Here is a 72,089-nt window from a genome sequence, read left to right as displayed (position 1 = left end):
GTAAACATGGATAATGATGGATTGGATGGGAATGTGTACTGCATATGTTCAATAAATAGCCTTCAGATAAATGAGACTCACCTAATGAGAGCCTGGAAGTAAAAGTTGTAAAATTTCTCAGCAGAACCCAAGAGGTGGGGTTGGGGGAAGGGAAGTGGAAATTAAAAGCATTCTAAAAGTATTATTTTATTGAGATGGAGAGAAAGTATCAAGAAATAGACTAACATGGTGGAGAAATAGTATCTTTTCAAAGACTAATAATAAAATATGCATTTGGTGATGCACATTAAAAAAAGAAGATAACCACTAGTGGAATGGGAAAGAATAATATCATTTTGAAATTAGTAAGGGGAAAAGGGGATAAATTATAACTTGATTATACTAGTAAACATAAATTAAAGGAAAAAGGGAAATTAATGAAGTAAATTCAATAGAAGCGTAAGCAAGAGAGAAGAAATAAATCAAGAATATTAGTGATTATATTAAATGCAAATGAGCTCAATGTTCCTATCAAAAGACAGAGACTGTCACATTAGATTAAAAACAAACCCAGTGGGCTTCCCTGGTGGCGCAGTGGTTGAGAGTCCACCTGCCAAGGCAGGGGACATGGGTTCATGCCCTATGTCTGGGAAGATCCCACATGCTGTGGAGCGGCTGGGCCCGTGAGCCATGGCCACTGAGCCTGCGCGTCCGGAGCCTGTGCTCCGCAACGGGAGAGGCCACAACAGTGAGAGGCCCGCGTACTGCAAAAAAAAAAAAATACAAACCCGGCTATATGTTGTGTACAAGAAGCACACTTTATGTAATAAAGAATTATTTTAAAATAGATTGGAAAAGCACATAATACAAATAAATTAAAACTAGGAGAGGAAATATTAATATCAGACAAAGTGATAGTGAAAAGGAAGAAGAACATTGCCTATAAAAGATGTAACCTATGAAGATATGCATCAAACAATACAATAGCTAAATATTGTAAGGACATATTTGTATGGACAACTAAGTATATGTAAGGACAACTGCATTAAAATAAAATTAGAGTAGTTTTTTATTATACCTTTTTCAGAACTAGACAGATCTAGTAGATCAAAATATTAAGAAAGACCATACAAAGACTAATATAATCAACATATATACATTATTAAATATGCACAGTATCTTACATTCTTCAGAGAATAATATATATTTCGAAATGGCCATTGACTATATATGAAAAGTGGCCATAAACTTTGCCACACACACACACACAAAAAGAAAACCAATAAGAAAATTTTAAAGTAGAGATTTTTACAGGTCACATTATCTGATTAAATTATAAGTAAATTAATTAAATTTTTAAAAAATAATTTAATCAATTATTTGAAATTTAATACTGCCATCCTGTGATCATTTCACAATATACAGGTCAAATCGTTGTGTTGTACCCCTGAAACTAATGTAATGTTGTATGCCAATTATACCTCAATAAAAAATATTAAAACAGAAAAAATTCCATCCAGAAAAAAAAAAGACTACCCTCCTAAATAATCTTTGCATCAAATTAGAAACTAAAATTGAAATTGTAAACTCTCTAAAGTGAGAAAGGAAAATCCAACAAAACCAAATCTACACGACCCAACGAAAGCTGTATGCAAAGATTAGAAATACATGAATTCAATATTCATCTTTTAAAAATTAGAAAAAGAACCAAGAAGACAGTAGAAGAGGGAACTAATAAAAAGAAAGACTTAATTTGATGAAATGTGGAAAATAGTAGAAAAGAAAAATAAATTAAAAGCACTCCTCCCTCACCTGCCACCCAAAGATAAACTCCTTATGAACCAGAGGGTAAAAACAAACAAACAAAAACCTAGTAAACCTAAAATACACATTTAACTTAGCAATTCTACTCAATAATTCTCATGGAAATAAGAACATAAATCTCAAGATATATTACATATTCAAGGATATTTATTTAGTAATGTTCATAGTGACCAAAACTGAAAACAAAGTGCCCTTGCAAAGGTAATGCTTGAATAAGCTGTGTTATAGCCATGCTGTAGAAACATATACAGCCATAGAAAAGATGACTAAATCCTCTTCCAGTTATCCATTGCTATGTAACAAAGTTCCCCAAAACTCTTACTGATGTAAAACAACAATTTTATTATGCTCATGGATTCGGTGGGATTTGGACAAGGCACAGCAGAGATTACAAGCACAATTGAGATGGTTTGTTCTCTGTGGTGTCTGAGGCCTCATACAGAAGACAAGAAAGCTGAGGGTGACTTGATGGAAGGGATCTGGAATTTTGTGAAGGCTCATTCACTCACACGTTTGGCAGTTTGGCTGTTGTATGAGACTTCAGCTAGAACTGTCTGTGAGAATTTCTACACATGGGCTCCCTGTGTAGCCTGGTTCCTTCACAGCATGGTGCTGATTAAGAGAGAGAGAGACAGGGAAACAGGGAGACAGGGAGACAGGGAGAGAAAGAAAAAGAAGAAGAAGAAAGAGAAATGGGTGGAAGATGTGTCATGTTTTCTAACCTAGTCTTAGAAGTCACACAGCATCACTTTTGCCACATTCTATTTGTTCAGACAGTCACAGGCACAGCTGGTTCAAGGGGAGGGGAAATAGACTCCACATTTTTATTGGACAGTGGCAAGGTCCTGGAAGAGCATGTGGAACCAGACATATTGTTGTGGCTATTTTTGGAAAATACAGTCTTCCATAGATCCTTACCAGTTAGGGCATCCCATGATGTATTGTTAAGTAAACAAGCAATAAAATCAGAAAAGGGTACATAATATAACTTTTTGTAAAACAGTTAATGGCAACTCCAATATGTATATATTTATGATTATATGAACAGGCAGAAGGCTACGTAAAGATAAACAGTAGGTAGTTAACTTCGGTTGAGGAGCTAGAAAGAAGGCAGAGGTAAACAAGAAAAAAAGTACGCTTATATCTACCTACATACATACAAATATAAGAAAGTGCCAGTAGTAGCGATAAAAATTTGGAGAGTGGGGACTTCCCTGGTGGCGCAGTGGTTAAGAGTCCACCTGCCAATGTGGGGCACACGGGGTTCGATCCCAGGTCGGGGAAGATCCCACATGCCGCGGAGCAACTAAGCCTGTGCGCCACAACTACCGAGCCTGCGCTCTAGAGCCCGTGCTCCGCAACAAGAGAAGCCACCGCAATGAGAAGCCCGTGCACCACAACGAAGAGTAGCCCCCACTCGCCGCAACTAGAGAAAGCCCGCACGCAGCAAGGAAGACCCAACACAGCCAAAAATAAATTTAAAAAAAAAAAATTGGAGAGTGGTCTTGGCAATGTTGAATGTGCATGTGGGTTCTGAAGAAAAAATTTAGAACAGTGGAAAGGGCTGTGATATGGACCAGATGTCGTAAGTTTCACAGACAGCATTGTTTTGATGGAGCTCTTATAATTAAGTAAGATTGGGGAATTTCCAATATTATTGCCTATGTTAACAGAAATAGACAATAACAAACTTGAGTCAAAGTGATCACCCTGTTGTCATCAGGGAAGATAGTTTTGATTTTCTTGAAAAGGAAGTTTCTTCTCAGATTTTATATTTGCTCTATTATTTTAATAAGAATATTGTATTAGTGTAATCTTTGACCTATGAGGTCAATGTCTGAATAGTTACATCCACTTTATGGTTTCAAAACTTTTAAGTCTAACTAGTTATAAATGATAGTGGAAGGATTACTTTCTGATGTCTAAATGTTGCATTCTCCTTGGAGTATCAGTATTGTTTTTTGTTTTTGTATACACTTCACTATGTGTGATTAAGTGATGTATCTGCACTTGTTAGCACTTACATGGTCATCGATTGTCCATACATTTCTTTCCTTCCTTTGCTTGCTTTTTTTTGGGTTTTCTCCTAATCACTAAGTACTCTGAAGAGGCTGGGGCAAGGAAAAGAGTCTGAACATAAACCGAAGGACTGTTGCTTTGCACGGACTTCTTGTCTAAGGCTTGTTTGCATGAGGCTGAAATCAGCGTTGAAGTGTAAGCCAGCCAAGGAGTTCACTAACATTCCAGAACCACCTAGAATCAAAGAGACCAGTGACCTCCGAGATTGTGGGTGACTGTCTTCCCCTTAATCCTTTTAGCAATGGATTCTCTCCCCAATGGTAGCAATAATTCAGGATCGAGTATGATATATTTGAGGACCTTATTACAAGTTTACCACTAGGGGTCAGAAATTAGCCCATGAATCCTGCACACTTTCACCAAGAGTATGCTAGCTGATAATGCTTTATGTATTTTTCCTTTGTTTCCTACTTATGACGAGTTTCAGAACACTAATCAGATAGCTTTGAGGTTTAAAGGGAACCCCTGTAACTTTTTTACACCAAACTTTAGTAACTGGATTACTTGGAGTCTTTACTCTAATCCACCCTCAATCATTAAATTTTTTTTTGGCCTACTCACTATACACACTTACAGTCCCAACATAAGAGTTCATTGTGGTAATATAAAGATTACAGATAAAATAAAAAATGAACTAGGTAGACGTCTAATAAGGATCTCAGCAGACCTCATCAATTTTTGTGCTCTAATTAGAAATTGTCAATTACATATATGTTTTCAGCTGTATCCTTTTGGCCAGATGCTACCAAATGAGATAATTTCCTGTTCAATAGCTATGCTGAGTTATGCATTAACTTAAATGATTGAGTTAATGTGTCATGGGTCATTTAAGACAGTGTAACTGTCTTTCAAATATCCTCTTGTTCAATGATGTCTCTCCTACTTTGGTTCCTCTTTGGTGTTTGGAAAAGGATTAAAACTAGGAAACAAATGATATGAAATATATATTTTACATGTTTACACTTGAGAGATTTAATTGTTTTTTGGAACTTGTTTGAGAATTCAGTTTTCATATTTCGGTGAACTCAGATTGGCATATTTTATTTAGTGGTGTCCAGTTTAATGATTTTATCAGTTATGCTGGGGTTTGGTAGAGGCATTTTGATGTATTTGGCCAATCTTGCTGGGTTGCGTATTTAAAGGACTGAGCTTCCACTTTTCTCCGTCTGTCTTCTGCCCTTGGCTAAGCCCTCCAGAATGAAGTGCTAGAACATGTTATCATCGTCCTTGTTTGCTGTGGGCCTCTCCCTACTGCTAGGAACTAGGTAGGAAAATAGGATTCAAGCTGCAGGAGAAGGCTGCCAGCCCCCTTGGTGCGATGAGAGTGCCGTCTTGTACCTCACCTATTGCTGCCATGATTGGTGTCCCTGCTACTTTTGCTCCCAGGGATAATGCTGGGTGCTAGTCTCCATGCAACATGGCCAGAGAAGCAGTTCAAGGCTGTCTGATGACGTTTGGGTTTAGCTTTGGATTATCGCCTAAGATGTAGCAGGGTATTATGGGTTGAACTGTATTCTCCCAAAATTCATACTTCGAAGTTCTAACCCCTAGTATCTCACAATGTGATCATTGAGTTAAAATGGTGTCCTTTGGGTGGTCCCTAATCTAGTACACTGTGTCCTTATAAAAAGGTAAAGTTGGACACAGCGATATGCAAAGAGGGAATATAATACAAAGAAACACAGGGAGTAGCGGGCCATCTACAACTAAGAAGAGCGGGGCCTGGAACAGACCCTTCCCTCACAGCCTCAGAAGAAATCGACCCTGCTGACCTTGATCTTGGACTTCTAGCCTCCAGACCAGTGAGACAATAAATTTCTGCTGTTTAAGCCACCCAGTCTGTGGTCCTTTGTTATGGCAGCCCTAGCAAACTAATATAGTGGGTTTAGATCAGTTCATCTCAGCTGTGTTTGTTTAAGTCTCTGAGAGTGACCATTTCACTACAACCTTCCCAACAATATATATTGTAGTCTCCCAATATCCAGCACATGGCCTGTATTAATGTTTGAAGACTAAATGAACAAAAGATTATATTGAATCTATGATGTTTCAAAGCTAAGAACTTTTTTGTCTTTTTGCAAAAGCATCACCCAGTTTTCCCTGTAGGTATCTCTGGGAGTAGGTCCAGGTGACACTTCCCTGATGCTGTTTGCTCCCCCAACTCCCCATCCCATCAGCAGAGAACATCCCTTGCAATCAGGTCAACTTTCCCTTGAGCCCCTCATGTCCTCAGAGGGGCTGGTCTAGGAAACCTGTCTGTTATACCACCTCAGTAGATTGCTCAGATCCTGGATGTGAGCAAATCCACAACCCAAAGTTGCAAAAGGAAGTTGACTGTCCTAACTCCTGGACCTCTCTGGAAGGTACCCTATGATGACAAAGAGTCCTTGCTTAGAATACAGCTAGATGAGGATTCGATGTGATCTCTGCCATGTTAGGTACTGTGGGGATATGGAATAAGAGGAAACACAATAGGACACATAATTGCTATACTACAAGGTAGCATTATGATAAATACTATGGGGAAGAGGCTATAGGGAAACATAAAGAAGTTTACTTTGACTGGGACAGCCTGGAAGGGGTTCATGGAAGATGGAGCACCTAAGCAGGGTTTTGTGGATGGAGATGGAGGTAAATGTGCTCTGTGCAAGGAGAAAATGTATACAAGGGCTCAAAGTGATGGTCAGGATATTCCCAACAACACCTTCCCTTGAAAAGTGAGCCTGAAAACAGGATGACATTCAGTGGGAAGACATCAGTGTGAGTGGACCAGTTAGTTATAATTAAATTGTGTTCTCACTGCATGGTGCCTGGGCTGGACTCCTGTTAAATGTTTTGAATATCATTCCTACTAGTAAACCAACAATATTTCTTTTTCTCTGTGTTGTAACTTCTTCCTCTCCTCTCCTTTCCTCCCTTCCCCTATCCTTTTCTTCTTTCTTTTTTTTTTTTTCCAGAACTGATTTCAAGAAATAGAAGGTACAGATTTGAACTTTTTACCCATAAACATTCCTTGATTTACTTATGATTATAAAAGCAATAAAGCTTGTGAGAAAAACACTAAAAAAAAAAGAAAAAAGAATTTTAAAACTCTCTATTAATCCTATTCAACACAAAAAAACTGCTAGCATTTTGATGATTTTCCTCTGCCAACTTTCTGCTTTGTATATAAATTAAATATTTAAATAGCTGAGATCATACCTTGCATATATTTTTGTATCCTGCGTTTTACAATGAAAGTTAAACCATGAATCTTTTCTTATGCTATTAAAGGTCATGATAATAGTTATGAACATACTCCGTAGTATGGATTACTGTAACATAATTTATTTTCCTGTTTTTGGACATTCATGCTGATCAAAGTTTTCATCATTAATAATATATGTGATGAACATCTGTCTCCACTTCTGATTATTTCCAAAACTAGATTCCTTTGAATCTTTTGTTATCTCCTCTCTTCTTTGATTATATCATTGTTTATCATTCCAGGAGTGGAGAGTGTATAATTTCAACAAAAAAACCCTCTCAAGGTGATTCTGATAGGCATACCTTACCTCTCCCCCAACTCCAGTTAAGAACTGCAGGATTACGGCAATGAAATCACTCCATGGTGTCTGAAGAAAATAGGATAATAGGAACGTAATAAAGACACCAATAACCGTGACATGTCTTTTTTCTTTTCCTTTTTTTTTTGCGGTACGCGGGCCTCATCACTGTTGTGGCCTCTCCCGTTGCGGAGCACAGGCTCCAGACGCGCAGGCTCAGCGGCCATGGCTCACGGGCCCAGCTGCTCCGCGGCATGTGAGATCTTCTTGGACCGGGGCACGAACCCGTGTTCCCTGCATCGGCAGGCGGACTCTCAACCACTGCGCCACCAGGGAAGCCCTGACATGTCTTTTTTCACGGAGTTAACTTTAATTATTCAAGTTCCCTGTGTTTGCCTCTAGACTTCGAAGTCAAAGCAGATGTCACCAACAGCCAGCTCTATTCTGCCTTCTAGAATTTTCCTCCAGCAGGGGAGGAGGAGACCTGGGGCAGTGCCCTGAGGAAGCTCAACTTTGAAAACAGAATTTGCACAGTATTTTGAATTTGAGGTGTTTATGAAAGGAAACGGTTAACTAGGTTCTTTGTGGGATTTTAGGTGATCTGGTATCACGCAGAGAGAAGGAAGGGAGGAAAGAGGTAGTTCTTCCTTGCTTTGCTTTTTAAGACTTCTTGCTCAACTAGAGCACAGACTTAATGCGAGGATATCTGACCTTTTAATATCAGACAAATTATTATCTGTCACCTGAGCCCTCATTTGTATTGTGTAGGGTTCTGGGTCTCCTTAAGGCTGCTTCCAGTTCTATCATTTTGTTCCGCAGTCATCTTGCACCCAGGCCTTTTTTGGTAAGAGCCGGTCTTACTTTTGTAAATCATATGTAGCCTAGATGTCTGTTGGGGTCACCCTGTCTTTTGAAATTCAAATAAAATTGCCACAACTAAATGTTTTTATTATGAAATGAGAGTAACTGAAAAGAGGCTGAGCATTTAACTTAAGCAACTTAAGAAAACAAAGAACAAAATAAATCAAAGAAAGTAACAGGAGGGTGAACTGTTTACTCAGAAATGAGTGCAGTGGAAAAGCAGTCTACCTTTCTGTCGCCTGTCAGTGTCAATACAAGTGAACTAGGTAAAATCAGAAATGAATGAATTAGAAAATAAAAATATAGCAGGAGTTGGTAAGTAAAACCAAAAGCTGTTCCTCAAGATATATAAATGCTATAGAGAGAAGTCTGGCAAGACTCACCAAGAAAAAGAAAAGAAAAAACAATTCAGATTTAGGCATGATACTCACAAATATGGAAGAGATAAAGGAATTACAAGAAAAATTAATGGTACCTGGTACTCGGGCAGCATGTGCATTTTTGGTAGATTTCAGTGATTATTAACAAAACACGGGCACACTTTATCATTGTAAAATCAATGAACAAACTTAATCTTTAACTACAATTTGTAACAAGGACAATGATCTAGCTCTCCAGATAACATAAAGTTGCCCAAGGCTGAAGAAAGTTTTTGAAAGGTTTGCACACAGGGTCACCCCTGATACTTGCTCAACATATAAGCTAAATATATAGGAAACAACCTTCCTTTGAATGTTAACGGCACATTTGCCTCAGATGGGATGACAGGTTTGTGCAGCTGCTGTTTGAGAGCCCTGCCTGTCAGGGCAAGACTCATAGTTGAAACATCTAATTCCTACCTTAGGCTCTTCTATTTGCTTCTTCTAACTTGTTGAGCTTTTGCAGCTGGTACTTCTATTTGATCTGTGGGTGGCACTCTGACTTTCTCATTTGCAGTCTTCAGTTTTCTGTCTGTCTTCATTTGCAGAGTTCCGTTTTACTGATCCAGGCAGGTGGCAAAAAGGTTAAGACCATTTATAAGGATTAGATGCATTCTGGAGCAGTTATTTATGGGACATATCAGATATTAAAACATTTTGGAAAACTCCTGTCATTAAGATACAGCAAAATAATGGTAGCTAATGTTTATTGAAACTTCCTATGTTGCAAGGGATGTTTAAACACCTGGTATGTACTAACTCATTTAATCCTCACAAAGCCCTATGAAGTACAGATGCTAGTATTATCCCCATTTAATAGCCGAGGTAACCAAGGCACATAGAAGTTAAATAACTTTCCTGAGTTTACACAGCATAATCAGGATTTGAAATCAGGCAGGTTGGTACAAAGGATTGTACTCTTAACTATTACATTATTGCCATGTAATTTTGAAAGAATGATAAATCATAATTATAGGAAAATATTGTTTACATTTTGGAGTGGTAAATAGTCTAATCAATCTCAGAAATTAAAAACTTGAGCACAGCAAAAGTCACCATAAACAAAATTAAAAGACAAATAACAGACATAGAGATATTTTTGTAAAATATATATAAATTATTGATATCTTTAATATATAAATAATTTTCCTAAATCAATATGAAAACAATAAATAATTCAATAGAGAAAAATGGGCAGAGGATATAAATATACATTTCAGAGAAGAAATAGAAGTGACCAGTAAATATGTGAAAAGATGTTGAATCTCACTAATTAATTAGTACGATATCACTTTTCAGCTGACAAAAACTAAAGAGATTTATAATACCTAGTGTGGTGAGAGTATAAGCAAATAGGTGCTGTCATTCATCACTGGCAGACTTCTCTGGAATGTAATTTGATAATACCTGCTACAATAAAAAATACATCTCTTCAGAAACCTTGCAAAGTCTCTTCCTGTCATTTATTCCACAGGAATACTTAACTGCTCATGCACAATTGCATTAAAGTGTTACATTGTTTTGTACAAGTACAGCACTTGCAATAGCAAAAAAGTCAATTTACATCAACATGGACTAAAATTAATTGTGATACTTCCATATGATGGAATACTATGCTGTTATTAAAGGATGAGGTTAACCTATCTGAAAATATGCCATGGCACATTGATTGGTTAAAATAAAACAGAACAAAAACATGTTGCAAAACAGTATGTCAAGCATGACTATTTCTGGTGTAAAGAAAAATGATATGCAAAATATATGTAAACATGTCATTAAAACATGCTAATATATGCAAAATATTGGTTCTAAAAATCATTCCATATTGAATGGGAAACATAGCATTTATACCTATTTTTCTGGGAATTTGGGGAAGCTTATGCTTAATATAAGCTCTAATTTCTAGCTTCCACTGAATGAACAGCCTTTTAGTGTTTTGTTCTCTCTTGACCCCTTTCCCTTGATTTTCCAAAAAACCTGCTCACACCAGGCTATTGTGTATACAGGATTTTTACTGAGAATTTGGTGGTAACATTAGGGAATTACATTGTAGCAGAGTACACTAGGTGACTTAATATTAGTCATCTTTATTCTTAAAACTTCTTTAGCCAAATCTGTACCCCCATCCTCTCCCCCAAATAGTCATTGGTGGCCCTAACTTGTCACCAAATTGCTAGCCCTGCCACGCCACGCCCCCCCCCCCCCCCCCGCCCTTCTTCAGCTTTCTGTTTTCTTTTGTGCCAGCCCCAAACCTCCGACTTTCTGTTCATGTCTTCTGGATAGTAATTTGATGATATTGTTGTCACCCCTCTTCTAAAAGCATTTTTGTCAGTAGCTTATCTCATAAATTAATATATCAGGGACTTCCCTGGTGGCGCAGTGGTTAAGAATCCTCCTGCTAATGCAGGGGACACGGGTTCGATCCCTGGTCTGGAAAGATCCCACATGCCACAGAGCAACTCAGCTCGTGTGCCACAACTACTGAGCCTGCATGCCATAACTACTGAAGCCCACGTGCCTAGAGCCCATGCTCTGCAACAAGAGAAGCCACCACAATGAGAAGCTGGAGCACTGCAACGAAGAGTAGCCCCTGCTCGCCACAACTAGAGAAAGCCCGCATGCAGCAACGAAGACCCAACACAGCCAAAAATTAATTAATTAATTAAAAAAGAAATTAATGTATCAATTAGGATTAGGTTAGGTTGTGTGTGACAGAAAACTCAAAAACAATAGTGGGATGTGCAAGATAGGAGTCTATTTCTCTCTTTTGTGAAGATGGAACCCAGAGGTAGGCACTCCAGGGCTGGTGTGGCAGTAACAGGCTCATCAGGAACCCAGCCTTCTCGTTCTTCCAAACTCAGCTCACGGCTTTCATTGATTTCGTGGTCCAGGTGGGCTGCTCAAACTTAAGCATCTAAGAAGGAAAGGACAAAAAGAGCACCCCTCTTCCTATATGTCCTAGCCTTCGTTTCAGCTGGAGGTTGCCCACACCTCAGTAATCAGAACAAAGCCACATAACTACGTGCAGCTGAAAGGAAGGCTAGGACAGGTTGCCTTTATCTTGGGCTGTAGTGTGCTCAATTGAAAATTATTTTCTATTATTGAAGAGGGGGATTGAGGGGAATAACCAGCAGTCTCTGCCACATCTGCTAGTGTTTCCCTTGCACAAAAGGAAAGGCTTTTCAGGTACGAAAGAGTGTTCACTGTGGCTGGAACAGAACATGTAGTAAGGCATGGGACTAGAAAAGTAGGCAGGGGACATGTGAGGAAGGGCTTTGAAAGTCAAGTTGGGAAGTTTGAGTTTGGCAATAGGACGCCAAACATATTCTTATACTTAATATAAATTCTTCCAGGGATTTATACTGCCATACCTCATTTTATTGCACTTCATTTTATTGTGCTTCCCAGATACTGCATTTTTTTTACAAATTGAAGGTTTGTGGCAACCCCGCATCAAGCTAGCCTATCGGCGTCTTCATTGCTTCCTTCGTGTGTCTGTGTCACATTTTGGTAATTCTAGCAATATTTCAAACTTTTCATTATTATTATATTTGTTACGGTGATCTGTGATCTTTGATGTTACTACTGTGACTTGATGAAGGCTTGGATGATGGTTAGTATTTTTTTAGCGAAAAAGTATTTTTAAATTAAGCTATGTACATTGGTTTTTTAGACATAGGCTGCTGCACACTTAATAGACTACAGTATAGTGTAACTGCACTGGGAAACCAACAAATGTGTGTGACTAGCTTTATTGCGACATTCACTTTATTTTGGGGGTCTGGAACCAAACCTGCAATATCTCCAAGGTATTCCTGTTTGTATGAGTTACTTCACTAAATATATATATATATATATATATATATATATATATATATATTTTTTTTTTTTTTTTTTTTTTTTTTTTTTCTGTACGCGGGCCTCTCACTGTTGTGGCCTCTCCCGTTGTGGAGCAGAGGCTCCGGACGCGCAGGCCCAGCGGCCATGGCTCACGGGCCTAGTCGCTCACGCGGCATATGGGATCTTCCCGGACCGGGGCATGAACCCGCGTCCCCTGCATCTGCAGGCAGACTCTCAACCACTGCGCCACCAGGGAAGCCCCCTTTTATATTTTTTAATGTAAAGGTTATAACATATGAGTCCCAGTATTTAGAAAACAGGGGAATGGATAAAAACAATCTATGGGCAATTGTATCCCCCTAAGACAATTCCTGTTAGTGGTTTGGGTTTGTTTCTTCACAGTCTTTGAAAACATTGTTGTAATCATAGTGCATGTACAATCCCAAGTCCTGTTTTTCTTTTTTCTTTTTCTTACCCACATAATCTTACATCATGTGGCCACATGATCTTCCTACATATTATTTTTAAATAACTGTATAATATCACAGTTAAATAATCTACCTAACCATTTCTTTTTATTTTCAGCTTTATTGAGACATATATGACAAATAATATTGTGTATACTTAACCATTTCTTTATGACATTCTACACTGTTAGCCATTTAGGTTGGGTATTGGCTATTTTTTTTTTTTGGCTAAATATTTTCAATTTCAATTTTTAAAAATTTTTTTTGGCTGTGTTGGGTCTTCATTGCTGTGCACAGGCTTTCTCTAGTTGCAGCGAGCGGGGGCTACTCTTCGTTGCAGTGCGTGGGCTTCTCATTGCGGTGGCTTCTCTTGTTGAGGAGCATGGGCTCTAGGCGTGCAGGCTTCAGTAGTTGTGGCACGTGGACTCAGTAGTTGTGGCTCATGGGCTCTAGAGCACAGACTTAGTAGTTGTGGTGCACAGGCTTAGTTGCTCCGTGGCATGTGGGATCTTCCTGGACCAGGGCTCGAACCCGTGTCCCCTGTATTGGCAAGTGGATTCTTAACCACTGTGCCACCAGGGAAGCCCCAATTTCAAATTTTTTTGTTTCAATTTTTTTCAATTTCAAATTTTTGTTATATGTTACTACATCGTTAGAAGACATTCAGTTGCAAGTATTAGAATAACGAACTGTGGCTTAGATAATACCTGCATTTTATTATCTCACATAGTAAAAATTAAGAGGTGGAGAGTGGGTCAACAGTGTTCTGGCTCTGTGCCTCTGCAGGTTTCTGGGCTTTCCCGTGTGTCCTGAGATGACCGCTTTAGTCATCAGAGCATCACATTCTCATATGACAACAGTCAAAGCATGAAAGGAAGGCAGGTGTTTTTTGATGTCTCTCACTGATCTACCCGGTGAAGAATACCTTTCCCAGGAACACCCAAGAAGACTTTCCTGAATATTTCATTGAGTGGAACTGGGTCACATGGCTACCCATAGCTGCAAGGGAAGCTGGGGAGCCGGGAACCAGAAGAGTCTCTTTCACTACCTTAGACTGGACATCATGATTCATTCCCTGATTTGGGACACTTTGCCCATCACCAGACAGAGATTCTTTTTAGCAAGGAAGAAGAAATGACTTTGGGGAAGGTAGACATTCAAGTTAACAGTTAAACATTGGGACTTACTGCAGACACAAAGAAAACCACATAAATGGTTTTTCAGGTTAAGTTCTCAAAAACCTGCCCTATATTGCTACATGGGCTAGAAGAGAGAACCAGATCTTCAGAATATGGCACTGTGATTTCACATTACTTTTTAAAAAATTGAAACCACACATACCTTTTTTTAAAATAAAAAGTTCCCAGCAAACCAAAAAACTGAAGCGAAACCACATGCATTAGAGAATCACTGACGAGAATAAACTGTATGTTTAGAGCACTTTATTAAGAATAGCTGGTAATGTTTGTTTGACTGATTATAGAGTTAATCCTTACTGATAGCTAAACATTTGCAGAATACAAAAACTCAGAGAAAAATAAATGAAAAATCATCTCCAATTTCACCATTCAGAGATAATCACCATTACTGTTTGATATAATTACTTTTAGTCTTTCAGACATGAATAATTTTTTTCATATAAAATTAGGATTTTATTGTACAGATCCTTTATTTTTGTATCTTATTCTTTATACTAATAAATCTATGACCATTTAAAAATAACGGATTTTCTGCATTTTTTGCATGTCTCTCTTCAGTGTGTATCTCTTATCATGTTTTAATGAATCAGTTGGGAAAAGTAATTTGTTTTCTGCAGGGAAAATGCTATAGAGGTAAATTGATCTAGAGAGTTCTCTTACTAACTGGCTGTGTGGCCTTATATAAGTTGCTTAACCTTTTTTTTTTTTTTTTTTTTTTTTTTTTTTTTTTTGCGGTATGCGGGCCTCTCACTGTTGCGGCCTCTCCCATTGCAGAGCACAGGCTCCGGACGCGCAGGCTCAGCGGCCATGGCTCACGGGCCAGCTGTTCCGCGGCATGTGGGATCTTCCCGGACCGGGGCACGAACCCGTGTCCCCTGCATCGGCAGGCAGACTCTCAACCACTGCGCCACCAGGGAAGCCCTGCTTAACCTTTTTAAGTTTCAGTTTTCTCATTTATAAAATGAGGTTGCTGAGAATAATAATAATACTTGTTTTGCTATTTCACAGTGATCTTGTGAGGACCAAATACACGAATATACATAAAAGCACTTTGTAAGTTGTAAATTGAATCTGAAACATAAAAATTCAAAGTTAGAAGAAAACTTAGTATTTTAATATGTTTCTTCCAAAGCATTAAAAAAAAACTCATTATTTTATATTTAGAAGATTAAAAGGCAGGAATTATAGAGAGCAAAACAATCTTACTTTATGTTTTGAATAATAAATATACCATAGAGATAGCTTTGTTCAAAATTATTTTAAAAAAACCATTTTGTTTCTGATAAATATTTAAGAACTTAAATTTCTTTTTTGGAAAAAATGTTTTAATAGAAATTTTGCCTTTTAAAAGGTTTATATGGTTTAAAAAAAGTAAAGGGTAACCAATATTTTATCATTGGACATTGAAATTGTTTTCATTTGTCTCTACATTAAATAAAACTGCACTGAACATCCTTGGAAATAAATCTATGTATGGGTGTCTTATTAGTTTGTGAAGATAAATTACTTGAAGGAGATTGGCTGACCACAGAATTCACCACAATTAAGGGATGTTTTTGTGAGACAATTTATAATTTACATTTATACTCATATATGTGTATCTATGTACTACTATACACTACTCATGTGAATTTAAATGGTATGAAGGTATATAGGTTTATGTATATGTGTATGTATTTTAGACACATATACACATAGCTATTTTTATACATATACATATTATATGTATATTGTATCTATAAACATGGTGGAATTTAAATTCACATGAGTAGTGTATAACAATCCTCATTTCTTCATACTATCCCCATCCTGATTATTAACTTTTTACTTACCTTTAATAACTGATGATATTATAAAAAAAAGTAAAGGTAATAGACATTTGTTTATGACTAACCTTGAAGTTTTATGTATCATTTTAAATGTCATTTAAACAGAAAGATTAAATGTCATTTAAACAGAAAGATTAAAAGAAAATTAAGGAAAATTTACAAAAATACGCCCTTTTCTCCTAAATGATTAAAAAATGCGCAACTATAATAATTTAGGTAATAGTAATCATAAGAAAACAGCAGATTTAATTTGAAACCAAATCTTGCAATCGTTGACTGCCCTTGGCACAAACATGTTTACCTCTAATGAGCACCAAGCATTTCCCACTACCTCTTTTTTTTGAGCTGACACTGAATAAATTTCCCAGAAACCTCACTTTTATTTCTGAGTACTCCTTTCTTTATCTTTCCCAGAAGATAAAGCTACTAGATAGACTAGGATCTTTCCCAGCTATGATTTCCATTTTAAGGGAAATTTAAGATTGGACTTCTAAGAGGTTTAATGCAAAAGCCGCTGGAATCTCTTGTTTTTGAAGTCTGTGTGGAAGTGGAATTTGCATCTGGTTGGAATCATCTAAATGTGACCCAGTATAGGCTGAGCGATGAGGAAGATGACTTTGCAACGTTCAGCTATGGTTCAGTGATTCTATTCTGAGAATCAACTGCTATAAAATCACTGGTTATTACGCAAAACATATTGAGACTGAAGCAGTAACAAGGGTTTATGGAGGAAACAGGTAGACTTACTCAATGCAGTTTAAAAAAACCCTATAATTTTCTATCTGGCTTACATAGGTGTTAATATAAAAAATTTGGGAAATACAGAAAAGGAAAATGTAAAAATTACTGGTGTCCTGTCCCCTAGAGATTACCTCTATTAACATTTGCATATGTGTACATAATAACAAGTTGAATTCAAATTCAAGTTTTGTCTTGCTTTTTTTTACTTAACGGTATATTGTGTGCACATTTCCATGTCATTAAGTATTTTTTGATTTATAGTGAGTTGAAATTGCCTGCCTCTTAGGAATGAGTCACCATCAGCAGAGATGAAATCAGTGCCTTCTAGAAGGAAGTAGTTGCCTCTACTGCCTACACCTGCCTCTCTTTCATTGCACCCATAACTATTTTTCTAATAAGCAATGCCAACTGGTGTCAAGTCTCAGCTGGATGACGTGATGTTTTGTTTTGTTTTGATCTATGGGCTGAAGTGCAATTTATAAATACCCTAAGTACAAAATTTCGCACAAATGTTTCAAGCTAGTTCTCTCCATGAAGGTTGCATCAGTAATAAAGTGAATGGAATTCATGATTTTACTTAGCAGACTCAACATTTATCATTTAAGCAAGTGGGTATTTCCAACATAGGAAGTTAACTGGTAAGGAAGAAGGGCTATGCTCCTCTGAGTCTGGCTTCCCAAAGCTCAGGCCACATTATTCCAGGTTTGTCAACAGGTGGAATATAAATTTTCTATTGAAGTAAACACCGGCTTAAGAAGTATGCTACTTTCTGGTAAGCTTAAAGAGATACTGAACTGATTTTCTTAACCATTTTTAATATTGTAAACAGAACCTTAAAAAACAAATGAACAAAAAACAACTACAGGGGCTTCCCTGGTGGCGCAGTGGTTGAGAGTCCCTGCCGATGCAGGGGACACCGGTTCGTGCCCCGGATCCAGGAAGATCCCACATGCCGCGGAGCGGCTGGGCCTGTGCGTCCGGAGCCTGTGCTCCGCAATGGGAGAGGCCACAGCAGTGAGAGGCCCGCGTACTGGAAAAAAAAAAAAAAAAAAAAAAACTACATTCATCCAAGGACAAAAATGTACACACATTCCTGGCATTTGTGCAAAAAATTTTAAAAACTGCTATGTGAAAGTAAAACACCACTGGTCATCTTATTTTCGACTCAGAACATACCCTGACTTCCTTGTGTTGGTTATATATTCCTATAAGATGTATTTTATTCATTTAAGAGAGCTACCTGTTCAGATTACGAACTGACAAGTAATATAAATTCTAGTTTCATGTGATTTTCAGAAGATAATGCCTCGTCTCTTCCATAAATCAGTATATATCTGTAATAGCTTCCAGAACTTTATTCAGGAAAGCATATGAAAGCCATTTTTACACATGTCCTTCACATTGTCAGCACAGCTATTCAGTAGTGGGTGAAATTCCTTTTCTTTTCTTTTTTTTGTTGTTGTTGTTTGTTTTTTTATTTATTTTTGGCTGTGTTGGGTCATCGTTGCTGTGCGCAGGCTTTCTCTAGTTGCGGTGAGCAGGGGCTACTCTTTATTGCAGTGTACGGGCTTCTCATTGCAGTGGCTTCTCTTGTTGTGGAGCACAGGCTCTAGGTGCACGGGCTTCAGTAGTTGTGGCACATGGGCTCAGTAGTTGTGGCTCGCGGGCTCTAGAGTGCAGGCTCAGTAGTTGTGGTGCACGGGCTTAGTTGCTCCGTGGCATGTGGGATCTTCCCAGACCAGGACTCGAACCCATGTCCCCTGCATTGGCAGGCAGATTCTTAACCACTGCGCCACCAGGGAAGTCCTGAAATTCCTCTTGCTTGTTGGTATAGTGGCAATAGATAACAAAAAGTGCATCTAAAAACAAAATGTCTGAATTCCCTGGTGGTCCAGTGGTTAGGATTCCACACTTCCACTGCAGGGGGCACAGGTTCAATCCCTGGTCAGGGAACTAAGATCCCGCATGCCACGCAGTGTGGCAAAAACAAAAACAAACAAACAAAAAAACCCATAAAAAACAAAACCCAAAAATGTCTAAAATTCATGCCTATACACTGAGTCATCTTAGGAAAAAAAGACAAAAAAGGGGTAAAGAACTATTCTTAAAAAGTGCAAAGAAAAAAACAAGGTATTTTTTGGATGAAAATACTGACAACTTTTGAAGTTTAAAATCAATCTTCAGGGCTACCCTGGTGGCGCAGTGGGTAAGAATCTGCCTGCCAATGCAGGGGACACAGGTTTGATCCCTGGTCCAGGAAGATCCCACATGCTGCAGAGCAGCTAAGCCTGTGTGCCACAACTACTGAGCCTGTGCTCTAGAGCCCGTGAGCCACAACTACTGAAGCCCGCGCACCTAGAGCCCATACTCTGCAACGAGAAAAGCCACCATAATGAGAAGCCCGCGCACTGCAACGAAGAGTAGCCCCTGCTTGCCGCAACTAGAGGAAGCCCACACACAGCAGTGAAGACCCAATGCAGCCAAAAAATAAAACAAAAAACAAAACAAAAATAAACCTGTTGAGACAATCAACATATGACTTAGAATCCTATGCATGATCTGTAAGCTTGTATGACTTTATTCAACCAGAATTTGGCACTGGCAAAGCTTCTCAAGTCCTGAAATATAACAGTTGTTATTTAAAGTGGGGGTAGGGATGGAGAGAAAAAACTCCAGAAGGCAAAAGTCCAAAATAGGAGTAGCTATTAATAGACACCATGTATTGAGTGTCTACTATATTCCAAGGACTATGCAGCCGTTTTACAAAACCCTTCCCAGGTAGATGTCATTATACCTATTTCCCGGATGGGAAGATCAAGGCCTCATCCTTGCTAGTAAGTGGAGCTGGGGTTTGAATCTTGCTTTGTCCAAATCCAAATTTATAATTCTCCAAAATGTCAGATTGCCTTTGGGTACAAGCTTCAACCCGTTCCCTCCAGAACTGTGCTGGAGATCTGTTATTTTGTAAAGATGGCAAGTTAGCACTCACTGGGCCCTGCCTTTTAACTGAACCGTCTGCAACTCCCACTCTGAGCAGGTGTGCTGAGCTGCAGTTACCCTGTGATGTTTGTGCCCAAAGCGGAGATCCTTATCAAGGCAACGAGTAAAATATGAATGCAAGAAGAAGCAGTGATGGTTTTCTTCTTTTTTAAACAAATCAGAATTTCTACATCAGAGAGGATCTTGTACGCAGTGTTGGAGTCCCCTGGAAGTTCATGCACTTGACCCAAAGATGCTACTCTTATTCACATTACATTTCAAACTCCTCACCTGGATTTGCTCTCAGAGCCTGAGGCACAGTCTTTCAAGTTTCTTCAGCGATAGCCAGTCTTTGTCCTTTTGGGGTGGATTTGATTTTGGGAGACAGCCCTTTGGAGCTACCTCCAGTGAATGAGGTAGGTGACCAAGCCAGATTATATTTTGAGTCAAAAACAAGTTGTGAATAGAATGCAGCACTACTAGTTTTCCTTTTGTAGTGTATTAAGCTGTCTCGGAAGGTTCTAAAAAGGTTCTGAAAGTGCTTTGCCTGATGTCTGCAGGGTTGGAAAAGTACATTAATTAACCAGGGACTGCTTTGAAGGGTAATGGGCGTTTGACAACATTAGTTCTGCTCTGACACTTAAAAAAGTTACACCACAGCTTGAATGATTATGTTGGGTGCTATCATCTTTTGCAACAAGACCCTGCATTATTATGAATTATGGCTCTGCAATAAAAAGAACAAGGATATAAATGTTTGCTCGATAAACACAGTTATACAGGGCAAACAAACCAGGATTAAAAAGGCAGATGAGAATCCTGAGAACCTGGCATTCACTGAAACAAAAAGCAATACATTATGTTACATTAAAACAGTTAAAGAGAAAATAGATGATGAGAATCACAGCCAGGGAAATGATGTTTTTATAGGTATGGCTATAAGAGGGAAGCTAGAAGATGTTTGAAATGATACTCTGAACTGGTTAGGGAGGCTGTTGTTTCTAATGACTTAAAATGCATAAGGAGGAAATCATTCATGTGATTTCTAGCCTGTGGCATTTCTAGGATATTTTAACATTTAGAATTTTAAAGTGTTTTATATGAGTGTATTTTTACACTGAAAGTGATACTTCAGAGTTAAGCTCTTTCTCTTATGAAGAGCTAATATTTTACACTCGCCATCATAAAATCTCTCAATCAGAAGGAATGCGTGTTTCGGTTTAATACAGTTACCACTTAGTGGGGAGCTGAGTAAAAATAATTACCGTCTGACTAATGCGCTAGGTTTGAAACTCAAAACATTCAGACAGAGTTTTAGTACATATTTCCCATCTTCAGAACCCACTGAAATATTTTATTTTATTAGGTGGCATATTGTGAATGAGGGTCTGGGCAAACGTGAAAAGCTACTTACGAAATCGAAATCATTTCACTTAATACTCTAACAGTAAGAAGAAGGGGGAGGCATCTTACTAACCCAGGGTAAAAATAATTTAGTAAATGATTGATATCACAGGTTTTCCAAGGTTTACTATCCATTACAATTACCCTTGTCATTAAGAGTTCTCTGTGGTATAGATGGCAGAGACCTTTGCAACGGGCAAGAATACCACTTACGTGTGAGTTCAGAGTACACAGACAGTCGTTATATTATTTCAAAACCCTCGCTAGAAGAGGCCCTCGTTCTTAGGAGACTGTTAAAGAGGAAATAAGCTGTTGGTCTGCTGTATCAGAGGACATCCCAAATGAAGGTGTTTTTGAGAAAGCAAGTCTTGACCTTTAGTGGGTTGTGGTGCTGGAGAACCTCCAAGGAGGGGTGCTCAGGAGAGACAAAATGGACCTGTGGCTAAGGCTAGGCTGCCTCTCTGTTCCCAAAGCAGCCCAGCTCTCCCCCTTGGGAACCAGCAGAGTGAACAGCCACAACGGATGGACGGGGTGAATCTTTGTTCTTTGGGGGCCATGTGGTTTCATGCAAATTGTTTAGCCAGCTGAGGTGTCCTTGGCTGTAAACTATATAGTTAAGAATGATTACCACATAAGGCTGTTGTGAGGGTCAGATGAGAGAATCAATCTATGGATCAGCAAATGGTTCTTTCGTAGCTGACTAGTTAGTGCCTGAGATGCACGAGTGAGCAAGGCCAGGCCCTGGGCCTCAAGGGCCTCTGAGCGGGACATGACAGGGCTGTTTGGTGAGTGCCTGGCAGGGTTAAGAGGAGGTGCTGTGGGAGCTCATGGGAGGGCACTAGCCCGGCTCACAGTGGGTTGTGAGATTGTTACGGAAGACTTCCTCAATATGGCTTATAACAAGGGGCCGGATTCTACAGGGACCTCCACACCCATCGTTTCCTTCCTTCCCACCACTGAATCCCCAGGATTTCCCCTCACTTCTGTCCCAAGGCTGGACTATATAGCATCAGAACTGAAACACCCAGAGGTTTGCATATGTGTGTGTGTGTGTGTGTGTGTGTGTGTGTGTGTGTGTGTGTGAGCGTGTAGTGTGTACATGTATTTTAGGTTATTTTCTACATCTCCGTCCCCACTACCCTTGTCTGTTAAAAGGCAGCACAAAGCCTGACTCCACCTACATCTAAAACTACAGTTACATACACAGACAGAGCGGGTCCATCACAAGAGGCAAGGGTGTTAGCTGGGAGCCAAGAGGGAAAGGGGCATCTTGCAGCCAGACAGCCATGCCCTTCCCAGCACCTTGCAGGGCATGGTGGGAGTGCTTGGGCCTGCGGACACACCCCATCTACCCCGCCCTGGAGTATGTGTGCCGTTTGTGGAGAAAATGCACAAGGTCCGAGGCCCTGAACTTACAAACTGTGCTTGTAGTGCTTTTTCTTTGTTTCCCAAAGGGCAGAGTCTCGCCTTCTCCTGGAGGTGGAGGGGGGCTGCCCCCGTGGGCAGCTGTCTGTCCTTGCCCGGTGCCTCTGCTTTCTCAAGGGACACCGGGGCACTGACAAAACCACTGAATCTCTTGCTGGAGCTACATCCATTTTCACCTCTTTGCTGCCTCAAAGCTTTTGGAAGCTTGGATGAGAAAACGATTTTATCCTGAACTTTCAGAAGCATTTCTGAAGTCTATTTTCATCTCTCCACTAAACTGGCATATCAAAGCAGGATATGGGGCAGCACACACTGTACTAATCCCTCCACACACCCTCCCCTACGTGCACCCTGGGATTGCTTTCAGTCAACTCTTTCATGAGATGAAATCAACCTACATTGAGGAAAAATGTAAGGAACCATCTCAAAAGACGTGCCGCTGGCAGTGTTTAGTCTCAGGATGATGTTTCACTTCAGTTGTGATGTCCTCCCATTAGAATCCAGGAGCCAAGTTTCTCTTTAGTCTCAGCACCGGGGAGCCAGGAAGCCCTCACCATCCTGAGCAGTGTGCTCATGGTTATTCAGTGGGTGCTCAGTTTTCTATGTGGTAGTGTTTGCTTCTTCACACCAGTTGCTTAAACGCTTAGAACATGGCATTTTCATTTTCTCTATCAACCTCACCCCTGGTTTTAGCTTAATTTTTGTCTTCATTTCTTTTGGTCTCATCTTTCCATTTCTTGTTTTTAATTTGCTTTATTTTGCTAAGGTGTATGTGTTTTTATAAGCTGCCCTAAATCTTTCTTGACGACCCAACCTAGAGGTAAATAAATAAAGTATCCACGAGCCATATGTTCTGCTTACCTAATAACATTATGATGGTGATCTGACTTTCCCGGGAGAATTTTCTAAAAGGAGATATGTGCATATCAGAGGGCTCAATGTTCTCACCTGCCAGATTGAGTTCTTCCAGCACATTAACAAATTGATGCCTGAGCTCATGTAAGAGTCTCTTATGGCCTTAGTAGTTGGGTGGCCATCTCTGAGAATACTCATTTTCCACCACTTATTCCTGCCATCATCACACACCAGACACATCAATCCTCTTTCACTTCCTTGAACACGCCAAGCTCTTTCCCAACTTAGGGTCTTTGCACATACTAGTGCCTCTGCTTGGAATGTCTTTCCTTCTACTCCCCTTAGGTTCCTCTTTTTCATCATTAGAGCGGTGGCGTCACATTGGAATGATGGTGGGGGGGGAGTTAATATTGATGCCCAGGTCCCAACCCAGACAAATTAAACTGGAATCTCTGGGGGTGGGGCCTAGGTACTGTTTTTTTGTTTTTTGGGTTTTTTTGGCCGCACTGTACTGCATGCGGGATTTTAGTTCCCCATGTGGAATTGTATTCCCGGACCAGGGATGAAACCCGTGCCCTCTGCAGTGGGAGTGCAGAGTCCTAACAACTGGACCACCAGGGAATTCCCTAGGTACTGGTATTTTTAAAAAGCTTCTCAACCAGGGCTTAGAGTCACAGCTTCAGGTCTCACCTTAAATGTCAGCTGCACGAAGAGGCCCTCTTTGACCACCCCTGGGATGTAGATATTGTCTTGCTCTCTAGTTTAGCTTCTTCTCTGATTCCTTTGCAATAGTTATTACAAATTGTAGTTATTGCATTTGTATGAATGTTTTTTTTTTTTGTCTCCTCCAACCAGAACATAGGTCCTGTGAGCACAGGGAATATATGTCTCAGCCTTTGTGTTTCTCTTCAGTTCACAGTATCAGGCACATAACAGGATACTGAGGCTGCAATGCTGAGGGAGTGAGGGTGGCCCTCAGATGATGCATGCAGGTCTGAGCAGCCTCCTGGAAGCCAGCCAAGGGTCCCTGGAATATTATGAGAGAATCCATGTCAACATTCAATGGCTATCTTAACTGGCCAAAAGGTTGTACACGCACTTTCATTTCACCTGACTCTAGTGTCCCAGGATTTTGTGAGTGAGATTTTTTTTTTTTTTTGGCCCCTGCGCAGCATGTGGGATCTTAGTTCCCTGACCAGGGATGGAACCCGTGCCCCCCCCCGCGCCCCCGCAGTGGAAGTGCGGAGTCCTAATCGCTGGACCACCAGGGAAGTCCCTTGAGTGAGATTTGTTAATAGATCCTGGCTCACAGCATCTCCTTTATGTCCATGTCTTTCCCCTTCACTTGATTTTGACTCTCATGAGTGAGAGATTCCATCTTGTTCATCTTTAAGTGCCCTCCTCCACCCCAGCACTGGACCTTGCACAAAATAGGGGCTCTATAAATGCTTGTTGACTTGAATGGAGTTGATCTTATCCTTATGGCATGTAGGTATTTTGACCGAGATTTCACCCTGGGAGGTAGCATTTACGATTACTTAGGGATTTGAGGCAAGGGGGATTGTGACCACATCATGAAAGTTAAACGTACCGGTGTAGGCAACTCAGCCATAATCTAAATATGTGCAAATGGTCTCTACACCTGGATTGCACTGACAGAGGCAGTGTGTTTGGAGGCAAATAATGAAACTCTGAGGAGTCTGAAAACAACTCATAGTCACGTATCTCACAACACAGGTGCTGGTCCATCAAAGGGTAAATGCGTGGCGGAGCTGCTTGAGCGCTAGGGCTGAGTCTGTCTTTTCCAAATTGTTACTTCATAGTTATTAATAAAACAAAGTGAACCGCCCACTTACCATTTCCCCTCCATAGTCAGTATGTTCACCAAGCTGACGTGAAGATCTAAGGTCCTTTTTCCTAAGCTTAAATTAACCAAGACCAATCTGGGGAGTGGCCTTTTTTTTTTTCTTGGTTTATTTCACTTCCTTAATGAATCATCTTGGTTTTTCACTCTTCCTTTCCACAGTTTTTCATAGGTGATTGGCTGGTGAGAAATGGGGGAAAAGGGAGAGGGAAATGGTCCCTAGAGAGCTGATAAATTCAACACAAATTCAGCCATGCAGCAAAGGCCTTATTCTGTCTCTTATCTGGGGAAGTTTTCATAGTGTCATGGAGGGAAATGCACGTGCACACACATATACACACATCAAATGAAACCCTCTCTTCGGAGAAGCCAGCTACAGGAAATTGACTTATGCACAGGAACTTGCTAATCTCTTTTGTCATATTTGGATTGTTTCTGCTGCCTCAGTCACCACGCACACTAAACCCAACCATCTTGGGTTGGATTCTACACCAGCCCAACTCTCAAAATTTTAGCTCTTCCAGTGTGAAACAGTTATATTCTTGGGGAGGAAGAAAAGATTGATCCTAGAAGGAAATCATAGCAGTGAAAGGGCTTGGGCGGCTTTTGTTTTTACTTACCTGCGCCGAACACATTTGACTTGTGGAGTCAGTCATTTTGGTGTCAAGAAATTTCTTCGTCATTCTACAACAGGTAAGAGTTTTACTTCTTTAAAAATATTTCTTCAGTGTTAAAAGAAATCTCTCTGACTTTCTTTAGCTTTTACAATAGGCTCAACATAGTGATTTCCCTGTTCTACCTGTTGTGAAGTATGGAACTACATTACGTGGGCAAGGGGAATTGCTCTGATATCCAACTACCCCCGACCCCTGCCCAAGTCTAACAAGGTACATATAGTTTTTGAAACATTAAAAGTTATCATAGTTGGCTTTTTGGTTTTCCAGGTATTCTCCTAGAGAATTCATATGCTTTTGATTGGCAATGACTGAGCTCAAATATTTGGGTAGTTTAAATATCACCCAGTGTTTGATGAAGTAAATCCAAATATCCTCTAAGTTGTGCAAATACGAGTTTTCAAATTTTCTAATTCAAAAAAGAAACAGAGCAAAAATCCAAATGATGTAGATTCATATCTGGAATTCCTAGCTTGTGGGTTTCACCTATTCCCAATGCTAAAGTCCTCTTTTTCTAAAAGTGATATTTGATATATAAGTACATATTTTTAAATTAAATTAAATTTAGTTTTTGAGGTGGTTTGATTTGGAGACATGCTGTGAGGTACCAGTTGGTAGCCTGCGTTGTAACTAAATAAAGTTTGGGAAATCACTGGTTTGGGGTTCTTTATTAAATTAAAGCTGGCATTGAAATATTCAAGTAAACAACAAGTAGTTGATAATCACTTATTGATTCTAAGCTGGTGCCATGAAGGATATAAGAGAAATGTAAAGAATTCTCTATTTTGAAGGATCCAGTAGATGTGGTCAGAACTAAAATTCAGGAAGCAGTGCAAGATGGGAATTAAGGGATGGATGCATGGCCACAGGCTGTAAGAGTTATAAGAGTTCTGAGAACGAGCTTTGTGGGTAAGCTGGAGTAGTCTGAAAGACATGGGCCATGGAAAGATAAGAGATTTTAGTAGATGGAGAAGGAGAAGTTTGATTCACACTGGATGGACTGTGTGGGCAAAGGTACAACAGTGAGACTGACTAGAAGATGACCAGCCCAGCTGAGGAAATTGACCTGAGAAAAGATGAAAGTTTGTTTTACACATTGGCAGGAAATAAGCTTGGAAAATTAAGGTGTAGACAGGTTATGGGGGACCTTGAGAGGCTGCTGAAGAGAAAAGACTACACCATTCCGTGGTTGTCTAGTCTTCTTATGCCTTTGGGCGCCTCTTTCTCAGCTCTGGCAGCTCCAACAGAATTCCACATGAGATCCTTGCCCCTTCATGCCTGGAGCTGTTTCTTGCATCTCCGCATCTGTGATCCTCCACTTGCCCTCCCTCTACTGTTTTCCCCGAGTACGTTATTTATGCAGAGAAAGGTTTGTGTGGTTTAAGGTACCTGTAAGACCTCCATTTCTGGTTACTACTTGTTAAGGAGGCCCTTCAATCATCTGGTAATTCAAGTGGCCTTCCTCTTGGGAGGACAAGTTGGTTGACCAGTTACAAGCAAGTCTCCATTCTTCAAAAGTCAGATCCCAAATCCCATGGACTATACGCTACTCCCTTTGCATGTCTGAATGAGATGTTGTGGATATGCTGCTGCCCTTTTCCTAATGATTCCGAGCACTTTTTTTTCCTGGACTCTGAAATATCTGCATCCACAAAACAGCAAAAGCACAGTATGGTGAATACAAACCCAGACTTTGAATCCTGGTGCTGTTGCTTCTGATTCATGAGAACCTCGGACATGTTATTCAACTTCTTCAATCCTCATATTAAAAAAAATTCTGTAAAGTAGCTCTAACAATAAATGAAAATATCTACTTCAGAGGGTTGTTGTAGGGATAAAAGAGATAAAAATATGTAAAGCATTTAGCCTAGTGTCTGGAATAAAATAAACTCTCAGTAAATGTAGCTATTATGATTCTTATCAAGGCTGGGGACACTAGAATGAGGACGGCATGGTCCCTGGCTCGAGAGCAAGATCTCTCTAAGGTAACTTTTTAAATGCCAGTATTCCTTTAAAAGGAAAGTGGGGATGATAAGTAAAGGCTGGGAATTAATATTTTTTGAGCACCAAGAATAGACTAAGTACAGGGTTAGATGTTTTATAGCGATAATGAATATGATAAAAGGGAAACAAGATTAGGAACTGATTTTTTTAAGCCTTTCCATAGCAAATTCTCAGACTTAAAGGACAACTCTCTGAGTGACTGCTGTGTTATTTGTGGGCATCTGTGGCTGATGCTCTCTGAATGCACGGGGTGGTATTTAGAGTACTTGGAATTAGAGGCGAGTGGGTGACTCTTCTTCCTTGGCCAGTTTAAATTAAATTATTTATTTGATGATATCTTTTAATTTTAGTGCTAACAAGGCACAGCTAAAAATCCACTTCTATTTAGGAATTGGGACCATTTTGACAATGAGTGCCCAGAGTGCTTGTTTGAGTTCTTGATGCTTGGGTCTGGATGAAAGCCAACATTAAAAAGCATCCTGCTTTCCTGTACCGCTCTCCAGATCAGAGATTCTTTTGAGTTAGTAAGTGCCCTTTAAAAATGCAAATATGGCCGGTATGGTCGTTATGCAGGGGATTCTCAATTATACATGCAGATTACTTTGGTCAAATCATAATACTGTTTTTCTTTCTAGATCCCCACTAATATCCTAAGGGAGGAAATTTTGGGGACTTTGTGTATGGAAACAGGCGGACACAAGTCAGGATGGGATGCCAAAGTGGATCGTGCTGGAAGGCAGCCTGGCAGTATTGAGCGCTGGGCTGGGCAGTGAAGGGGTGGGGCAGTCAGAGGTGGAAAGGGTGAATAGGGGGCCATGGAAGGTGCCAGAATTAAGGCTCCTCCGCTGAGGCTCTTAAGTCATTTGACTCCAACAGCTGCTTGAATGCCCCGAGCAACTTCTTGATGCCTCACATAAGAAGTTGTCATACTGTTCCCGGATTTCGATCATTGTTCAGAGACAGTTTGATTTGTCTGGTTCTGGCCTGGAATCATAGTTCCTCAAGCTGGCTGGACATGAAAACCCTTTGGGAAGTTTTTCAAAAATAGCAATTCTCATGCCTCACACCCCAACCCTGGAGTGGGGTCCAGGAATCTGTGTGATAAAAATACAATTTTTTTTTCCCCCAGGTGACTTGGAGACAGTTGTTCTGTGGGTGAACTTTTGGGAGCCATTGATCCAGAGCTCTCCTACCAGGGCCCCCAGCACTGAGATGGTAAGTTGAGTAAGTGTTGAAATGGGGTAAAATGATCTTCCCTTTATTGTGAATAATATCGTCACACAAAAGCATTTTCCTTTGTTTTGAATTTATTTCTTAGGAGAATTTCTGGGAGTGGGATGATTTGGTCAAGGATATGAGCATGTTTAGAGTCTTTGTCAACCATTTTTACATTTTAACATGCAAATGTAGGGCACCACTTAAAAAATTCTGAAGTGTTATAGACATGTAGAGACAGTTCAGTCTCACTCAGGGAAAGCCCAAAGAAAGGAATTTACTTTCATGTGAGAAAGTACCAAATTACTCTCCCATTTCTCTTTTCCAGTAAAACAGAATACTGATGAATTACTTTTGGAATAAAATTTCAAAGCATTACAGAATGCTCAATTTCTTAGATCATAAGTTGAAGTCTTCTTATCACTAAACTTAGTTTCTTGTAAATCTGCAGTCAGCAGTGACCTCTTCCCCATTTCATAGAAAAGAAAACCAACAAAGAGTGGTTAAGTAACATGAATATGGTTTTCATGTCATTTCCCATGAGAACTATGTATAATCATCCATTCAGTCATTGTCTGAGAAAATAAATGATTGAGTAGTTTTTAACAGGTGACCCATGGAAAGACACTAGTAAGATGAATGCATGAAGAGAGCATTATCCCTCTTGGAGGAGGGTGGGCAGAATGAATTGACCCAGATAGACCTCCTGCTCCAACTTTTTGTTTTATTCATTATGCATTATCATAATCTGCTAACCTAAAAGCATGGTTATTGCTTGTGGCACAGAGAGAATCAGGTGAATTTTCAATGGCTCCAATGGAAAAAAAAAAAAAAAAAGACGTGCTTTTGCAAAATATCAAGTGAGATACACACTGTGGTGTGCGGGAGACTGCACTTGCTTACAAGAGCTGATTGTGATATTTCCAGAAATTTTACAAGCCAGTTGTTAAACACAGTCACTATTAAAAATTAAATTCTGGGCTTCCCTGGTGGCGCAGTGGTTGAGAGTCCGCCTGCCGATGCAGGGGACACGGGTTCGTGCCCCGGTCCGGGAAGATCCCACATGCCACGGAGCGGCTGGGCCCGTGAGCCATGGCCACTGAGCCTGCGCGTCCGGAGCCTGTGCTCCACAACGCGAGAGGCCACAACAGTGAGAGGCCCGTGTACCGCAAAAAAAAAGAAAATTAAATTCTGTAAATCACAGTTAAGTAAATTATATTAAAAATAAAGGTAATACTCAACACTCATTACTCCTGATTATTTACCATATTTTTACTGTCATCTGTGCTTTTGAAGTTATCTACTCCAATTTACCTGTGTGATAGGAATATTATACAATGATGTGCTATTAAGTATCTCTTTCCAACTTTGTATTCAGTGAAACTGGCCATGGCATGAGTATTTACACCACAAAAATTGGCAAACACTGTCAACCAGGCTCTCCACAATTTTTTTCTTTTTTTTTGAGGAAAGCCTGTTGAATAAACATTTACTAGAATAACACCGAGGAAATGTGTAAAATACAATCATGGCAACTTGGCAAAATGTGTCAAGAGCCATTAAAATGCTCATACCAGGGAGTTCCCTGGTGGCCTAGTGGTTAGGATTCAGAGCTTTCACTGCAGAGGCCTGGGTTCGATCCCTGGTTGGGGAACCATCCTGCATGCTGTGCAGTGTGGTCACAATACAAAAAATTTTTCTAAAAAATGAAATGCTTTGATCCATTAATTCTACCTCTGGGAATTTATTCTAAATAAATAATTCAAAGAAGGAAAAAAAATAACATGCATGAACATGTTCACTGTATTGTTATTATAACAGAAAAATCTGAAAATAACCTAAATATTAAGCAAAAGCGATCTGGCAGCACTAACTGTGTGGAATATTTTACGGTCATTAAAGGTCATAATTAACAGTAGTTATGAAAATATATTTGATACGGTGTTAAATTAGAAAATCAGGATTACAATTTTCACTTACATTCTGGTTTCGTTATGAATGAGATTTAAATGTGAGCATAAAAAAATAAAGCATTTGGTGTGGTAGAATGGTGAAATAGTAGAATTTTTTTTTACTTCATGTATTGTAGAAGTGGTGTGTGTGCATTAAAAACTATGGAGAAAGCCTGTAAATAAGTGGTCTTAAGTAGTTTTAATATTTAAGGGGAAGGCTAAGGGGAAGATTTGTGGACCAGATGGGGCTTGCTTTTGACATGCAGATGTGTACTGTGAACCCTGGGCAGGAAAGGGTATTGTAAAGGGAGTTAGGATCTAGGCAGTCTGGAGTGGTGAATGCTAAGTAGGTTTCATTAGGGCAGCTCAGGAAGAAAGAAGTGACTGGCTGCCTACGGAGGATTTGCTAACGCAGTCGGTGGAGATTGAGAAAGAGCCCAGAGAAAAGCTACTGTCGAAGGCCGGAGAGAGAGGAGAGAACATTTCTTGGGAAGAGACAGGGAGATGCTGATCTCAGAGGTGAACCACATGGATGTGAAAATAGTTCCATTTAGATCCCAAAACAATAGGGCTCCAAGCAGAAAGAAAATGATTCTTCTAAATCATGCGTTCTCGAATCTCAGTGTGTTTACCTGTGTGTGTCGGGGGTGAACCTGTTACCCTGAGGCTTAGGATCGAAGGGCTTATGATGTAAAAGAGGTAGGACAACAGAGACAGCCCAGAAGGGACAAGTTATTCTGTTAAATCTATAGAAACAAACTAAAAACTGGAGACTCTTCTTAGGATACTCCTTAAAGGGGAATATAGTTCGTGCCATAAAATTCCCTTCTGTAGTTAAGTAAGTTTTGTCAGGCATTTGGACCAGCTGAAAGTAACTGTGAACAGGGGAACTACAAGGGGAAGCACAGAGAAAAATGGTTAAAGGGAGAGTCTAGGACCCATGAATATTCTATTTCAAATCATTGGGAGGTGGTAATCAACAATAAACCTGAGTAGAATACGCGGTGCTATGTTCAGAAAACATTCGGGCCTTAGTGTATGATAATATCACATTAAAGAAGGAAAGAAAGCCCATTTTTAATGAAATGCAGTACTTTATATACAGAACTGTAGCACTCAAAGTAGTAATAACAATCAGACGTGTGCCATAACAACAGTGTACGTATCACAAAATAAACATATTGAAAGTAAATGACATGGCAGTAGCAGAAGCCATGGCACTGAGATTATCGACTTCACCTGGCTTTAGAACTTTAGTGACAGTAATAAGCTCTCAAATCGCCTTTAATATCTTGGGTTCTTTCAACTTTACACTGAAAGTTGTTTAACTTTAAAAAGGATTTCACATTCCCTGTCGGGGCAGTAGTCTCTTGGGACATGACATGATAAAACAAGGACAAATCAACAACCCTTAGCCTTGGAGTCAGGGTCTGTTGGATATGCAAGGGTCTGGCACCTGAAGTCAGACCTCCTTCTGCCTTGCCTGCTGACTGTCCTTTTCCCTACTTTACAGGGTGTTTCATGGACTAATTGGCTTACACTTTAGAGCAGTATTTCCTAATCACTTTTTTGGTCATAAATTCCTTTGAGAATCTGATGAGAACCAAAGACCGTATCCCCAAGAAAAAGAACACGTACAAGAACATGCACATTTGTCATACACTTTTAGGAGATTCAGGGATCCTCTAGAGTGTATCCATGGACAATCTGTAGTCCAGAGGCCTCATATTAAGAAATCCTGCCTGAGAAGCTGTCAGTATAGCAGAGAGGGCATTGCAGAAATTGAGAAAGTGCTGGTTATTGTTGATGTTGGATTTAGCTGCTAAAGAGAAAAGTTGACTCTCCAGTTGATGGCTAAAATGAGGACAACATGGCAGGTACGTGTGTAATTTTATAGCACTGGATCCTCAAGTTCGGTAAACATGCGGAGCTAGAGCTTGTTCTCTTCAGAGTATATATGACTAATGTTCTACGTCCTTAATTCTGAATTCTCTCATGTGAAGCCAGGATCAGTAGCCATCTGGGAAAACATCTCTAAGATTCTATTTTAATGTCTTATTTACTGTCATGTGGTACCTACTTGGCACAAGAAATGCAGGCAGTTTGTAAATACCAGTCTGGCTAACCCCAGAGTATAGTGAGTGGTATTCAGTATTGGATACCCAGCCAGGCTGCTTTTAGAGGGGAAAGGCCTGTGTGTAATGTGATCGCTTCTGAGTGTTAAATGCTGGTTTTCCTATCTGAAGCTGAACATCTGTTTGGGCCCTGATGACTTTGGAGATAGTACTTTTCCTGTGTAGCCTTTAGACCACAGAAGCCCAGTTGACCATCTTCTGTTAGTGGGTACTTGATTTGCAGTTTGGGGACCTGGGTTTTTTCGGCTGAAAGTTCATGCCTGTGTTAATCTATCCACTTAGATGTTGATAGGGGCTCAGGCAGGGTGTGAAGATTTGTCCCAAATCTGTCATGTTGATGGAGTGGGGGAGATACAGGATGGGGAGGGGAAATGCACCCAGTCTTCAACTCTCCAGAGAAAAAGTATGTGCAACAGGATAAAAAAAAATTGTGAAATATGAGTCAGGCTTCTCTTGGTCTGGCATAGTGTAAGAATTATACGTCTTTCTTTGAGGTAGAAAAGGAAAATCTGTAACAAATATATTCAAGTAATTAGTGCGCCTCAACTTCTACAACCATTTAAATTATTGTACACCCATGACTAGGTCTCCTGCCAATTTCAGTTCAATGTATTCAATGTATTTTTCAATGTATTCAGTGTATTTTAATACATTTAATGCATTTAAATAATAACACTGCATCATAGAATCCTCAGTTATAGCCCACAGAACAGAAATATTCCATGTACACCAAAGACCAGTGGCAAACTCTCCACCCCCTTGTCTCCTGGAGATTGCTTCCCCTGCTTCGACATTATGTCTAGCAAACTAGTTGCTGTTGTGGGGAACTGACTGGCATGTATCTTGTATCTCTTCCTTGAGGCTTTTCCTTTCTTTCAGAGGCTCCTTTCTTTTGGGCAGGATCCCTGCTTTTCCTTTGCTTTCACCAGTGCTATTCTAACTTCTGCCTTCTTGAGCACTTCTAAATACACATATCTTATCATAAATCTTTTTCTCAGTTGCCACAAAAAATCCTGCCTGTCTTTGTTCCAATCTGGAGCTGAAAATGATTTCAGCCATGATTGAGAAGTATAAGAATGCCTGAGATTAGTCCTTCTAACAAGGAAAAGGAGAGCCATATATTTGGATTCAAATTTAAATGATGTCAAACCACTGTCATCAGCTGCAGAAACCCTTAAAGGGTCTAGAAATCCCCTTTGGTATACATTTTGGGGATAAAACCTGATTTTCCTCAAACTCCAATAACTTTGGACAGTAACTTGCTGTAATTTACGATGACAGTCTTTCTTTCTCGCTCTCTCTTTCTCTGGCTGTAATAAGGGTGTAGAAGAGGGTGTTGGACGTATATACGGGAAATAGGAGGGGAAAGGCAGAAAAACCTTACATGTTGACAGTACCACAACTTCCTACGTTTACTAAAATGATACTGTCACTCTTCCTATACACAGAATATCTGGTAATATCAGAGAAATATCTGCAATAATGTTGACTTTAAAAATATAATAGCAATACATGTTCATTGTAACAAAATGTGGCATATGCCTTTTAACCTAAATATACGTGTATACATTTTATTTATGAGTATTTAACTTTTTATTAAAAACACCATCATGTTAGTGCTTTCCCTTCAAAATGTGCAGAATCTATAGAAAGGAGCTTAATCTTAATATAAGAGAAATACAGCTGATGCTTAAATGGATCACTTGAATTAATGAAGGGCAAGCAACTATGGTATCTTTTCTGAGTCCCATAGCTATCTTTTTTTCCTTTTCATCCTCTACATCTCAGGAAAAATGATTTCAAGATGTAGATTGTGGCAAAGTTTCTATTAAATTCTAGAGCCATGAAAATACATGGACAGTTTTGTCATGGTGGCAGGGGAGTTCTGTGTAAAACTTGGACCAAAAGTTCAAAACCCAAACCAAGAGTTTTGGATTTCCCCAAGGGCTACCCATTTGACATCTCATCTAGGAAAGACCCAACACACATAGATATGGAAGGAAAAACAAAAGTTTCTCTTCCAACAGGGGCTAGACTCTTGTGGTTTTCAGTTTAGAAACTAGATTGTGCAATTGTACTCATGAAAAAAGTCACCAGCATTTTTAGCTTAAGCTGATGTTCAATTTTTTTTTCTGACCTGTGACCAGCCAACCTTAAGAAGTTATATTATATTAAAGCTTCCTCTGATTTACCATTCCTTTCTTTAGAGGGCTGAAGTGATCATATTTAAAATTCCTTCCTACATTCATTCACGCTGTTTGGAAGTTTAAACGTTAGTGCTACTTCCTTTATGTATTTGGTCATGACTGGTTTTATTTCTCAACAGGTATGTAGCTCATTATTTTATCTACCAATTATAATTACTTCTTGTTTCTTTTGCTAATTTTGAGAGTGCTTAACGATTCTTAAATGCTAGATCTTTAACAAATTAATTACTAAAATGCAGAATAAATAACATAGCAAATTCACTTGCCTTCATAGTCTTTTAGAGTTTGATCAAGAACTTTTCAATTATTATCAAGTTTTTCCTTTTCCTATAAAATATTGGCTGAAGTACAATTTATAAATAATATCACCAGTCAGGAAAAAAGAGTTGAATGAACCCTTCTGCTCACCACATAATAAGCTTTGTTCTAAATTATTATTTTAAATTACTTTAGATGGCTATAGAAAGGCTTATTTTCAGAAAAATTGCAAGTAACTGGGCAGTATGAAGCAATAGCCTTAAAATGTTCATATACTGTGACTGCTTCTAAGAATTAGTCCTAAGAAAACAATAAGTGTTTTATTATAAAAGCAAAGCTTTTTAACACAATGATTTTTTTATAATAGAAAAACCTAAAAATCATTTAAAATGAAAGGCATGATTAAATAAATTATATTCCTATTAAATATTCATTAAGGTATTTTTTGAAGAATGTTTAATATGTGAGAAAAAAATTTGAGTACAAAATTACATATTTTTGTTTAAAAAGACCTATATATTTTTATACATGAGTTCAGAATATGAAGGTAGATAAACCAATATGTTAAAGTTATCATCTAGTGTATAATAAGATTACGTATGATTTTAAAATGATTTTAATTTTTCATGTATTTTCTGTGATTTGCATATATTACTTTTATAATAAAAAAGGTAAAAAATCCTTATTAAAAGAAAGTCAATTTATGGTGTGAGGTTAATAGTGAAACTAGTAAAATGATTTTGATGTGAGAATAATTTTGATATTTTGAAGAAAACCTAATGCTTGAAAGCCCTAAGCCTATAATTAAATTTTATCTTTTAAGATTTAGTAGATCTTTAGGTTTAAAGGCATTTTGAGTTTCTTTTATCTTGAACCTTGAAAATCACTTTTAATGAGAGATGTTGGAGTTATTAAATAGGTTTGGTTTATATTTTTAAAATAAGAGAGAATTAGCTTTAGCTAGTATCAGAATTTAAGTAAAATATAAAATATTCGAATGATGAATATAGAGGATTATCTAAAAAATTTTAACATGTGAAAAGATTCCCAAAGGGATCCTTTAAGAGGCACATATTCCTTATGCATCTTAAATATTTAATTTAGAAATAACTGACTTTCAAATATTTTGAAACACATACCTACTAGGCAAATCATTCATTTGGTATAAAGTAGGAAAATTATCTCGTAGCCTTTTATGACCATTTTTCTACACAGTAATATCAAGTATCTTAAAGTTTGTTAGTTTCAAATGCTAAATATTAGTTGGAATACTTTACGATTATTTGAAAAGTTGATTAGTTTAGTGAAGGAAAGCATTTTCCTTTTAAACATGAGTGAAATCTCCTGTTTGCTTGTGTAATATTCCTGATCACATGTTTTTGCTTTTGTTTGTGTTTCTCTCTGGCTTTGGTTTAACAATAATTCATGGTCATGTCAGACAAGCTATGGTTCATGAGACAGACAACATATCAGTTAGCAATGTTTCAGTTGCAACTTATACAATACCTAATGGTCACTTACAAAAAATCTGGATTCCCACATAAGAAGTCTGGAGATCTGCGTTCTGCCACTGGTTCAGTGGCTCAGTGATACTGCCTTTGCAGTTCTCACGTCTTTCATCATAGTTGCAAGATGGCTGCTGCAGCTTTGAGCCTTGTGCCTCCATCGAGAGGTGTAGAATTGGGTGGAGGTGGAAAGGAAGCTGATCTGGCAATGGCTGTTGCTTTTTCTAGGAAAGCAAGAATTTTCCCAGAGATCTCCTAAACAGATATCAACCTTCACGTCATTGCTAGGACTGGGTTACGTGGCCAGGCCAGCTGTGAGGAGGGTGAGGAAACAGGAAGTAGAATTGTTATATAATGGCCTTAGACCATGCATTCCCGACAGGGAAGCAAAGGGAGGAATTCAGTTAGGGTAGGGATGGGGTGAGGGTAGATGGGATGGTGATGATAATCCCTAAGGGGGAGAATTGTTTATTGGTGGGGAAGAGAGGCAGAAAAAAAGATATTACTCTTCTTAGGTATGTAGCACAGGTACGCATACAATACATAAACAGACGTAGAGTATATTTACGGCATTAAAATTTCATGAGTGGGGTGATTAGGGAAAAGGTGTCTAAAAATGCTCTGAGGTGGATGATAATGAAAAAAAGGTTGAGAAACAGTGGCATAGGCCAAGAATGATCCATTGCCTAAGGCTTTGCACAAAGTCCTACAAACAAAATTGGATTATATTATTAATGACAAAGAGAGGCTTGGATATTGAGTAGAAAACTAACAATGCCTGCCACAGATAATGTCATAAATTAAATTGAGGAACAACTTACATTATCTTGTAATTGGTGGTCTCTCATTGGATTGTAAATTTCTCAAGAGTAGGAACTGTGTTCTATTCATTTTTGTATATTAGTACACTAGGCCCTCAGTATATATATTTTGTGTATTGAATGAAACAAACAGTGTTTTACCTAACATTGTTTTAAAGCTGGACCAATTATACCCAGACATTAATTTGAACATATTTCCCCACCCAAAAGCCATCAGTAGCTTCCAATTCCTTACAGGTACAAGGTCTACCTTCTCATTCACATTTCCTACCACATCTTCAACTCTGGTCTGGGGTCTAGGCACACTGATCTACTTGGTCCCTAAACACATCTTTGGTCACAGTCCTCTGTGCTTTTGCGCATGCCAATCCCTCTCTTGTTACCTTTCCAACTCCTTTCGCCTCGAGACTCTATTCTAGGTAACTTTCTCTGGGAGTCCTTAGGTGGTTCCACTTGCCTAGAAGACCTTTTCCTTTGTCTCCAACCTTTTCAAATCCTTCCCCTCACAGCCTAGTTTAAGTCTTACTTCTTCGCAAGTTCTTTTCAGTGCCCTCAGCCCATGTGTACCTCCATCCTTTTTTCTTTTTTTTGTTTTTCCTTTTTTGTTTTTTCGGCTTTTGCTTGTTTGTTTATTTTGGTTTTTGTTTTGTTTTTTTGCGGTACGCGGGCCTCTCACTGTTGTGGCCTCTCCCGCTGCGGAGCACAGGCTCCGGACGCGCAGACTCAGCGTCCATGGCTCACGGGCCCAGCCGCTCCGCGGCATGTGGGATCTTCCCGGACTGGGGCACGAACCCGTGTCCCCTACATCGGCAGGCGGACTCTCAACCACTGCGCTACCAGGGAAGCCCTGTTTGTTTGTTTTTAATGATTCCCTTCCTTTTAAAATCCTATTGTGTTTCTGATCTGTTTCACTCTTTGGTGTACCTAAGTAATTAAGTGTACCTAATGTCTTTAGTTGTTAATTGCCTGACTCAAGCATTTATATCTTATCTCCACAATAGGCTAAATTCCAGGAGAGCAGGGAATCTCTCACAATGACCAGTGTAGTGCTGTGCATCTAGGAAGCAATTAATAAAAGCTGGTTAAATAATAGATAAAATCGATAAATATCAATAGATAAAATGAGAGCCAGTAAGTAGTTGGACATTTTGCTTTCTTTGCAGTTCTAACACCCACTGTAAACTATTTGTGTTTTAACATTAATAACCCAGCACAGCACCATGGGGATTCACTCACAAGAGACAAACCTAAAGGCTTGATTTAGGAGCTAGAAACCATCCACTAGCTCAGTTCTGCCTTCCATTTCCTGATCCTCTCTGCATGAGAGAATTGGAAGCATGGAGGTGTGGTGTAAAGCTCAGGGCTTTGGAGTTAACCAGGGTTAAGTTATTAATTTCTCTGGATCTCAGTCATCACATCTGCAAAAGGGGGATAGTATTATTTACCTTGTGGGATAGTTGTGAGGATAAAATTAGGTCATATATAAAAGTGCTTGGGCTTCCCTGGTGGCATAGTGGTTGAGAGTCCGCCTGCCGATGCAGGGGACACGGGTTCGTGCCCCGGTCCGGGAAGATCCCACATGCCGCGGAGCGGCTGGGCCCGTGAGCCATGACCGCTGAGCCTGCGCGTCCGGAGCCTGTGCTCCGCTGCAGGAGAGGTCACAACAGTGAGAGGCCCGCGTACCGCAATAAATGAATAAAAATAAAAATAAATAAAAGTGCTTGCTTCAGGATTTGGCACCGTGTAGGCACTCAATAAATGGTGCTGTCGATGGCTTGGTTTATCAGCCTGATGTTTTGGGGGCAATATGTCTTTGCTTTTTTGAATTTCCCTCTCAGCATTCCCCTGAAGAGAAGAAGTCACTTAGGAATACTTATTTAAAAGGTATTTTCTACCCAAGGAGTTGGAATAAGAGTAGTATCTACATTTCATAATATTTTGAGCCAGAATGAAACCCTCCTGTCTTATGCGTGATGAAGGAAGCACCTAGAGGTGAGTAGTTACTCCTGGTTATGAGGCCAATGACAGAGATGAAATTGAACTCAAATATCCTGACTCCTGATTAGGGCTTTTCCCCCTTGTCTAGGGTTGCCAGATCTAGCAAATAAAAAACTAGGATACTAGTTAGATATTGAGTTTCAGATAAACAAAGAAATATTTAGTATAAGTATGTTCCATGGCTATTAGTTTAAAAAATAAAAACCCTTTTTAAAGAACAAATAAGAAAAAATAGATGTGAAGGGAATAGCTTACTGACACGCTATTTTAATAAGAGTTGACAACTTGCCTTTACGAGGGGAAAATGGCACTTGGAGAAGTGAAGGTATTGATTTTTTTTAAAAATTGTATTATTATAAAAATTTCAAACACATCTAAAAGTTCCCATAAGCTCATCACCCAAATCCAGCAACTGTCAAGATCCTGCCATATTTGTTTCATCTTCTTCCCCCTTTGCTGAAGTACTTTAAAGTAAATTCTAGACATCATGTCACTTTACCCACATACGCTATGCATCTCTGAAATCGAGAATATTTTCTTACACTACCATGTGGCCATTAGCCCACCTAACAAAATTAGCAGTAATGCCTTGGAACTTTCTAATACCCAATCTATAATCGTATCTACCTGATCGTCTCAAACATACCTTTTCATAATTGACTTATTTAATTCAATATTTAAACAAAGTCCATCCATTATACAGTTGTTATGTCTCTTAAGTATCTTTAATGTTGATTATTTTTAATGGCAAAATGAAGTATGAAGAAAGACACTGGTTGATGTCTGGGGGTAGTTTTATTTAGATTCATAGCAAGTTGTTTGATTACTCTTCTGTAGATAGTACTGTACAAAGACCAGAAGAGACTTTGCAAAGAGCGATGTCATAAATGATTGTTTATGAGATGATCCGTTATGGTAGTTCCATTGCTTTGTTTGCAACAGATGAAAAAGAAGGAAAGAAAATGGAGAAAGAGAGAATTTGTTTTGTTTTGTTTTTTTGGGGGGTGGGGGGCGATTGTCTTTTTGTGTGTTTGTGCTGAAGCTGCTTCACATGTAAGTTGGGGATAATAATATAATAATTCTTACTACCCAGATTGTGAAGGTCAGATGTAAAGCTGTCTGAGAAAGCTGTGCTTAGATGTGTAACATTGTTTCTCCAATTTGACTATGCTTCTGAGTCATCCTAGTACTTTAAAAATAGCTTCTCTGGTTCTTCCCAGACCTACTGAATGTGTATGTCCCCATGAGGGGCCCAGGAAAACGTTTTAAACAACCTCTAATTTTGATGATGCTCAAATTTGGAGATCACAGACTTTACCCCCTGGACATTGATCAATTTATCTGTAAACGGAGGGAATTCCCTGGTGGTCCAGTGGTTAGGACTTGGCGCTTCACTGCCACAGCCCCGGGTGCCATCACTGGTTGCGGAACTAAAATCCCGGAAGCCGCGTGGCACGGCCAAAAAAAAAAAAAATTATCTGTAAATTGAGAATAATGATACTTCCCAGGGCTAATGGTATATCACAGCACTGTGGGGTGAGTAGCAAATGCAGTGAATAAACACCGAGTACTTCCTTAATACCTTAGTCATGATCAGTGTTATGAACCCAGTGTTATGAATCCACACGTTGGACACTTGACTTTGAGATGGATTAGAATTCTTCAGCTTTCTCTAGTCCCCCTGCAACATTTAGTATAGTGCCCAGCATGTAGTCAGAGTGTAGTACATATTGGAGGAATGAGCACATGAATGGTATTATTGACAATTCAGATCAGTGACCCTTCAGATTATCAATCCACAGACAATACAGGAGACCGATAGGCCCCTAGTGCTATTCTAGTTTAGCAGGGGCCTGGATTTAGATGGGATTAATGCCCAATGCCTTACCTCTCTTTGTATACAGTTTTTGTTTTTTGGTGAAACTTTCTCCTCCTCCAATCAAAACTGGCTTTGAGGATAGAGAGAGACTTGAAGCACATTCGTATAAACGTGGAAAGGGTAAAAAGGGCTTTATCTTCCAAGGATATTCGCGTTTCAACAAAGCACTGAGCCTCTGGAGAAAGGGCTGTTTCAGTGGTGGGAGGGATGCGCAGTCGGGACGGGACTTCCCATTACCCCGATGTCCCCTGTGGAGTCGGGTACCTTCTGGTAAGGCTGACCCCCGAAGGAGACATGCTGTGCCCGCTGTGCCAGCTGGTCGGAAAGCCCACGCGTCAGACTTTCTTGCAGGGGCTCCTTATTGGCAGCTATGGCAGCTACTGCTGATTGATTGGGAAGCTGCTTCCTTTGCCATCTCCCTGTGGGGAGGGCTCCCCTGAGCTGGGCCTCTGGATGATCCCAGATCAAGAACTGTGCTGTGGGGATCTTATCAGATGCTTCTGAACAGCTGTCCTGCTTCAAAATGAGGAACCCTGAACATTCAATTCTATGCGCAAGTAGCGGTGATGACTCATAGTCGAGAAGACCCTGGAATTCAGCCAGGAGAATATCATTAGAATGAGGAGATGGGATAACAGATTTTGCATGTGATAGAGAAAGGAAGCCCTCTATCTCTTTCTGTGCCCCATGATGCAAAAAGGAAGGGACATAGTTTGCCTACTGACAGTTGACTCTGTGATCGTAAAGTTTCCTGGGACCTTATTTTAGAAAAATAGCAAGTGTGGGGAATTCCCTGGTGGTCCAGTGGTTAGGACTCCAGACTCTCACTGCCAACAACCCGGGTTCAATCCCTAGTTGGGGAACTAAAATCCCACAGGATGCATGGTGCAGCCCCCCCCCAAAAAACAAAATAGCAAGTGTGAGTCTCACTCCTCTACTTCCTGATTACGCCCACCCGTGCGCACACACACACATACTCACGGGCCAGGCTAGTAAAGCTTCATGGGAAATGGAACACTGAACAGTTCACTGGGAGGTTTTCAAATTTAATCTTACAAGGTAAGCACTTTGGGGTTGATAAACCCAAAAGAAGTGTTCTGATGGATGTCTGCATGAGATATGTGAGTGTTACAAGCAAAATGTACAAGTGAAGAGGTAGTTACAGGAAGGTGGAATGAGTTTAGGGGATTATCTTCTGATGCATTTCAGTTCACTTTGGAATTATGGACATGAGAAGTTGGCTAATGCTGATGTCCTGAGGTTTCTTTTGGAACCCTGAACCCTGAGGAACCCTGAAATGTCTATTGAAAGTAATTTACTATTGTCTCTTGAAAGTAATTTCAGGTGGGCTCGTACCACTAAGGCAAGACTTGAGTGGCCTAGTACATGAAGATGACTGAGCGTCATCTCCTGAGAAGCTGGATTTATATGAAGAGATATTGATCAGAAAAAAGAGGGTTGGTGATCCATGGAAACATAGAAAACAAGCAAGTCTGAGAATCGTACTCTGGCAGTGCCCGTCCATGCATTGTCAATGGCCAAAGAATCTTGGCTAATAGGCTTCCTGTATTTTGATCCCATTCACAAGACCATAGAGAGGAAGTGGGCCTTAGGATAAAGCATGCCCTTGAACTTTCTGGTACTCAATGACAAAAGGAAAGGTGTTGCCATAAATCCTAACTGTGGCAACTATCTCTGTTACGCAAGGAACCTCTTTTCCTAGGGTCTGAGTTTCCCCAGGAATTTTTCTAGCATGTTGAGCAAGGTGGTAGAGGCACAGTCCAAATCACTGGAATATTCCAAGGTGTTTTTTGTTTTGTTTTTACATGAGTGGTATCTGAAAGAGCTATGAGGAGTTCCAGACTAAGAAAGGGACTTACAGACCCAGTGAGACCTGCTCATCTGACAGATGAGGTGCCTGTGGTGGGAGGGGTATCCTGGACTGGTTCAGGGTCATTTCGTTAGTCAGGGACTAATCCTGACCCAGGATCCAGGTCTCCTGTGTCATACTTTCTTGAACGTGACTACAGTATCTGGTGATACTAGCAAATCCTATTTCTATCCAGGAAGAAACTGCGGGATGCATTTATATTTTCTTTTACAAAGAGTCGTGAGTTACTTTTACAACTCCCTTTTATTACCGAAGCAGTATATGTTTTTGAAGGAAATTTGTAAAACATAGATAAGCACACAAAAAATCTATAACTGCACCAATCAGAGCATTGCTAGCATCTGGGTTTAGCTTCTTACTCCTCTCTATATTTTTATTGAAAAAATCAGGATCATGTTTCACGTACTGTTTTGAACTTGCTTTTTTTCATGTAACAATGTTGTCATATACCTTTTTTCCACATTACTAAATATTTTTCTAAAATAATAAGGTGTTTAATGATAAAAGAGGTGTATGTTTTTCTCCTTTGAAAAGTTATCCTTTCTGGCAAGTAGTCTTGTGTTTAAAAAGTTAAGGCAAATGAGGGCAAAAATGAACAGAAGTGGCAAGTCCATTCCACAGGAAGTGTGTTTTCTGGAAGTCCCTGCTGCTAGAAATACATTTACAGTTAGGCCTCCTGGTTTCATACATGTTGATAATAGCTGTGTGGAGGTGTGAGAGTTGGCATAAAGGGTGAACATCAAACTCCAGGTGGGAGCTCTGGATAATCTACAGAGAGTCGCAAGTTACCCTGCCAAGAGCAGATATTCAATAGTTATCCAGTCCCTCTCCCTGTTAGGACCTGGCCATTTTAATGTTATGGGGAATGCTTTACAAGGCCTGAGAACTTCTCAGTGTGGACATTTGGGAGGCAAATGAGTGACGTGGCCAAAGGCTGCTTTCTGTCTCGAGGAAAGCCAGGAGCACGCCTTAGAGTTCTGAGGGATTTTGTGGGGTCTATGTGACATTCCCCTTTGGGCCTCTCTGCCACCTTGGCTGCCTAGCTGTCCTGCTGCTGAGGTCTGTAAAGGGCCTGGGTGTTTTCTCCAATCAGCCTCTGAAAACTCTCTGAAGTGCAAAGTGTTCGCAAGTTCTTTCTGTCATAAATTAGGCCAGTGGACTCTAAATTGGACTGGGACATGTTCCCGACAAAAGAGGTACAAATTCTGTTTCTATGTGTACAGCTAAGATGGTTGCAACTGAACACTGTCTTGAAATCCGACACCAGCTGGGGCCCCTTGTGCTTGTTTGGCTCCTGCACCCAGGCTGAGGGCTTTTTAGCATCCATGCCTCTGGGTCAAGTTAGTGGGTAGAGAAGGAAGGACAAGCTAGGGAAGGCAAGAAGAAAAGCCCGGGAGTAGGGAAAGGGCATCTGCGGCAGGAAGGTTGAGCTGTCTGCCTCTTCATGCTCTTTTCTGTTAATATCTGTTCTCAAAGAAGCAGCAGGGGTTGAGAGCACTGACTACAATTTTGAAAGAAGTTCCACTGTGGGTAATATGTTATCGAACAGCATCGCATGCTACAGAGAAATCGTTCATGAAAGGCAGAGCCCATCGATGTCGTAAACTTCGTTGCTGTCTTATTTTAAGAAACTACCACAGCCTCCCAGCCTCCAGCAACTATCACCCTGATCAGTCGGCCAGCATCAACATGGAGGCAAGACCCTCCATCAGCAAAAAGTTTATGACTTGATGAAGGCTCAGATGATGGTTAGCATTTTTTAGCAATAAAGCATTTTTAAATTAAGTCATGTACATTATTTTTAAGACAAAATGCTATTGCACACTTAATAGACTACGGTCTAGTCTAGTGTAAACATAACTAATACACACTGGGAAACCAGAAAATTCATGTGACTCACTTTATTGTGATATTGCTTTATTGTGGTGGTCTGGAACCCGAACCTGCCGTACCTTTGAGGTATGCCTGAAAATCTGGTGATAAGGAAAAAATTAAGTGAGAAAAGCAGCAGGGAGTATAGAATAGTATGCTGCAGTTTGTATACTAAAAAAAAGAGCGAGTGTGTGTGTTAGGATAATTACACATATGCATTCGTATATATGTTTGTGAATACGTGCCATAATGTAATAGCTTTGGGAAAATGCATGAAAAACTTAATACAGTGGTTGCCTCTGGGAAAATGGCCTGGGGCCCTGGAGGGCAGGCAGAGGAGGACGACATATTTTTCACTTTTGTACTCTTTGAATTTTACCATAGGTGTGTATTATATTAACTATTCAAAAAGGTAAACATAAAAACATTTAAAGATTACATGTGAGCTCAAATAAGGGAGAAAAATAATGCTTACGAGGAGTTTCTGGAAGGCCTCCTGGAGGAGGTGTCTGAGCTGGGGTCTGAGACAGGTAGAACTTTACCAGGAAGAGTCAGAGCAGAGAAGATTGTACTTTAGGAGATGAGAGTGACACACTTAAGATTACTAAGTGAGGCAACATTAAAAAACAAACAACCCGGCTTCCCTGGTGGCGCAGTGGTTGAGAGTCTGCCTGCCAATGCAGGGGAAGCGGGTTCGTGCCCCAGTCCGGGAGGATCCCACATGCCGCGGAGTGGCTGGGCCCGTGCGCCATGGCCGCTGAGCCTGCGCATCCGAAGCCTGTGCTCCGCAACGGGAGAGGCCACAACAGTGAGAGGCTCGCGCACCGCAAAAAAAAAAAAAAAAAAAAAAAAAAAAAAAAAAAAAAAAAAAAAAAAAAACAACCCAATCCAAAAATGGGTTGGACCTAAATAGACATTTCTCCAGAGAAGACATACAGATGGCTAAGAGGCACATGAAAGGATGTTCAACATCACTAATCATTAGAGGAACACAAATCAAAACTACAATGAGGTATCACCTCACACCAGTTAGAATGGGCATCATCATAAAATCTCCAAACAACAAATGCTGGAGAGGGTGTGGAGAAAAGGGAACCCTCTTGCACTGCTGGTAGGAATGCAAATTGATACAGCCACTATGGAGAACAGTATGGAGGTTCCTTAAAAAACTAAAAATAGAATTACCATACGACCCAGCAATCCCACTCCTGGGCATATACCCAGAGAAAAGCATAATTCAGAAAAACACGTGCACCCCCATGTTCATTGTAGCACTGTTTAGAATAGCCAGGTCATGGAAGCAACCTAAATGCCCATTGACAGACGAATGGATAAAGAAGATGTGGTACATATGTACAATGGAATGTTACTCAGCCATAAAAACGAGCGAAATTGGGTCATTTGTAGAGATGTGGATGGATCTAGGGACTGTCATACAGAGTGAAGTAAGTCAGAAAGAGAAAAACAAATATCGTATATTAACGCGTATATGTGGAATCTAGAAAAATGGTACAGATGAACCAGTTTGCAGGGCAGAAATAGAGACAGATGTAGAGAGCAAAGGTGTATGGACACCAAGGGGGGAAAGTGGCGGGGAGGTGGTGATGGTGTGATGAATTGGGAGATTGGGATTGGCATGTATACACTAATATGTATAAAATAGATAACTAATAAGAACCTGCTGTATAAAAAATAAAATAAAATTTAATAATTCAAAAAAAAAAAGAACAAAAATAAAGATTACTGAGTGAGGAAAGGCAGGGAGAGTTTGGGGGATATTTCATAGTCCCAGGGCAGCAATGGCTAGGTGGAGTGGGGAAGAGGAGAAAGTAATGAGAGAGCTGGCGGGAAGGAGGTTATTTTATACTTAGCATTCACAAATTGGCCCCACTGTTCCTTTCCAATTCGTCTCCCGCCTGTGCTTCAGCCGCAAAAGCCAACTCTCTACCCTCCAAATACACAGAACCTTCGCCCCTGCACACCTGGGCACCGGCTGCTTCCTCGGTCTGGATGCAGTCCACCAATCACATTTTCTCTCCCCTCTGAGACCGATCTCAGATGTCTCTCCTTTCTGCCTTTCCCACTCCCACTGCCCTTGAAGATTTAAGCACTCTGTCCTCAGCATTCTCTTGGCATTCTTCACTTACCTTTATCATGGCACTTGTCCATTTAAATTTTAATTTTTTCTGGGATGAAGCTGAGCGTAAGGTCATTTGTATGCGGAAGGTTGCTTCTTTTCTCTCTAGTTTAGGATTTTATTCTCTAAGGTCCCAGCTACATGGGGCCTTAGTATGATGAAGTACAGCCATACCAGCTACCTTTGCATGGCGATCGCATTACCTCTCCTCAAGAAGTCATTTCTTCTATAGAAAACAACCACAATAAAAAAGTGAGGGTTAGAGACATTATTAACAAAGTAGGAAAAAAAATTTTTAAAAAACCTCTAAGCCCAGTCTAAACTATATTAACAGTTTCTTTGTTATCTTTTCTCCCCATTAGTCTCTTTAAAAGTATTCCTAGGCTTCCCTGGTGGCGCAGTGGTTGAGAGTCCGCCTGCCGATGCAGGGGACACGGGTTCGTGCCCCGGTCCGGGAGGATCCCTCATGCCGCGGAGCGGCTGGGCCCGTGAGCCATGGCCGCTGAGCCTGCGCGTCCGGAGCCTGTGCTCCGCAACGGGAGAGGCCACAGCGGTGAGAGGCCCGCGTACCGCAAAAAAAAAAAAAAAAAAGTATTCCTAGTTTAAAGCCAATTAAAGGCAGACATCCTGTCATTCTTTTAGACGTCTATGGATTTGGAACTTAATGTTCATGGAACACTATGTATGCATAAGCAATGAATTAAACAGCAAAAGAAAAGAATTTTGCTCTGGAGTATCTTGATAGTTTCAGGGTCATTACGAACTTGTTTCTCCCAGTTTCCTGGGAGAAGTTGAGCATCTAGGGAGACAGTTGATGCATCTAGGGAGATAGTTAATCCCACTGCTGTGTATTATATCTGCAATATAATTAATATAGAAAGTATATACATTGATATCCCAAAAGGGGATTTTAAAAACCTAAGAAAGGCTGTACAGACTTGTGTTCTTAGGTTATTCCTCTTTGTTCCTCTTCTCCCTTAGACAATTTAAGGAGTAACTGCTGTGCCCTCAGTACAATTTTATCTGTAGAGGAACACGTATTGGATGAGCTAGAATTCACAGCAAGTCTGGTTTTGTCCACCATTGCACAGATACCTTTCCTATGCCTGAATCCATGCCATTCTGACCATTTTGGGCATTCAAGGGCATCAGACCAGGCTTGTACATTTATTTTTCTACATAAATGAGATTCTTTAATGAATCATTCAACTGCTTCCTTTTTCAGTTACTAATATATCATGGGTACACTTCCTCACAATACGTACAAGGTTAACCTAATTCTATTTTTTTATTCAAAATATAGTTGACATACAATATTACATTAATTTCAGGTGTACTACATAGTGATTTGACATTTGCATGCACTGTGAAATGATCACCACAATAATTCTGGTAACCATCTGTTCCCATACAAAGTTATTACAGTATTATTGACCATAGTCCTTATGCTGTTGTATTACATTCCTGTGACATTTATTTTACAACTAGAGGTTTGTACCTCTTAATCCCCTTCACCTATTCCCCCCTCCCACCCCTATCCTAATTCTTTTTAATGCTGTATCAGATTCCACTGTATGGATACAACAGAATTAATTTAACCACTGCCTTTTGATACCTTTTAGTTATCCTCAGTTCTTTTTTTTTTTTTTTTGGCTGTTGTGAATAATACCGCAATGAAATTCTATTTTTCAAAATATTTTTAAAATAGATTTATTTATTTTTATTTACTTATCTTTGGCTACGTTGGGTCTTTGTTGCTGCTCGTGGGCTTTCTCTAGTTGCAGTGAGCGGGGGCTATTCTTCGTCATGGTGCGGGGGCTTCTCGTTGCGGTGGCTTCTCTTGTGGAGCACGGACTCTAGGCACGTGGGCTTCAGTAGTTGTGGCACGGGGGCTCAGAAGTTGTGGCTCGCGGGCTCCAGAGTGCAGGCTTAGCAATTGCGGCTCACGGGCTTAGTTGCTCTGTGGCATGTGGGATCTTCCCAGACCAGGGTTTGAACCCATGTCACCTGCATTGGCAGGTGGATTCTTAACCACTGTGCCACCAGGGAAGTCCTGCAATGAAATTCTTGCACATATTTCTTGACTACTTGTATAGGTACAACAAGACAATAGATTTAAAGAGTTAGAATTGCTGGGTTGCAAGGTACATGCATTTAAAATTTTGATAGCTACTAGCAGGGATATACCAAGGACATGGGGGTAGAAGGGGTCCACTCCAGGTATAGGCAGTGAGGGAGTACATCATCTGCTGAGAATTTAAAGACAATAATAAAATCAATGGGTGTTTGCTTTTTATTATCACCATGTGCTGGCAGTGATAAAGTTAGAGTAATGCTTAGGGGCGTGTATGGATTCCATTAGAGCTGACTTCTGGGGTATATTGTGATTCCCCAACCTTATGGCACTACGTATTCCTGATTCCTGTTTACTGATTCCTAAACAGTACATTAGAATTAAAGAATGATAGCACAATGATTTTAGAGACTATGAAACAGAACTTGACTTACTTCAATTCTGTTATTCTATGTGACTTTTTGGAGTTTTGTGTTTAAATTTAAAACAGTGAAGCAGAGTGCAAATTGCAAAGTGTGATATTTCTGATCGGTAATTGCAAGTTTTAGTTTGTACAGAAAATATTTTATTGCACTTGAATAATACTTTAAAAATTGAAATTTATCTTTCTTGTAAATTGTTACTTGTTTATTTTAAAGCTACAGAATGAGTCAAGGAAATAATGACTGTTCCTGACTCTTACACGTTATTACTGAAGCTAATTTTACCATTAAAATGAGGGAGGTTAAAAAATGATCAGCTCCGGGTATCAAAAACACAAAATGTGCCACTGAATTCTGTCATATTGCCTTCTACAAAGATGGCATTCTTCCGTACATCTTCCAATGGTGTCTGAGAGAGTCTGCTTAAGGGAGAGATCTTTCAAATGTTGTTAGAAATAAGGCCTATAGTAAGAAAGAAAACACCCACCAGCTGAAAAACGTCTTTCCAGCTCTCCCTCCTCATCTGCTGCCTTTATTTTAGGATTGTGTCTTAGTCTATTTGAGCTGTTATAACAAAATGCCACAGACTAGGTGGCTTATAAACAATAGAAATTTATTTCTCCCAGTTCTGGAGGTTGGGGAGTCCAAAATGATGGCCCTGGCAGATTCAGTGTCTAGTGAGAGCTTGCTTCCTGATTCATTGATGGTGCCTTCTCACTGTGTCCTCATATGGTGGAAGGGGCAAAGGAGCTCTCTGGGGCTCCTTTATAAGTGCACTAATTCCACTGATGAGGGCTCCACCCTCATGACCTAATCACCTCTCAAAGGCCCCACCTCCTAATACCATCACCATATGAATTTTAGGGGCACACAAGCATCAGATAGCAGCAGATTGCTTAGTTTCATCAAGGTTGCAAAGGTAGGTACGTTTCCCCCAGATGAGAGACAGTGGGAGGGGAGATAGAGACAACTCTGTGAATGGGTTTGGAGGCAAGCCCTCCTCACTAGCTTGTCCTCTTGGGCAAGTTACTTTACTTCTCTGTGCCTTAGTTTCCCTGGCTGTAAAATAACAACAATGTATTGAGCACATAGTATCATTTTATTTTCTTTCTTTATTCATTTTTGGCTGTGTTGGGTCTTTGTTGCTGTGCACAGGCTTTCTCTAGTTGCGGCAAGCGGGGGCTACTCTTTGTTGTGGTGCCTGGGCTTCTCATTGCAGTGGATTCTCTTGTTGTGGAGCACGGGCTCTAGGCACAAGGGCTTCAGTAGTTGTGGCACGTGGACTCAGTAGTTGTGGCTCACGGGCTCTAGAGTGCAGACTCAGTAGTTGTGTTGCATAGGCTTAGTTGCTCCATGGCATGTGGGATATTCCCAGACCAGGGCTCAAACCCATGTCCCCTGCATTGGCAGGCAGATTCTTAACCACTGCGCCACCAGGAAAGTCCCGAGCACATAGTATTGTTGTAATGATTAATGAGCTAATTTTCATAAAGCACTTTAAACAGTATCTGACCAATGTGTTTATTATTATCCTTATCTACTAAGGGTCAGGCATGCCGCTAGGCATGAGAGATAGAATCTTTTTAATTGCCTTAAAAATCCTTCAAACTATTCACTATTATCCACATTTTACAGTTCTTGTTATGTGAGTTGCCAAAGGTTATACTGCTAGTCAGCGATAGAGATGAGAATCTAACCAAGACCTCAATTCCACAACCTGGGCTCTGCAAATGATGGAATATCAGCAATTTTATACTTTGAAGCTGAAACCAAATCACCTCACTCCATGCAGTGCTCTGGGCTAAATATCCTGAACAAAATACCTTGACTTCTTTTACAGTTTGAGCAATCTGTAAATTAAGGGTTTACCCTAATTCTAGAGAATGTTGGAAATCTTAATGGTTGCCCCTAAAGAGAGATGATCTATCTCTCAAAGGAAGTTAAGTAGAAAGAGAACATCTGTTTGAAAAATAGTTTTATATTAATACTGGGAGTTATCTTCTGAGTAAAAAGCCACCAATTTGGAACATATATCTAAGCTATCTATAAGGGTTTACATTTTAAAATTAAGGAAATTAAGTATGGGATATAAAATGTAGATAACAGGGCTTCCCTGGTGGCGCAGTGGTTGAGAGTCCGCCTGCCGATGCAGGGGACACGGGTTCGTGCCCCGGTCCGGGAGGATCCCACATGCCGCGGAGCAGCTGGACCCGTGAGCCATGGCCACTGAGCCTGCGCGTCCGGAGCCTGTGCTCTGCAATGGGAGAGGCCACAGCAGTGAGAGGCCTGCGTACCGCAATAAATAAATAAATAAATAAATAAATAAATAAATAAATAAATAAAATGTAGATGACATATATGTGAAAAAATACTGTGTAGATGGAAAGAGTGCTGGCTCAGTGATCCAGTTTCTGGGCTTCAAGTCAGCCCCCACTACCTAAACCACCTTGGTGGGCCTTGGTTTCCTCATGGGAAAATGAGGAAACCTGGGCCTTGGTTTCCTCATGGGAAAATGAGTAGGTTGAACTAGATGACCTTTCAGGTATCTAACCGTGCTAAGTTTCTTTCCACAATCAGGGGACATGCTATTTCACATTCTATTTAGTGGTTGCTCAATAATGGGGGAGTACCAGGATTTGGGGGAATTACCAGAATTCACGGACGCAAAACGTATGAAGAAAAAAAGCTACATATTTATTTAACCAAGAGAGGATTAATATCCTTAATCTCTAAAAAGATTTTTAAAAATATTTAAGAAATGATGACCACCTTACTAGAAAAGTAGGCAAAGTAGGTGACTTACGAAAGAAAAAATGTAAGTGGTCAACAAAGAGATGAATTTTAATTTTCACTAGTCGCAAATGAAAACAGATCAAACTGGCAAATATTATACCCAATGATGGCAGTGTGGTAAAATGAAAACTCTCATATACTACTTATGGAGTACCAATTTGTCCATGTTTTTCATCTTTCTTGTTCCAGTAATTGTGCTCATACCTATTTATACTAAAGAAATAATTGTATATTTGTACAAATTTATTTTTAAATGTTCACTCAGTGTTATTATAGTAAAAATTAGAAACAATTTAAATAATAGTCAGTTGGTTCAATAAATAATGCTATGTTCATATAATGAAATATGACAGTCATTAAAATTATGTTCAAAGGATCTCAATGATATAAGAAATATTTATGATGTAAATGTTAAATAAGAAAGCAAGATGCCAAACTATATATAAAGTACGATATTAGTATTGGCAAAAAATGACACTGAAAAAACGAAACAGGAAAAGGTACATTAATATCTCGCAGCTTTTGGTTTTAGGTGGCAGTTGCATTTCTCCTTTAGGTCGTTTAGATAGTTCAGTATTTTTGAAATGTTCCATAACATGTATTAACTACTTTTATACTCAGGAAAAAAAGGTATGTAGAGATGACTCAGACAAAATGAGGGGAAGAGTTAGCCAAAGTGAGGAGGCCATCTTCAGTCTGATTGGATCAGCAAATAAGGGAGGAAATGTTGCTCACCACTAATGGTTTGAGTATGTGTGTTGAATGATGGTGGTGGTGGTGGTGGTGGTGGTTCTGGTGGTGGGGGGGATGAGGGAACCCTGGGATGTGATGGTTTTCTTCATTACAGGTGGTGCTTTAGAGCTGGGAGTTACCATGGGCTTGGTGGAGGTCTACCCAGGTATCAGGTAGATTTCATATTTTCACAGTAAGTAAAGATCAGATGGAGCTACTTTAAGTCTAAGGGGAAAACATAAAATCTGAAGGTAGAAACTCTTTTCTACCTCTTCACCTTTTCAGACAAAAAGAAAGACCCCCAGGGCCATGGGTCTTCCTCATTCTCAGAGTTGCTTTGATGTGATCTGGTTTTATGTGGGTAGTCCATTTTCACTCCTGAGTTTCTTTTCTTTCTTTTTTTTTTTTTAAGTTATTTTCATTATTACTTTTTGCTGTTTTGCAAAGAGCTAATTCTGCAGAACTGGGGCAAGGAGGGCCAAGGGAAGTTAGTGAACATAGTTATACCAGTTAGGAAGTTCACATAATCTCAAAGTAACTTCAAGAGTATCCTTTGACTAGAATACTTTCTATCCATGGCCTTTACTTCCCAGGGGCAGATGGTGATGTCTTATTGAGATGCAGGTAGAGCTTGTACTTGAAACTCAAGGCTTTCTCTTTATGACTTGGCTGGGAATCCTCACCTTTTTCTCCTCTGTCTCCCTTCCACCAGGAGGCAGGCTCTAAGCCTTTGCACTGTCTACCTTTATGTCACTTATTTGATGTATCAACATTCCTTCCAATACTTGAACAAGTCACTGAGGCGCAAAGTATACTTTTTATTTTTTAGTGATACTTTTCTTCATTTTCTCTAAAACTAAAGATGAGAATGAAACCACAGCTTGGACAAAATGCTATAGAAAACAAAAGTTCCCACCCTTTAAAACTTCTATCATGAAAAAATTTGAATATATATAAAAATAGTGAGAATAGACTAACATACCCCCATGTACCATCATTCAACATCAACAGTTCTCAATATTTTCCCAGTCTTATTTCATCCATCATCCTTAGTTCTTTTTTTCTTTTCTGGAACAATCTAAAAAAATCCCAGACATCATATTTATTTCAGCTGTCTGATAAGGACTTTAAAAATGTGTATGACTGGGCTTCCCTGGTGGCACAGTGGTTAAGAATCCACCTGCCGAGGCTTCCCTAGTGGCGCAGTCGTTGAGAATCTGCCTGCCAATGCAGGGGACACGGGATCGAGGCCTGGTCTGGGAAGACCCCACATGCCGCGGAGCTACTGGGCCCGTGAGCCACAATTACTGAGCCTGCGCGTCTGGAGCCTGTGCTCCGTAACAAGAGAGGCCACAATAGTGAGAGGCCTGCGCACCGCGATGAAGAGTGGCCCCCACTTGCCACAACTAGAGAAAGCCTCGCACAGAAACGAAGACCCAACACGGCCATAAATAAATAAATATATATATATATTTAAAAAATCCACCTGCCAATGCAGGGGACATGGGTTCAAACCCTGGTCTGGGAAGATCCCGCATGCCGCGAAGCAACTAAGCCCGTGCTCTGCAACTACTGAGTCTGCGCTCTAGGGCCCGCAAGCCACAACTAGTAGCCCACGTGCCACAACTACTGAAGCCCGTGCGCCTAGAGCCCATGCTCTGCAACAAGAGAAGCCACCGCAATGAGAAGCCTGCATACCGCAATAAAGAGTAGCCTCTGCTCGCCACAACTAGAGAAAGCCCACACGCAGCAACAAAGACCCAACACAGCCAAAAATAAATTTAAAAAATAAATATATTAAAAAAAAGTATATGACTACAATGTGATTATCACCTAACAAAATCAGCAATAGTTCCTTAATGTCATCAAACACCCAGGCCGTATTCAAACTTCTTTGAATATCTAAAAAAATATAGAAAAGACTTCAAAAACTCTCTAATGAGGAGGAAAAAGAGAGATGGGCTTAGGACATTTGTGAGAGGAGGCATAATTACTCAGCTTAGCTTGTCCCTTAAAAAAGAACCAGAAGCCAGAGATAGTGCTTCTAGGAATTTTAAACAAATTCAGCTGTACAGATATAGAAAATTATTGTATCGGACATGATGGGGGCTCATAGATATTCTCTAGCTTAAAGGGCCCTCAGATCAGCCTTTTCTGCCTTTTCAAGCCAAACTTAAAAAACAAAGGAACACACACAAAGCGCTTCAAAATTGTACACAGAACTCATGCTTTTAAAATGTGTTTTGTTTTATTTTAATTTTATTTTAAAATGCACAGAAGCAAGGAGAAGAAAATTAGAATCAGTTACAATCTCAGGACCGTAGACAATTCATCCTAACATGTTGGTATATATACTGCTCTAGATGTTTTCATAACTGTGGAATCATACTGTACATATTTTGAAAACGGCTTTTATCCCATTCAGCATAGGGACACTTTTCCTGTGTCAGTTAAGTTAATATACTTATACTCTGTTATTTTAAAGCGTATTGATTACAGGAATAAACTAATTAGTTTATCCAAGAACCACCTGTTCTTTAATAATTTTTTCCCATTATAAACAACATAGACAAGAATATGTGTGTAACTAAATATTTCATGTCAAAGTTTGTGGAAGAATAAGAATTCTCGCTGCCATCCTTCTTCCCTTCTCACTCATTCTCATCCTGTATAATGTAGCCAGATTACCCTTGGTTCTCCTGGAATCTCTCTGGCACCACACTGTCCCCTTGTCTCACAGACCTGTCTCTCCTCCAGTGTTTGTTTCCTGTTTGCCAGTGGCTCCCTCCGAGGCCCCCAGGCCTCACAGTCATCTCACTTTGGGCCTGCATGTCAGCTCTAGCTCTAATAATCTTACAACACTTCAAGGTAAATAGATAAATAACAGATACTTCTATAGTACTTACTCTGTGCCAGGTACCATTCTATGTGTTTTACATTCACTTACCCATTTATTCCCATACAACAACCTTGTATGATACTATCAGTATTGCCTATTTACAGTTGAAGAAGCTAAGGCTTAGTGACTTTGGAGGCAGCATGGTTTCAGAGTCCAGGCTCTTAATCACTGAGCTATACTGCCTCTCTTGACAAAGGTGCAAAACTCAGAGACGTTAAGTAATTCACCCAAGATCGCACAGTAAGCAGCAGATGTTGGGGCCAAACCCAAGCTTGCCTGATCCCAGGGTCTGTGCTCTCCTTCTTACTCTGAATTGCCTCTTTTTATTTAGCAGCGGTTGTCAAACTTTTTCTGTAAAAGGCCAGCTAGTAAATATTTTAGGCTTTGTGGGCCATAAAGTCTCTGTTGCAACTTTGAGTTGTAGCAAGAAAGAAGCCATGGAAAATTTGTAAATGAAAGATCATGACTATGATCCAAAAAAATGTTTTTATGGGCACAAATTTGAATTTCATATGATATGCACATGTCATGAAATACTGTTCTTTTGATTTTTTTTAACGATTAAAATTGTAAAAACCATTCTTAATTTGTGGGCCATACAGAAACAGATGGTGGGTTTGGCCCACAGGTGACCCATAGTTGACAACTTTGGTTTACAGCGTCATTACATTCTAGAATGGTTAGATATGCATGTATTTGCCTCTTTGCTTTCTTTCCTTGAACAATTCAGCTTGGGTCCCAAATGTTCATACCCAACTGAGAAAATATGAGTCCTTCAGTAAAAGAAATTCCCTTAGAAAGCAGTTCAGAGACCAAGTGACCTTCCCTGAGTATGCCTCGTGGGGTTCCACCCTTAACACCAGGCAGTTTTTCAGAAAATTCCAACTACTTTGAGAGAGGTACATTTTCCCATCACTTTATTAGTTTGTTTGTTTGTTTGCGGTACGCGGGCCTCTCACTGTTGTGGCCTCTCCTGCTGCGGAGCACAGGCTCCGGACGCGCAGGCTCAGTGGCCATGGCTCACGGGCCCAGCCGCGGGGTGGCATGTGGGATCTTCCCGGACTGGGGCACGAACCCGTGTCCCCCGCAACGGCAGGCGGACTCTCAACCACTGCGCCACCAGGGAAGCCCACTTTATTAGTTTGACATGAGATTCTAGAGTCTTAAATGGTGCTCTGGGCCGTTGCCTGGCTGACTAGCCTTGTTTTTGACTCTGAACTTGGACCAAATTGAGAACTCTAGACCTGTGGAGACAGTCCAGTTACTGTGCTCGTGGGAGTGGAAGGGACCATTCAGGGCAGGGTGGGTGGGACAGAGGAGGGGAAGGGTGCCAGGGTCCCTGCTTGGCCTGGGGTCAGGGGAGCAGGGCTCCTGGCTCAAAGAGCCTCGGGGCTTAGTGATATTCCATTTAAATTCAAATATAATCGTATTAAATAAGCTTTAAGTTTAGGAATGTAAATACTGCTTAGAACCTTGACTCTGGAGAACAGTAATAAAAGCTGCAAACCAGCGTCTTGCAAGCAAACTTTCAGAATTAAATCCACTTGGAATACAGATGATCTGTGTATAAAAATAAACTGATTTAAAAGTGATTTCTTTTTGTGATTCAGAGGAGAAATTTAATTATTATTTATAGCAATTAGAAATGAGCTAAGGGGAATTACTGAAGTAGCGTTGAGAATTAGTGAAATGAATTCTTGCAAGATGAAAAACTTACGATAAAATATTCCTTGAGAAGATGTTCCCTGCAAAGGCAGTAACCTTATTTTTAAAAATACTTTTTCCTGAAGTTTAATCTTCGTACAGAAAGGTGAACACATCATAGGTCTGTAGCTTGAAGAATTTTCACAAACTGAACACACTTGTGGAAACAGTTTCCGAATCAAGACACAACACACTTCTTGTAAACATCAAGAACTCCTTATTTGTAGGAGGAGAATCGGAGTAGGGACCTGTTTGGAAGGGATGGCCGGAAAAAGTGTCTCAAAACTGGGTTTGCTTAGGAAGCATGGTTTTACTTGAGGTGCCTTGGGTTGGGCAATGGGAATTATGGGGTGTGGGTGACACGTGGAGCTGCTGCAGCTTTGGGGTCACCCTCTGTTTAGGTCTAACTTTGCCTCTGCCATTGCCTCACAGTGTGACTGTGACAGGACTCCCTACCCCCTGAAGTCTCTGCAGTTGTGAAATGTTGATCTCCATGCGGACGGAAGCCAGCTTGCTCACTGTTACGCTCTCAGGACCTGATACGGTGCCTGCCACCCAGGAAGCCCCAAACAACCATTTTTTAAAAACGAAGAAAACAACTAATGAATAATGTATACAGCCCTTAGAAGATGCTCAGTAATGTAAATAAAAGTCACAAAATGACCCCTTGATCCAGTAAGGCCATATTCGTAAATGTATTCCCCAATTTTTCCACGTAAAAGTAACTTCTATAAATGAATATATACTTTATGTATAAAATAACACTTGTTAGTTATTGTGAAATATTGAAAGTAACTCAAAGACTGCTAGCAGTGGGGAACAGCTGTGCAATTATGAATTGTTGAAACATTGAAAGCTATTTAGCTAAAACCTGGCAAGTATGTTGATTATGTTGAAATAGAAAGATTTTTAAATTGGAGAAGATGTTTAGAAGATATGTACAAGTGTATATCTATTACAGAAAGAAAACTGAATGACAATTTGGACTGATAAAGCTTAGAACTGGCTATAGTTTTCCTTTACTAAGTTGCTTAAGATTTTTTGAATTGATTCTCTTTCTCCAGAAGAAAAAAAACCAAAGTGAAGCACCCACTCCCCTACCACCACCCCAGCCCCCCCAGTACGTGGAGCCCCGCATCCCGAGCAGGGCCTGCTCTTGCTGTGGTGTCCCTGCCAGCCTACGAAAGTGTTGTTGAGAGAAGGCACTGGCGGGAGTTGCTGAGTGGCACAATGATTTCCTAATCATCTAAGTGTGTTAGATTCACGGCAAAAGCAATTTCCTTAATGAATGAATTGGCTGCTGCCTGCATAAGTCCTTTGCCCAAAACTCTTACAAGAAGGATGACATTTAGATGTATTCTTTATCATTGACAGGCTATCCCTGGCAGATGACTGCCATGGGCTCATCTGTTTAAAAAAATATCAGGGTTTTATCAGCATTTTGAAGTAAGCCTCAGATTCAATCGAAGCCCAGATAACCTAAAATCTGCAATAATAATAATCAGTCAATGAAAGTCATAATTTCATCTTAGTTTTGTATTATGCTCTATCATTGTTTTCATTTTTAATTTATTTTTTGTTATTTTTATTATTTTTTATTTTTGGCCATGCCACACGGCTTATGGGATCTTAGTTCCCTGAACAGGGATTGAACCTGGGCCCTGGCAGTGAAAGCGCCAAGCCCTAACCTCTGGACCACCAGGGAATTCTCTGGTTTTTTATTTTATAAGTTATTATTATTATCATTTTGTGCTCTATCATTCTGAAGGGGCTTTCTCACAAGACAATCAAGGGAGTATTCTCAAATGTACAACGTCTTGTAAAAGTACAAGCATAAATTATTGCTGTGTTATCATTTCCATATGAAGATGTGAGTCTTCAGATAGAGTCTGGGCGAATATTTGACGTCCCAACCCCCGTTTGAATGCTTGGACATTCAATATTTGGCATTTTAAATAAATAGTAGTAGAAGTTGAAAAGTATGGTGCCTGCCCACAGATCCCATGTGCCAGGTTCTGTGCTAAGCCAGACTCTCCACATACTGAATTGTTATAACAATTCCATCAAGAATGTGCTTTTCTTATTTTCATTTTTATGAAGAAACTGAGTCTCAGAGAGGTTAAGTAACTTGGCCAAGGTCACCCAGCTTATGTGTGGTAAAAATGAATTTGTGAAAATTATGTGAATTATTTATTTGATTAACTCATTTGTAAAGGCTATTATGTCTAATTAAACAGAGACTGTAGGTAGACAAAGATAATAATGTCTTGGAGGGGAATGTCTGGATTTAGAGGAGTGATTTTAAAAATTACCTTTTGAAGGAGACCTATCCTATGTGTCTATCCTACATTACATGTGATCTGTCAGGAAGATTGCCAATGGAGGAGGTTATAAGCCCAGATTGTATTAATAACCTTTACTTTGAAATTTGGTCCAAAAGACCTTTCCTTCATCTAAAGCTGGGATGGCCCTGTGATGACATCCCTTGGCAGACGGGACACCGTCTCCAAGGCTGATCTCATTGTCTGGAGCTCTTTCACCTGCAGTGAATGAGAATTTATTTGACCCTTTCAAGAAATTCAGATTCCGTCATATTCATGTGGCCCGGTTTAAGTGACAGGCACCAAATACGGTTGCTTTTAAGCAAGTTATTTTGTTTAACCAGGGGCCTAGCAGAGTTCCTGATTACATAGGTAGCTGTTCAGAAAAGAAAGAAACAATTTTATCCTCACAACATCTCTGACAAGTGGTTCCTAAATCTATCACAATCTTGCAGATGAGTAAACCAAGGCTTGGAGATGAAGCAAAGTGCTCAAAGCCATGTCGTTGTATAGGTAATGGAGTCTGATTTCAGATGCAGAAAATGCCAAGGACAGTGCCCTTTCCATTATATCTATAGCCCATTTTTGGAAAAACCTCAAGGGAAAAACCACAGCAAATTTTTAGAGTTCTGGTGATTTCTTCTCTCTGACCTCAGCACAAATTCCCACATAAACCAAGGACTGGCTGATGAATCAATAAATGAAAGGAAGTGCTTCTGCTACGTGCGGCTCATCAGTTTGCAGTTCCCAAAGTGGCTGGGATCCATTAGAGACTGAAGTGGCAGAGACCACTGTCAGCTGTGGTCTCCACTTCTTGGAGCAGAAGCCAGGAGAGAGCAGTCTGAAAATGTCTCATTCACACATTAGGTTGCTATTGTGGTCTTTTTCACGTTGCCACCAGAGCAACTGCTCGTGTTTTTATCCGTGGGCTGATTTTAGAGATCAGGTCAGCTTCTGCTTCTTGACTGGGTGAGGTCGTGGGTACGGGGTATAACAGATCCAAGCTTTCCCCGCCGAGGGTAAGAGTGGCTTAGACAAGGGGGGAGGACCCTTGTCCACTGAGGTGGACCCCTTGATTAATCAGTTTGCCAATGAGGAAGCTCCCCCATCAGCAAAAAAGGGAAAAAAGACTCAAGTTCTCCCCTTCTTTTTCTTTTTCCAGTTGAAGACCAGCCTTTGGAGATTTCCAAAGTAGATGGTGCATCTCCCTTGGATGGACTGCATGAAGTAACATTCTGCAAATTGCTGTCAGAGGTCCTAAGAGCACAAATCCATCTGGTTTCCATTCCTCGTTGCTGAATGGCGTTTGCTTCAGCAGCCCACTGAGGGCTCTTTTCCTCGGAATTCTGAATTTGTACCTAGGAATCCGAGCTGGGAAGATGCTGAGTTCTATCAAGTGTGTGTTGGTGGGAGACTCTGCTGTGGGGAAAACCTCTCTGTTAGTGCGCTTCACCTCAGAGACCTTCCCAGAGGCCTACAAGCCCACAGTGTATGAAAATACAGGTGTAGACGTCTTCATGGATGGCATCCAGATCAGCCTGGGTCTCTGGGACACAGCTGGCAATGATGCCTTCAGGAGTATCCGCCCTCTGTCCTACCAGCAGGCAGACGTGGTGCTGATGTGCTACTCTGTGGCCAACCATAACTCCTTCCTGAACCTGAAGAACAAGTGGATTGGTGAAGTCAGGAGCAACCTGCCCTGCACCCCCGTGCTGGTGGTGGCCACCCAGACTGACCAGCGGGAGATGGGGCCCCACAGGGCTTCCTGCGTCAACGCTATAGAAGGAAAGAGACTGGCCCAGGAGGTGAGAGCCAAGGGCTACCTGGAGTGCTCAGCCCTCAGCAACCGGGGGGTACAGCAGGTATTTGAGTGTGCCGTCCGGACTGCCATCAACCAGGCCAGGAGACGCAACAGAAGGAGGTTCTTCTCCGTTAACGAGTGCAAGATCCTCTAAACCCCAAAGACTCCACCCAGCAGTCACTTACCTCAAAGACTAACTGGGACAGGGAGAGCAGGCAAGCCAGCAAGCGTCGATGCTCTTTCTGGGCACGTCCTAAGCAGCCTGAAGCAGCGTGAGCAGCAGCAGGAAACCTTTCGGATACAGTTGTTGACGAGACTTGGCTACTGGATGTTTTTACGAAATACACTCTATCAAAGAACTCTTTGCCCATTACAGTTAGAAGATCCCTTGGGAAACTGTAATGAATATTTCACCTTCGATTATAAAACCAAAGCGGTCTCCATAATTTTGGATAATGAAGTGAGTTTTCCAAAGAATTCCATATTTAAAGACACATTGTATTTAAATAATAACAAAATAAATAGCACTGGTGTATAATTAGTTTTCACACTTGGGAAGTCTTTTCCTATCTACTGACAAACACAAATTGATGTATGAGTGAAATGACCTTATAGGGCCCTGCCATATGTTTGTAGTGTCGGTATTTTCGTCTGAAGTAGTAATTTTGTTGAAATCACTTGCCAGCTAGATTTTATTAGGTAATCAAATTTTAAAATTACTGTAAACTGATCCTTGCAATTAATTTTCCACCCACTTGTTATTCAGAGTTGTATATAAAATACAGTTCAATGACATAAGATACTTTAATACTGCCTAATGATTTTAAACAGCTATCATTATATGTCTCTGTAATTATTTTTTTTAAAAAGCGCATTTCTTATGGTTTTGCCTTTCACCCAAAGAACTCCAGTTGTGTACTAAGTATTCTTCTGTCATTCCCCAAAACAGATTGAAGGAAAACCTCTCAGGTAGAGAATCAGACTGCTCGCAGTGATAGCAGCAGAACTTGGAACAGACGCGAGGAAGTCTTACTTTCATTTCAGAGACCACTGCACTTTGCCTGCTTCTTCTGACACTGGGGTTCCTAGCTGGTCGTAGGTCTTGTGAAAGAGCAGGCTCAAAGTCTCTATAATTGTGATTTAGCAAATTTGTTATTTGAGCTCTAAACTGAGCTGGCATGGCAACATAATTCATTAATTTTAGGACCTAATCAGAATAATTGGGATGGTGTCTACATGTATATGTATGTATTTAAGGGAAAAAAGGGAATTTATAGCTTTTACTAGTTCATGAATATGAAACACCTGAATGGAAAAAAAATCACAAATTCCCAGCACAGGGAACAGGAAAACTATACAGAAATTGCTTAGATAATAAAAATTTCTCAAGGGAAATACTGAATCAATAGGGACATCCCTCCAACCCCCAACCACCATTCTGTCTAATAGCTTAAAAGCAATGGTATTGACCATCTGTGAAAGCTGAGAACAGAGGACTATGTAAATTAAGAAATCGTGAAGGCTGGAACCCAAGTGTTTCATTTACTCACCTAATCAAAACCTATAACTACTCTGAACCACGTTTATGGAAGTACATCATTGGTTTGGTGTAACATGCCATCACACACCAATGGTAAGGCAATTGGCATAAATGACTATGATTAGACCTATGCTGACATAACCAAACTAATTTTTCAGTTTCCTTATGTGGTCAATTCTTTATAGCTATAATAGATGTCAAAAATCAAATGTGTGCTCATCTCCACACTGCCTTCTCTTTTTCCTCTTCTCCCATCCACATTCAGGAAAAGGGCTGGGACCAGGGTCTGAGTCTCTGCGTCCAAGGTTCCCTCAATCCTCTGGGACTGACATATCTGCCTTCGCCCGGACAGCTCCAGCTCTCCAGTCCTACAGCCCATCCTCGGCTCTGTGTCACCTGTGTCCCTTGACTTGAGAGCTACTATATCCAGCTGTCTATGTTGGGCATCCAGAGGGTTGGAGGGCTTCAAAGCTGGCCAGGCAGGGGAGGCGATGGGAGCGCATCTCCTTGTGATATCCCTGTTGACCCGCCTCCTCTTCTCCAACAATCGCAAATGGTCTTAAATAACTTCTGCAGATTTTCCTTCAGGGCCTGTCTAAGGTAGGCGGTATTTAACATGATAGCAGGAATAAATTTCTAATGACTAACAGTGGTTGTCCCAAAGTTTTTCCTTCTTTCTTGTTGAAGGGAGATTGGCAGGGGCTGGGATATGAAAATGGGAAGGGCCCAGATAACTGATTCTAAGTGAGGGAAGAGGTGGTGATTCCACGGTGGAAGCGGTGGAGGAAGGGAAGGTCATAGAGGGCATGGTCAAATGACTTTGCCTTCATCTGGGCCACAGATGAGCCCTCTGCTTGCTGGCTGGAGCCAAGCTTAAAGGCTGTCTCTGGGAACCCTCACACCTGAGAACAGGAATCCACGTGTAAACCCTCCCCAGCAATGGGACCTGGCAGAAACAGTGGCCCGCTGGCATCTGTCTCCCCTACTAGATGACCATTCTTGAAGGCTGGGCCACCTCCTGTTCATCTCGGTGTTCCCAGGGCCCAGCTCAGGGAAAGAAGCATAGTGAAACAAAGTTGTGTTGAACTGAATTGGAAAGAAGGACAAGAATTGGGCTGATGTGCCGCGAAGTGCTTATGGGAATGAAACAGACCTCCACCAGCCCTGGGGGGTGGGGGACAGCGGTGGGGAAGAAGCAAAAATGGGTCATTGTGTTAGAATCCATGCAGTGTATGTTCTACATGGCTGTTTATCTATTTTTCCTGCCTCGACTCAGGCTGTTTCTTCCCCTTCAAAACTTTCAGTGCCTTTTTGTAGACTATTGTACGCTGATTTCTAACCATGCTAAATAACAACGTTAAATATGCTCTTGTTTACGTGAAAGGGTTGGTTTGAGTGGGTAGCTCATCCTATTCTGCTTTACTTTGTACTGACTAATGGGGCGGCCGAAGCTAGTGTGATGAAATGAGGCTGAGCGACAAGAAAGCAGAAGGCATCCCAACGGTGACAGTTTGCGGAGGGCTCCAGATGTGCTGACCCCTGTGCTAAGCACCTGGGCGTGTGTTATCTCACCCTGTGGGGTGAGCACCACCTTACACGGGGAAACTGAGGCCTGGCGCAGCAGGTGAGTGGCAGCATCAGGAGTCTCGAGTGGGTCTGTCAGACTCCAAAGCTGTGCTCGAGACCACTGTGCCCCACTTCCGCCCAGAGCAGCCCAGCTGTATGGTTTTGCCACATCTCATCTCATGTAACCTTGCAGGCCCCAACCCTACTAGTCCCTGTATTTTAAAACTTATTTTTAATAAAATATTCCCAGTCTGATCTTTATCTTCCCCTTTTATTTTTGTTTCTGGCAATAAGAAAGGGACCCACCTACGTCACAGAGCACCAACATTTGCAAAGGTGTCTGCCTTAAACCTTGGCTTTTAAGTATAATTTTATAGGTTGACTGCATGTGAATTGGCAGAAATGAAATACATCATGATTTGATGCTTTAAAAACCTTGGAAAAAATTCTCTTTTTCTTATTTCACTTTTCCACGCCTCAGGTTTCAGGTATCTCCTTTGAATGAGGGAGTGACAGGGGAGAGGAAAGCCCGGTTCTTTCCTTTTAAGGATTTGGTACCAAGGAAGGGCACTTTACCCATCATGAGATGGGATGAAAGGGTTCCAGTGTGGCACATCTATAGGGTTACGATACGATGGAGGGGACAGGGCATCTGCAAGTGTTCATCCCCAGTGCCGAGAAGACTATCTTATGGGTTGAGTCAGATCAGAGCAACTCAAGGGTAGGGTCCTATTTTCCCTCAGGCTGTATCTCTTCTGATAAAGCAAAGAAACATTAATCACTAGCCAAGATCCTGAGCAGTTTTTCACCAGAAAAGATAAAACAAGCCACAGAAATTACTTGTAACGTAAAGTTCCTAAAGAGTACCTGATTCAACCTAAAGTTCATGTTTTGGTCAATTCTAAAATATATCCTGACATGGGACATAATCCTTAATGGTAGATAGACAGCAATAATGGGGGAGTAAGAGGCAGACATATTTGGGAGTCACAAAGTCTGGGTCATGTGTCTTTCAGCCTCAATTTCCTTAACTTAAAACAGTAATTCCTGGATTCCTCTAAGAATTCGTGCAATAGTATTCATACAATAATAGCTTTATATCTGTGAACTATTGTTCAAATGGATGTGTCATTATGGTTTTGGTGGACCTCTATGCAGATACATAGGCTGAACATTCTAGATCAGATCAGAATATTCTAGAACTTGTTGATCGTGGGCCACACGATGGGAAACCTACACAGAAGCAGGTGCCATTTGTAGCAGTGCTAGGTAGAGCAAGATGAGTAAAATTACACGTAATGATAGTGGAAACAAACTACATTTGATTCCTACTGGCTCCAGCTTTGTGTAGGCACTTTACATACACCATGTCATTGAATCCTCAGAACATGCTCATAAGGTAAATATTATTCTCTTTCTGTTGATAAGCAACTGAGACTCAGACTGATATATGGAGATATTGCCCTTGTACAGTTACTTTTCAAAACATCCCAGTTTTACTATGTAATTTTGGTTTAATTAAACTTGACCAGCTAAAAATTATATGGTGAATCATATTCAATGTTCATTACACTCGCTAACTTAGCTAAGATGGTGAGAATGATCCCTGTTACACGCTAATGATTAGGGCTTGGCAGCCTTCCTTCATGCACTTCCTTTTGTCACTTTTCCTATGAAAAAGTCTCAGGTGGTTCCTATCCCACTGCCATGGTGGTCTCCGCTGGCTGTTCCCACTCCCCGTTTCCATTTTCCACCCTTGGCTGCCCTCCCCTGTGGCTGGGAGGCTAACCCTGTGGGCTGCATCACCCAGGAACTCTTCCTGGCTGGCTTCTACTTGGATGCAGCTGGTGGGAGACTCTGGCTGGAAGTCAGAGGGTAGGAGGAGAGAATAGTTGGGTGTTTTTTCCTACTTCTTTCCTGCTTGGGTGATGCTTATCTGTCCATAGCTGTGAATCCCTCCCACCTGCTGAGCAGCTTCTCCTCCACATCACCAGCTTTCATGGGGCCCCAGGATGGTATTTCCTCTGTCTGCCTCTCCGTCCTGTAGGAAGTAATGGCTTCCTGCTGGTGCTAGTCTTGGGATGCAGCAACATCCCTCCTGTGTTAACCCAGACCTCTACAAGTAGTGCCTTCATTCAGATCTCTTCATCTGAACCATCTGGAATAAATTTGGTTTCCTATGGAATTTTGACTGATATACTCACCAAATATTAAAAGTCATCTATATGTTCTGGTAGTAAGTGAGTACACATAACTCTTCTGAAGGATATGGGTTTGGCAGCCTGGCTAACTCTCCTGTCCTGAGCCTCAAAAGTCAGGACATATCACTCTCTACTTCTATTTGCTTGGAAGAGAAAGGAGTGTGCTGATTAATTCTAATCTGAATATGCAAAAGAATAGTTCTGGGAGGGCAAAGTTCAAGAATTGTGGGGTTTCTAATGACATATTTATATTAAAAAGCTTTTATCCATAATATATAAAGAACTACTATGAATCATCAAGAAAAACAGCCCAATTTTAAAAATGCACATTTCTCAGAAAAAGAAATATGCATAACCAATAAACAATAGAAAAGGTGCTCAATCTCACCAGTAGCAGGGAAATGCAAACAAAATCCACAATGAGATATCATTTTCCTACTACCATATTGACGGAGAATTAAAAAGTATGACTATGAGGCACTGGCAAGGGTATGAAACAATAGGAAACCTTATACGCTTCTTGTGGGCATATAAGTTGATATAACATTTTGGCATTACTTAGTAGTATTGAATATCCTATACCCTTGACCTAGACATTTCATGCCCTAGAGATATACTTACATAGACTTCCCGGGAGACCTGCATGTAAACGTTCTTAGTAGCATTGTAGATAATAGCAAAAACTACAAACAACACAATGTAATCAAGAGAGAATGGCTAAATAAATTTTGGTATATTCTCACATAGAATACTATGCAACAATGAAAATGAATGAACTGTAGCTGTATGTATCGATATAAATTAATGTAGACAATATTGAGAAAAAAGCAAGTAGTCAAATAATATATGTATTATGATTGCATTTAAGTGAAGTTCAAATGCAAGCAAAGCTTAACAATACAATACTTGGGGTCAAAAACACTTTAAAGCATGGGAATGATTAACACAGCGTTTAATTAAGTGGTTACCTCTCCTAGGGAGATAAGGGAATACAACTGAGCAGGGTCACCCAGGGATGTCACAGGTATTGTTCTATTTCTTACGTTTGGGAAGTGGGTACAAGAATGATCATTTAATTTTTTCTGTTATTTATTCTTCAAAAATATTCCTATGTGTTTTATACACTCTTTTGTGTGCCTGATATAATTCATAATTTTAAAAGGTTTTTAAGGACTTCCCTGGTGGTCCGCGGTTAGGACTCCGTGCTCTCACTGTCAAGGGCCCAGGTTTGATCCCTGGTCAGGGAGCTAAGATCCCACATGCCGCACGGTGTGGCAAAAAAAAAACAAAAAACTTTTTTTTTAAAGTTCAGGTTGTACAGTCAAATTTCCAGAATTTCAGCTCTGTCCCTCAGTAGCTTTGCAGCCTTGTTCAAGTTAACTAGCCTCTCTGTACATCAATTTCCTCATCTGTAAAATGGAGAAAATAACATCACAGGGTGGTGAGGATTAAAGAAAAGAATGAATACAGGTAAAGTCTGCACTATGTCTGGCACATAGCAAGTTTTCAATAAATGGCATCTCTGTCATTCAATTGTCATCCTCCCTCAGAGCTGGGAGGATCCTGATCTTTAGTGGATGAAGACATTAAGATCTGGGGACAGTTAAATGACCTTCCCAAAGATCTATGAGCTGGTGGCAGACTCAGCCCACCTCACTCTCCCTACCACATTTTGGGTGTTCTTTCTCTAAGCTTCATGAGAGCAGAGAGGTTTGGTTTTACTTGTTCACTTTTTATAAGCTCACTTTTCAATCCAGGTTTCCTGTACTCTATAATTTGCAGTATTTTTTCTTAGCACAAAGCAGGTGCCTTTCAGTGCCTTACAGGAGGGATCAACAGAGAATCCTTTATCTTATTTATTCATTCAGCATTTACTAGGCTCCTTTTGTTCTTTCAGGGGGTGATACTAGGCTTCTTGCGTTCTCTCAAAGAAAGTAGAGGACGTCACTAAAAGAGACATCGATCCGAGCATCTCTCCATCGCTGGATTTACAATATTGTTTCATAATTATGTGTTCATGTTTCCATTCCCCCATTGGACCGTGACCTTCTTAGCAACAAGACTGCAAATAGCCAAAGCTGCTGCTTTTGTGGAGTTTAGGATCTAGTTAGGTAGGGATATCTGTGTATGGGCAGATAATAATTATGTAAACAAATCTGATAAATATGGATGGGTGATCAGTACTATAAGGAAATAAATTAGGAAAAGGGAGGGAGGACACTTGGTAGTTTATCCTCTTAATTGAGGAGAAGCCTGGCTGATGTAGACAGACTGCATCATTTAAAAATAAACCACCCCGGGCTTCCCTGGTGGCTCAGTGGTTGGGAGTCCACCTGCCGATGCAGGGGACACGGGCTCGTGCCCCGGTCTGGGAAGTTCCCACATGCCGCGGAGTGCCTGGGCCCGTGAGCCATGGCTGCTGAGCCTGCGCGTCCGGAGCCTGTGCTCCGCAACAGGAGAGGCCACAACAGTGAGAAGCCCACGTACAGTAAAAAAATAAATAAATAAAAATAAACCACCCCTCTGAAAAGAAAGCAGGCTTAACTTTTTGTCTGCTGGCCTCAAAAAAGGGACACACAGCTTTTCACAACAATCAGTGTTCAATACCCATTTCCCTCCAGAAGTGACTGACTTGGGGGATTCCAACCCACCTGACTGTTGGGTTAGGGCTGTTCCAAAGGATGGATTAGAAGAGACTGGCACAGAAAAGTGACATGATTTACAGAAGCTGGGGTTTACACAGGCAAGTGGTTTCCAACAGATTCTGAAAACAAGGAAGGAAATGACTAGAACTCAGGGTCTAGATAGGACTCAAAGTGGAGCCAAAAGCTTGCCTGCTGGGACTTGTGGAGCAATTCCAAGAATATGTGTGTGGACGTGGTAGCACAGGCGTGAGAAACAGCAAGGTTACAGCATGCTAGAGCCCATCTACTGATGCAGTTGCAGTGCTTGCTCTTTATGGCTGTGTTGTTTAAATAGAACATAGTAAGTTGCCCTAATCTGTCTTTGCTCTGTGGAAGTTTCACCCTGATGGAAACAGGAGGGGTGCGATTTACGAGTGAGTCACTGGAATTAACCAAAGAGCCGTTGTTGGGTGGTAAAGCTGTCATCTCAGGGAACTAAAGATTTACTGAGGATTTTGATTGACAATGTTTTTTATTAAGTTTTCGGAAAGCCCCCAATAAATCACTGCATGTATGTACTTCTCAAATACATCTCTCTTTCCCTGTTTTCTCCTCCTTTTCATCATTTCCCTCTGTAGCTAGGTACCCCTGTCACCTGTCTTTGGTTGCTCCAGCATCTGAAATGGTGCCATGCCCATAGTAGATGCTGACCTCTATTTCTTTTTTATTTTATTTTTATTTTATTTTTTTTGTGGTACACGGGCCTCTCACTGCTGTGGCCTCTCCCGTTGCAGAGCACAGGCTCCAGATGCACAGGCTCAGCGGCCATGGCTCACAGACCCAGCCACTCCATGGCACGTGGGATCTTCCCGGACCGGGGCACGAACCCGTGTCCCCTGCATCGGCAGGTGGACTCTCAACCACTGCGCCACCAGGGAAGCCCTGACCTCTGTTTCTTGAGTAAATCAATCCTTATTATCACCATCACACACATCCATTCATACAGCACTTTAGAAGTGTCCAAAGTGCTTTTCCATGCCTTCTGGTACTAATTGCCAGTATTTGCTTAGCACTCTCTAAACAATCAAGTACTTTGTGTATGTTGTCACCCATGACGTCACAACAATGCTGTGGGTTATTATTATTTGGCCCATTTTACAGGCAAGGAAGCTAAGGCTCTGGAAGGTTAAATGACTCATCTATGCGCACTTAACTGACACTTGGCAGACTCAGGATCGTGCTTAGACCTCTTGGCTCCAAGCTCCCCTTTTTCCATGCCACTAAGCAAGCTTTCATCTGAGGCTCAAGACGACCCTGTGAAGAAGAAATGAGAGAGATGAGGCCCAGGAAGGTGATGTGACATGTCCAGGCCATGCACACAGTTACTGACCAGAAGAGAGGTCTCTGTTTCTAAGCCCTGGCCGTCAATATTATCATTCTTATTATCATAACGTGTTTTAAAAAAATTGGAAATTGCTATGTGGTTGTCTCTGATCAACAAATGGAAAAGTCTGAAAGAGGGAAATTATCTGTTAATCTAGGTCTAAACCATAT

At 40.5% G+C, this 72,089-nt stretch overlaps 1 protein-coding gene across 1 annotated transcript; it reads left to right on the top strand.

Annotated features, from left to right (window-relative positions):
• The first annotated feature begins 25,673 nt into the window (after positions 1–25,673).
• On the top strand, positions 25,674–63,283 carry RHOH (ras homolog family member H). The gene is made up of 3 exons (XM_060011761.1): positions 25,674–26,003; positions 29,118–29,203; positions 61,966–63,283. The coding sequence occupies exon 3, from the start codon at positions 62,183–62,185 to the stop codon at positions 62,756–62,758; it is 576 nt and encodes a 191-aa protein (XP_059867744.1). The 5' UTR covers positions 25,674–26,003; positions 29,118–29,203; positions 61,966–62,182; the 3' UTR covers positions 62,759–63,283.
• Positions 63,284–72,089: the final 8,806 nt, after the last annotated feature.

Source organism: Delphinus delphis, chromosome 5 (assembly GCF_949987515.2).
Source record: "Delphinus delphis chromosome 5, mDelDel1.2, whole genome shotgun sequence".
Lineage (NCBI taxonomy): Eukaryota > Metazoa > Chordata > Mammalia > Artiodactyla > Delphinidae > Delphinus > Delphinus delphis.
This window is presented reverse-complemented; position numbering and strand designations above follow the sequence as displayed.

What these genes read in the sequence shown, in the direction of transcription:
- RHOH (XM_060011761.1), top strand. Translation starts at nt 62,183, where the DNA reads ATGCTGAGTTCTATCAAGTGTGTGTTGGTGGGAGACTCTGCTGTGGGG.